At 36.1% G+C, this 72,089-nt stretch overlaps 1 protein-coding gene and 1 long non-coding RNA gene across 2 annotated transcripts; both read left to right on the top strand.

The window, feature by feature from the left end:
• The first annotated feature begins 16,218 nt into the window (after positions 1-16,218).
• Positions 16,219-18,546, top strand: LOC130589707 (uncharacterized). Its single transcript, XR_008967340.1, has 2 exons — positions 16,219-16,964; positions 18,334-18,546. It is a non-coding gene; the product is annotated as an uncharacterized LOC130589707 (long non-coding RNA).
• Positions 18,547-40,703: 22,157 nt separating this feature from the next.
• Positions 40,704-71,632, top strand: LOC104901426 (myosin-6). The gene is made up of 42 exons (XM_010689008.4): positions 40,704-40,977; positions 41,082-41,174; positions 42,104-42,232; positions 45,612-45,755; positions 46,067-46,212; positions 46,297-46,453; positions 48,423-48,481; positions 48,591-48,750; positions 49,137-49,286; positions 49,419-49,555; positions 49,639-49,785; positions 49,896-49,997; positions 51,050-51,107; positions 51,193-51,294; positions 51,643-51,680; positions 51,860-51,986; positions 52,094-52,264; positions 52,413-52,544; positions 52,642-52,751; positions 52,903-52,963; positions 54,315-54,492; positions 55,181-55,386; positions 56,806-56,925; positions 57,974-58,072; positions 58,918-59,133; positions 59,224-59,355; positions 59,449-59,568; positions 59,660-59,799; positions 62,207-62,267; positions 62,346-62,381; positions 62,471-62,545; positions 62,677-62,847; positions 65,351-65,488; positions 65,668-65,847; positions 67,463-67,558; positions 67,642-67,712; positions 67,962-68,061; positions 68,746-68,802; positions 70,207-70,263; positions 70,827-70,907; positions 71,000-71,097; positions 71,321-71,632. Exons 2-42 carry the CDS (start codon positions 41,154-41,156, stop codon positions 71,445-71,447), a joined length of 4,710 nt encoding a protein of 1,569 aa, XP_010687310.1. The 5' UTR covers positions 40,704-40,977; positions 41,082-41,153; the 3' UTR covers positions 71,448-71,632.
• The last annotated feature ends 457 nt before the right edge of the window (positions 71,633-72,089 follow it).

Here is a 72,089-nt window from a genome sequence, read left to right as displayed (position 1 = left end):
TTTACACCAGCTTGAACTGAAAATGGCAGCCACCATCCCGCCATGGCGAGTCCCATCCTCTCCAGAGCACCACCTTCACTGGGTATAATAGTCGCAAGACTAAAATAATGAAATTTTTTTGAACACGAGAATATTTTTAAATGCAAGAACCGAACGCAATTTTCGGTGGTTAAGTGTTGGAACTTGCGAAAATTTTCGGTTGCACTGTGGTGGAACTGAAAATTTCAGGCGGTTCCTCCATGGAACCACCAAAATTTTCTTTCGGTGCCTTGGAATACCAACATAATTTTTTTTGGTCATGGTCTTATGCTCCTGGTTCAACTGATCAGATTTTTTTTAAAAAAAACCGCATAAAAATGAAGAAGATAATCCCTTAGCTATTTTTGATTCAGTTGTTTTTCAAGCTGCAAAATCATATCTTCGTTATATTTCCTTGGCAACAGCTATTGTTAAGACTTAAGAGGGTTTATAAAAGAGATATTATACTGTTGTGATTGATTGAGTTTTCGTCTTTTTCCAAGGCCTCGATTTCTATAGGTTTAATTGTTTAATTATGCTATTAGATAAACTTTTTTTTGGCAACTGCTACTGGATACGACCCTACATGCAAACTAGATACCTCACAACAGTTGAAAGAGCAGATAGAAAAGCCAAGGATTTATGCTATTTTGTCATGCACCTTATGAGAGGGGCCACAAGTATCAGATTAAGCATACTCAATTGTTTGCTATAGGGATTCCTGTCTTTGATGATGAGTATGGTATGGAAGGTGTAGGAGATACTGTGGAGATGTTTGAAAAAAGAACCTTATATTTCAATTAGTCCCCATTTGGCAATGTTGGTTATAACACCATGAGAGTGACTGGTTATGTTCGTAAAAGATCACTCCATATCTTAATTGATTCCGACAGTACTCATAACTCTGTGGATGTGTCACTTGCCATGAAGTTGGGATGTACCATTATATTGCTACCATGCCTGTTCAATCAGTCTCTATAGCAGATAGCAATACACTCTATGGCAAGTCCATGTGCAAAGCTTTTAAATGGAGGCTTCTAAACACTATCTTTGTCACAGATGCTATCCTTATACCACTTGGGGTTGTGATATAGTTCTTGGAGTACAATGGCTTAAATCATTGGGCACAATTCAATGGAATTTCCAGAACCTCAAGATGGAGTTCACCTACAATGGAGCTCATCATGTTTTAAGAGGGATTTCTTCTAACAACGTCACTACAATCACAGGATCTATTGTTCAGAAATTGGTCCGTTCCAGGGCTATACTGTACAATTATGCTTCTTGCAGGCAGCTATTACACCCTCTATTGATGATGGTTTGTCTTCTAAGTTCTATCCCTACATGCGTATCTCATACTATTGAACCACTTGCTGCCCCATAATTACTCGGTCTTTAGACAAGTATAAACCTCTTTTTGAAGAACCTACAATCCTATCTCCTAGCAGACCTTTGTTTGATCATAAAGTTCACTTATTACCTGGGTCACGACCAGTCAATATTAGGCCATACAGGTATCCTCTTAAACAAAAAGATGCCATAGAGAATGTGGTTCAAGAGATGCTAGACCATGATATTATACAAGACAGTTGTAGGCCATTTGCAAGTCGTGTAGTGTTTGTAGGTATAGACACAAAAATCGTGTCTCCCCATTGAGTACTTAATGATGAAAATTGAAACGTACTATCGTCTTAATTGGTTCGGTCGAAATGAGGAGCAATCGAATAAAGTCCAAAAACATTTCGAAAATATAAAGTTTATTTATTAAATCCAAGCTTAGTTTTAAAAGTCCAATTAACTTTCCTAACAATTAATTGTATTTTTAATATTTTAATATTAATTATTTCTAATAAATCATTTTAAAGGATATTTAGAAAATCAGATTTTTATTTCTAAGGGTTTTTTTCACCAAATACCCAGACAAATTAAAAAATTCATCCAATACCCTCTGTAACACCCCGATAATTCTCTCTTTCTAGAAAATACCTTTATAACAAACCTAGAGAATTACCCAGGCATTATCGCCCGTGTGATAACGTTTCGGCTTACTCAGAATGTTGCAGCGGAAAACTTATTAAAACAAAAATCAACTTTATTAAACTTATGAAACCAAATGACAATGTCAAACTTAACACACCAACTAAATAAACCTCAAACTTAAATGAAGATGTTCCTACGAAAACAACTTAAATAATACTAATGTCACAAAAGCCTCTCCATTCCAGATTCCCCAATGGTATGCATCTTCGAACCTGTAATGTCAATGCTTTCTTGACTCTGCTCCCCGAAGGATCACCACAGGATCAATAGGCAAAGCCATGATCACAAACACAGACAAGCACGTAATCAGCAAAGCTGAGTACTACATATCAGACATAAATAATCCTAAACATGATACTACAAACATAAACTTGCAGGGATAAATAATAACATAAGTAAGTAATACTCTGCAGACAACTTTTACTGAACTAAACTTAAACATCTTTTATCACTTTAATGGAATAGTTATTAGACGAGTTGTCCTGCCAATAAAAATGAAATGGGGGCGCGACTCCGCATTTCAGAGTGACCTGCGATATCGAGGAACCTTTGAATAAAAAGGGATGGTGATCAACCCATTCCTAGAAAAGCTATGGCACGCTCACCATAACCCCAACCCTTATGTCCAACTCTAGACGTGCACCAGTCTAAAGTCTTATAACTTATTCTCGTTTCACTTTACGTTGCATTCATTTTAATACTTGTGTTGACACCACAACAACCAAATAAAACACAATTCGCAACCACATAATAACAAATTCTTTTTATCTTTGGATTAACAAGTGTTCACAACTTATCAATCAAGACTCCTTTTTATTTCCTTTTATCCTTTGTTGAACCTAGCCAACAGAAATCCGTACCTTTATATAGGAATAATCCATACTTACCAAATAAGATCCACGGTTCTTATAAGATAAATAAATAATCTCCAAGAATCTATGTAACACATGATTCCAACTTACTTAAATTAATCCACTTACGAATTAATACCAAACTGAACTTATTTGCTTGCATCAAACTTCCATACAAACAAGTCATACTCATACATATTCTCAGTTTACATGTAGCACACAGGCAAGTAACATGTAAAGTAATTATAGTAAATCATATACATGAACAACAAGGTCCTATACATGATACTAATAAATAAAAACATCCCTAAGGCATGTTTCTAAACCATATAGCACGTAGACTATGTACGTACCTTGTATAAACGCAACGGTAGGCCACTTTTATGCCTAAAAGTCCCCTACAGTGAATTCTCCGCCTAGAACAACCAAATAATCAAGTAAATACTTGAACTAAAAAAATACAGCAACTTTAAAAACGTCCCAAACCCTTTTAAACGTCTTTAAAAATCGTTTTTATAATTTAAACTCTCGTTATTTTTAATCCCTAGTATAGTACAACTATTCTAGTGATTAAAAACATTAAAAACCTTAAAATACTAACTTTCTGAATTTCCAGCATTTATAAAATTTTCTAAACCTTCTGAAAATATTTTAAATGCATATAAAAATCGTATTCCAATCAAAATTCATATTCATACTTTAAATATACGATTTCTAGTGATTTAAAACCCTAAAAATCACATCTTTCATGATTAAAACTAAAAATAATAAATCTGAAAATTTTTCTTTTATGATATGAAAACCGAAACTAAGCTTTTCATAATAAATAATAATTCAAATTATAATCATGTAAATAGAAATAAAATTTAGGACTTTAATGGAATCTTAAAGGAGAAGTAAAGAAAACAACCGAAACAAAAGGAGGAAAGGGGCGCCGGACTGGAAACAGCAGCAAGGACCGGCGGGCAGCAGGATTTTCGGCTTCAAGAAATGTTTGTGACTTTTTGTTGAACGTTACTTAGCGAAGAAGAAACGATTTTTGAGAGGAAATATGAAACTCAGCTCAAGAGGAAGAGGAGAGAGAAAATGTCGAGTGAGAGAGAATTCGGAAATCACGTGCAAGGGAGGAGAGAGAAAATAAAGTGTAGGGCAAAATATTTGGGTTTTTAGGATATTTAAATAGGCTAATCCTATTGGGCTTAGGAAAAGAATTTCAATAATTAAAACTTTGATGACTAACAAGATGGGCTTATTAGGACTTTAGTCATCAAATCATCCTTTCCCTTTTTTTACTTTTGGGCTTTCGATTCCATTAAGTTTTCTTTTCAAATGTGCTTTTAATAATTAAACTCTTATTTAAAACACGCTTAATTAAAATATTACAAATTTTATTAAGCTAAGAAAAATATTTTTAGTTGACTTTTAAAATAGTCAACCCTTTTTAAAAGTCAAATCATTTTCCAAACTCATTTGGATTTAAATATAATTACATAAATACTTAATATATTTATGAAAATCCTTTAAAAATGTGGGGGATTACAGTCTACCCCCTTAAAAGAAGTTTCGTCCCGAAACTTAACACAAAACCCTCGTACTTTCAAAAGTTTGAACTAAACATTTCGAAAACTTTTTGGGGAAAAGGTAGTGCCTCTCGTGCACTTTCCCATTTTTAAAACACTTGTGTTACTTAGAACACTTTTCTTATGCGGAGACTCTACTTCTTTTGCACTAACATGTGCAAATTGCCCAACATAGGCATACATATACATGAAAACTCATAAAAATAGACAAAAAGCGCGAAATTTATCGCATTCTACCCCCTTAAAGAAAACGAGTTACGCCCTCGTAACTCACCTCAAGGAATAGGTCTGGATACTTTTTCTTCATATCCTCTTCGGCTTCCCACGTTGCCTCTTCTGACTCGTGGTTAGACCAAAGAACTTTGACAATATGAACATCCTTGTTACGCGTACTACGCACTTTCCTGTCGAGAATCTTGACAGGTCTTTCCTCATAAGTGAGGCTACTATCTATCTGAACTCGTTCAGGCTCTAACACATGGCGCTCATCAGGGATATAGCGCTTCAATTGGGATATATGAAAACATCATGCATCTTTTCAAACTCCATTGGCAATGCCAATCTATAAGCTACTTTCCCAATGCGCTCCAAAATCTCATATGGGCCTACATATTTAGCACTCAGCTTGCCCTTTTTCCCAAATCTCATAACGCCTTTGGTGGGTGATACTTTCAGGAATACTTTATCACCTACAGCGAACTCATCTTCGCGCCGTTTTAAGTCTGCATAACTCTTCTGCCTATCTTGCGCAGCTTGAATTCGAGCCTGAATCAATCTAACGTTCTTGACGGTCTCCTCAATGAATTCTGTCCCCAAAACTACATTCTCACTATAGTCATTCCAGCAAATGGGACTTCTACACTTCCGTCCATATAACGCCTCAAAAGGTGCCATCTTTACTCGCATGGTAACTATTATTGTAAGAGAACTCAATCAAATCTAATTGGTCCTCCCAACTTCCTTGAAAATCTATAGCACAAGCTCGCAACATATCTTCCATAGTTTGGTTAGTCCTCTCAGTCTGACCATCGGTCGCAGGGTGAAAGGCGGTACTCATCTTTAATGTTGTCCCAAGGTTTGTTTGGACCTTTTTCCAAAACTTCGATAGAAATCTAGAGTCACGATCCGAAATAATGTCCTTTGGAACTCCGTGCAACCTCACTACATGCTTGATATAGGTTGTAGCGAGTTGCTTCTTCTTCCATGTCTCCTTAATAGGTATGAAAACAGCGGACTTGGTCAGTCTATCCACTATACCCAAATGGTATCATTTCCACTCCTCGACTTGGGTAAGGCAGTCACAAAGTCCATAGAAATCGAATCCCACTTCCATCCAGGAACCTCTAGTGGTTGGACTGTCCCCATGGGCCTCTTATGATCTATCTTCACTTTCTGGCAGGTTAGACACTTAGACACATACTCAGCTACTTCGCGCTTCATGTTCGGCCACCAATATATCACCTTAAGATCCTTATACATTTGTCACCCCCAGGGTGCACAGAATACGGAGTATTATGCCCCTCATCCATAAGACGTCTTTTTAGGTCGTTGCACTTTTGTGGTACACACCACCTTCCTTTAAACCTTAGACTCCCATCATCATGAATCTTGAAGTCTACTTCCTTACCTTGCTTCATTTTCTCTTTAATCTTATCTAGATGCTCATCCCCAGCTTGACCCTCAATGATCTCATCGAAAACTGACACTCCCAAAGAAAGGTTACTAAGTCTAGCCTTGCTTTCCCCAGGATTTAAAATTTCTAGGTTCAACCTTTGCATATCTCTACACAACTCCTCAGGGACTATCAAAGCACTCAAGCTATGACTCGATTTCCGACTCAAGGCGTCAGCAACCACATTTGCTTTCCCCTCATGATACTGGATTCTAGATCGAATCCTTAATCAACTCTAGCCATCTCTTTGCTCATATTCAAGTCTTTTTGGGTAAATATGTATTCAAGCTCTTATGGTCTGTAAATATCTTGCAAGTTGCCCCATAAAGATAATGTCTCCAAATCTTCAATGCAAACACTATGGCAGCTAACTCTAGATCATGGGTAGGGTAATTAGCCTCATAAGGTTTCAGTTGACGCGATGCATAAGCTATTACCTTACCATTCTGTTGCAATACACAACCCAAACCATTCTTCGAAGCATCACTATAGACCTCAAATCCCTCATTCCCATCAGGTAGGGTTAAGACAGGTGCAGTGGTTAAACGATCCTTCAAGATCTGGAAAGCTTCCTCACACTTCTCATTCCACTCAAACTTGGACTCCTTTTTCATCAGATTAGTCATAGGTCTTGCTATCTTTCGAGAAATCTCTCACAAATCTCCTATAATAGCCAGCTAAACCCAAGAAACTCTAATGTCAGTCACACTCTTTGGAGTTGGCCACTCACTCACAGCTTGAATCTTAGCAGGATCTACAGAGACTCCTTCCTTAGACACAAAATGACCCAAGAATGCTACTTTCTCCAAACGAAATTCACACTTAGAGAACTTGGCATATAGTTGGTTCTTCCTCAAGGTTTCCAAATAATCCTCAAATGTTCATCATGCTCGGTTTCATTCCTCGAATATTCAAAATGTCATCAATGAAAACCACTACGAACTTATCTAAAAACTCGTGAAAGATTCTTTCATCAAGTCCATAAATATAGCAGGAGCATTGGTTAACCCAAATGGCATTACAGTGAACTCGTAGTGACCATAACGCGTTCTAAAGGCAGTCTTAGGTACATCCTTATCAGCTACCCTCAATTGATGATATCCTGAACGTAAGTCAATCTTCGAGAACACACTCGCTCCATTAAGTTGATCGAATAGGTCATCTATTCTAGGCAAAGGGTACTTGTTTTTGATGGTAACATTATTCAACTCCCTATAGTCTATACATAACCTCATACTCCCATCCTTTTTCTTCACGAACAAAACAGGAGCTCCCCAAGGCGATGCACTAGGTCTGATATAACCCTTATCCAAAAGTTCTTGCAATTGTGTCTTTAACTCACTCATCTCAGGAGGTGCCATTCTATAAGGTGCCTTAGATATAGGTGCAGTTCCAGGAACTAAGTCTATGGTAAACTCAACAGCTCTTGCAGGCGGCATCCTGAAATTTCACTCGGAAATACGTCCATAAACTCATTCACTATCGGAACATCCTCAAGTTTCAACTCGACTTCTTTACTCACATCTTGCACGCTACAGAAAAACAGCTCACACCCCTTTCTCATCAACTTCTGCACTTGCAGAGCAGAGATCACCCCAAAGTTTTTAGGTTTCCCAAATCGTCTATATGAGGTAAATTTTCCCGAAGGGTTTCTCAACACTACTTTCTGGACTTCACAATCGATCCTGGCCTTGTAATGACTCAACCAGTTCATCCCAAGAATCACATCTAAATCTCCTAAGTTAAACTCGATCAAATCGGATGGAAAGACACTCCCTCCTATCTTCAAAGGTAAGTTCTTAAAAACTTAGTACACTTAACGACTTCCCCAGTAGGAATACTAACAGACAAGTCAATTGACTCATACTCCACCAATCCCAGACTCTTTAAAACAGAAGGCGAAATAAAAGAATAGTAGCCCCCGAATCGAATAACGTTTTAACGAAAACTGAGTTGATAGAGAAATTACCAGTTACCACATCCGCAGATCTCTCTGCCTCGTTATGACTCATCACGAACACTTTTCCTGCAGGTTTGTTCTGGGTAGGATTATCATTAGCAGTAGGCCTACTATGGTTCCTTGGTTATTCTGACCTCCAGGCTTAGGACCCTGGTTCCCTATTTGATTAGACCCTGGTCTAGCCTGATTACCTTTCCCTGATCTTCAATCTTTCCGTGCTTGGCGTAGCACTCAAACTCTCTATGACCCTTCTTCTGGCAGTAATGACAGGTCACTAGTCTCCCTTACAGTCCTCCCAGGATGGTTTTTGTTGCACTTCTTGCAATGGTACCCCTTCAGGTCTACCCTGACTACGGTTTCCTGGTTGTTCTTCCTTGAAATTCCCATTCCCATTCCGGTTTTTCTTAAAGTTACTTTGGTTTCCCCAGTACTAACCTCCTTTCTCTTTTCACCAACTATTCCAGCCTTCTTATCCCTTCTCGATTGCAACCATAAATATGAGAAGCTCTCCCATACACTACATCTAAGATGTAAAGGTTCACCCCCTAACCCACTGGATCTCATCAGTCAACCCTTGTCGAACCTCTGAGCCTTAAGCTCCTCAGTAGCTACCACCTCAGGTGCAAACCTAGACAAGGTTATGAACTTACTTAATATTCAGAATAGTCATACTATCCATTAAGGTTAATGAACTCTTGGGCTTTCTGCTTTCTCATGAAGGCAGGGTAAAACTTTCCTCTCAGCACAATCACAAAGGCTTCCCAATTGAATCCCTCAGCAGCACTCAATCTAGCCCCATTTTCTCTCCACCACAAATCAGCCTCATCCTTTAGGTATAAACAGCTTGTCCTACTCTCATATCAGCAGGGCAATTTACTACCTCAAACAACTTTTCAAATTCCCTAATCCAGTTTTCTAGGAAAGTAGGGTCAGCTTGTCCCTTAAAGTAAGGTGGTTTCACTTTGGACAGTCTTTCAAACATCTCTCCAGCAGTCTCTGGACGTTCAACCTTGTCCTGATTCAGTTTCTCCGCCAATAGGCGAATAGCATCAGCTAGTTCAGTGTTGTTAGCCATTCTACTTCGGGACCTGAAAGTAATATAACTCTACTCAGGTTCCAGAAAACTCTAGCATCTAAGCAAGACAATACTTGATTTGATCACTAAAGATCGCATCAACATACAATTTCACTAAGTTTCAACATGGAATGTTCACTAATATTCATACAGTTATTCACGTAAATAAATTCATAGTCATATGAATTTAAGCAAGAAAATTGTAATCACATAATGAAAATAAAAAAAAATATTCCCCATTACGTGTCCAAAAATAAATTTTTACTCCTTGAATAAACAAACTAAATTTTATTCTTCCATAGAAGGGAAAAAGAAAAATGTGAAATAAATAACACACTAGTATATATATATATTTCCTAAAATGCTAATCCTATAAAACACTTTTGTTTGTTGGCACATACCCAACATTATTCTTATAACTAAAACCTTATGTACGTCTATATATAAAAAAAATATCTATATGTATATAACTTATGGCACTACACTGCCATCCTTATCCTTATCTTCCTTATATTGTTGAGGTACAAAGTCTTCATCACTAACTTCGTCCTCTTCGTCAGTCTCATAGTAGTCAACGAATTTTCTCTTGATCTTAGACTGCCTAGTAGGTATGGTGTCCAAGTCTTCCTCAGGTTCAGATTCCACCCTCATACATGCATCATATATGTCTTCCCTGGTAGTACCTCTAGCATGATCCATTTCTATGATGACTTCATCATCCCTAGCATAATGTCTTCTCAAGATGCGACGCATTATCCAATGCAGTTCTTCATATTCCCTATGGTCAATGGGTGGATGATGGTCGTCGTCTTCATCGTCAGTCAGGACGATAGGGTTAAAATAGTTTCCTAAATTTGCAGCCATAATAGTAGAGCTACATCACAATAAACCAAAAGGTTTAGCACTCTTCCTTAACGTGTTCCCACCAAGAATCAAAGGGTAAAAACAAAGGCATGTAAAATATAACACCTTAAGGCAAAAAGGATATAACAATTAGCAGGGAAGAAAACATTCATGCATCATTAGTAGGGAAGAAAAATAATAATGCACTTATTTGCAGGGAAGAAAATAATGATGATGCTGAACTAATTTTTCAATGCAGGCATATAATATTTCTATCCTATATGCCCTTTCTATACTACCCATTCTCACAATGTCATGCTATAAACCTTTAAAGGCATGAAAATAATGCAGACACTTTTTATAAATACATTACTTTTGTGCCTAAAATAAATTTTTCTAAGAAAACAAATTTTGAACTCCAAGGTTACTCGAAAAAAAATGTTACTCGAAATTTTTTTTTTTTTTTTCGAACTCAGCACGTTTTTCGAAAATTTTTTTTTTTTTTCGACTCTCAACTTTCGAAAAAAACACAATTTCGAACCTAATTTCCGAAAAATTTCGGTTCTTAAAAAAAAATTTTGATCCTCAAATATTTTGTCTCACTTTTCGAAATGAAACGTAGGAGCATACTAAGGTTTCCTTCAAATAACCCATAAGCTAGGTAACTTAAAACTAAAGTCACTTAATAAGCTAGTTAGTTAGGCGCCTATAAGTCTTAAACTAACCTAAAGCTCTTATACCACTTTGTAACACCCCGATAATTCTCTCTTTCTAGAAAATACCTTTATAACAAACTAGAGAATTACCCAGGCATTATCGCCCGTGTGATAACGTTTCGGCTTACTCAGAATGTTGCAGCGGAAAACTTATTAAAACAAAAATCAACTTTATTAAACTTATGAAACCAAATGACAATGTCAAACTTAACACACCAACTAAATAAACTCAAACTTAAATAATGTTCCTACGAAAACAACTATAATACTAATGTCACAAAAGCCTCTCCATTCCAGATTCCCCAATGGTATGCATCTTCGAACCTGTAATGTCAATGCTTTCTTGACTCTGCTCCCCCGAAGGATCACCACAGGATCAATAGGCAAAGCCATGATCACAAACACAGACAAGCACGTAATCAGCAAAGCTGAGTACTACATATCAGACATAAATAATCCTAAACATGATACTACAACATAAACTTGCAGGATAAATAATAACATAATAAAAATACTCTGCAGACAACTTTTACTGAACTAAACTTAAAACTTTTATCACTTTAATGGAATAGTTATTACGAGTTGTCCTGCCAATAAAAAATGAAATGGGGCGCGACTCCGCATTTCAGAGTGACCTGCGATATCGAGGAACCTTTGAATAAAAAGGGATGGTGATCAACCCATTCCTAGAAAAGCTATGGCACGCTCACCATAACCCCAACCCTTATGTCCAACTCTAGACGTGCACCAGTCTAAAGTCTATAACTTATTCTCGTTTCACTTTACGTTGCATTCATTTTAATACTTGTGTTGACACCACAAGAACCAAATAACACACAATTCGCAACCACATAATAACAAATTCTTTTTATCTTTGGATTAACAAGTGTTCACAACTTATCAATCAAGACTCCTTTTATTTCTTTTTATCCTTTGTTGAACCCAGCCAAACAGAAATCCGTACCTTTATATAGGTATAATCCATACTTACCAAATAAGATCCACGGTTCTTATAAGATAAATAAATAATCTCCAAGAATCTATGTAACACATGATTCCAACTTACTTAAATTAATCCACTTACGAATTAATACCAAACTGAACTTATTTGCTTGCATCAAACTTCCATACAAACAAGTCATACTCATACATATTCTCAGTTTACATGTAGCACACAGGCAAGTAACATGTAAAGTAATTATAGTAAATCATATACATGAACAACAAGGTCCTATACATGATACTAATAAATAAAAACATCCCTAAGGCATGTTTCTAAACCATATAGCACGTAGACTATGTACGTACCTTGTATAAACGCAACGGTAGGCCACTTTTATGCTCTAAAAGTCCCCTACAGTGAATTCCCCGCCTAGAACAACCAAATAATCAAGTAAATACTTGAACTAAGAAAAATACAGCAACTTTAAAAACGTCCCAAACCCTTTTAAACGTCTTTAAAAATCGTTTTTATAATTTAAACTCTCGTTATTTTTAATCCCTAGTATAGTACAACTATTCTAGTGATTAAAAATCATTAAAAACCTTAAAATACTAACTTTCTGAATTTCCAGCATTTATAAAATTTTCTAAACCTTCTGAAAATATTTTAAATGCATATAAAAATCGTATTCCAATCAAAATTCATATTCATACTTTAAATATACGATTTCTAGTGATTTAAAACCCTAAAAATCACATCTTTCATGATTAAAACTAAAAATAATAAATCTGAAAATTTTTCCTTTTATGCATATGAAAACCGAAACTAAGTTTTTCATAATAAATAATAATTCAAATTATAATCATGTAAATAAAAATAAAATAACAATAAAATTAGGACTTTAATGGAATCTTAAAGGAGAAGTAAAGAAAACAACCGAAACAAAAAGGAGGAAGGGGCACCGGACTGAAGACAGCAGCAAGGACCGGCGGGCAGCAGGTTTTTTCGGCTTCAAGAAAATGTTTGTGACGTTTCTTGTTCAACAAGAAACGTTACTTAGCGAAGAAGAAACGATTTTTTGAGAGGAAATATGAAACTCACGCTCAAGAGGAAGAGGAGAGAGAAAATGTCGAGTGAGAGAGAGAGAGTTCGGAAATCACGTGCAAGGGAGGAGAGAGAAAATAAAGTGTAGGGCAAAATATTTGGGTTTTTAGGATATTTAAATAGGCTAATCCTATTGGGCTTAGGAAAAGAAATTTCACTAATTAAAACTTTGATGACTAACAAGATGGGCTTATTAGGACTTTAGTCATCAAATCATCCTTTCCCTTTTTATTACTTTTGGGCTTTCGATTCCATTAAGTTTTCTTTTCAAATGTGCTTTTAATAATTAAACTCTTATTTAAAACACGCTTAATTAAAATATTACAAATTTTATTAAGCTAAGAAAAATATTTTTAGTTGGCTTTTAAAATAGTCAACCCTTTTTTAAAAGTCAAATCATTTTCCAAACTCATTTGGATTTAAATATAATTACATAAATACTTAAATATATTTATGAAAATCCTTTAAAAATGTGGGGGATTACACCCTCAATGTTTCAAAAATGCACTATATACCCTTGAGTTTTCGAAAACGTTCACCAAATGCCCTTTTTCTAACTTTCGTTAACTCCCCGTTAACTTTATTTACCATTTTGCCATCATTAAGCCCTAACCCTAAAATCTAAACCCTAATCCTAAACAATAAACCAAACCCTAATCCACCCTTAACCCTAACCCCCTGCCAGCCCCCACCCCCTCCACCTCAGCCCCACCCCACCGCCTCCACACCAGCCACGACCCCCTCCACCACCCCTCTTCCTCCACCGTTGATTACCCCACCCCTCCCCCACTCACTCCACCATCGGTTTCTCCAATCCCCACCCCTCCCTCCTCGGTTTTACTCTGCCCAAAACCGAACCACCACCACCCAATCCCCACCCCCTCATCTCCTCTGTTTTTGTCTCCCAAAACCGAACCACCGCCACCCCCTCCCCTCCTCTCCTCTGTTTTCGTCTGCAAAAACCGAAACATCGCCACCCCTCCCCTCCTTTCCTCTGTTTTTGTCTACCAAAATCGAACCACCGCCACACCTTCCCCTCCTCTGTTTTCGTTTGCCAAAACCGAACCATCGCCACCCCTTCCCCTCCTCTGTTTTCGTTTGCCAAAATCGAACCACCAACACCCAACCTCCGACCACCTTGCACTCCCCAAAAACACTCCCCTTCCTGTTTTCGTTGTGGAAATTAGGGGGGGAGGGGTGTAATACCCCAAATTTTCAGAAGTTATTTTATTATTTATTAAGGTTTAATATTATCTCTACTCAAAATTTATTTTATGATAATAAGATTTTATTTGATAACTATTTGTTAAAATAATGATTTCCTTTAATTTGATTTATTTAACAAGTTTAAAATAAATCATTTACTTGTTTTATTATTCATTTTATTATTTCTAATTAATTAAACTCTTTACCTTTGGTTGTAGGTATCTTTGTACATGTGTCCATCCATTTTTAACAATCCAAAGCCCAAATGCCAAGTCCATAACCCATATGTTTTTAGCCAAAAGAAAAGAAAAATAAAAAAAAGGGATGGAAAACGTGATTCACTCCACTCATCATCTTCGTCTCCTTCCCTTCTCTCACGTCTGATTCACAGCACAAGAACCAAGATTTTCAACACCTTTCTCTCCTCCCTTCTTCTTCGTCTGATTCACAACACACACGAACCAAGATCTTCAACACAAAATTTCAACTTTATCACTAAATAATTGAATTTCAATCCACATTTCAGATATTAGGGGTAAAGTTTTCAAAAGCTAAACTCACACCTCACACATCCACCATTAGATTTCTGACCAAAACTCCCCTATAAATACTGAACTTTACTCACCAAATTACTCAAGCAAACAATCTCAAAAGGTTTGCTTCAATTCATTTTTCTTCTTCCTTAATTTCTGATTTTGATTTTGAAAATTAAAAATGGAATTGAAACCACCATTTACAACTCCTCTGTTTCTTTTCTCCGCCGGAAACCACCACCTTCGACCACCCTCGAATTGCCTGAATCACGAAACTCAACCACTGAGCCGCGGCAACCGCCTGATCAAAACCCAATTCGCCGCCCTGCAACCCGCGACAAACACTAACCTTCGCGGCGTCTGTTGTCGCTGCACCTCGAACACCACCAGCCTCCACTCTCACCCAGCCACCAAACCACCAGCTGAATTCCGCCGCTGTGCGCCGGACAAAACCGCCACCACAGATTTCCTTTTTCTCCCCTGCTTCGAGCTCTCTGTTTTCCCCTCCCTCCTCGTTCGTTTCTTTATTTTTTGGGATGAAGAAACTGACTCCTTGAGTCAATACAAAGAAAGAAAATTTCCTTTTACATGTTTACTTTTTAGAAACCAAAACCTTTGGCTTTCCTAAATTAGTCTACCTTATTAAGTTAGCCTTGTTTGGTTATATATAGGAAGTCATACTTTCTAGGAAGTTATTTTTCCTATGTATTTGAAATTTCTAGGAAGTGTACAATTGTGTTTGGTTGATAATGAGAAGTAGAACTTCCTATGGGAAGCTCTACTTACCTAAGGGGACCTAGGTAAGTAACTTCCTTCATTTTGGAGGAAGTAGAACTTCATAGGAAGCGCAAATTCCCATGGTTTTGCCAACCAAACAACTTCATATATTTCTACTTCCTAGGAATTTGCACTTCCCATGATTTATTTTGTCAACCAAACAAGGCCTTAGTATATTTTAGTTTCACTTAATCTTTTATAACTTGAAAATGTTGCTTGATTTTCTAAAATAAAATGAGTAAAATAAAGTTAGTTTTTGTGTTTAAAATGATTGTTCAAGTTAATAAAAATGAAGTTGAAGTAATTTTGTGAGTACTTAAAATGATTTCATAAATGATTTACTTTGATTTATGAACCCTCTAAAAGATTATTAAGAATTTCTTTAAGTTATTTGAATTATTTAAATCGTTTATTTTATATGCGTATATAAAAAGGGGTTATTTAGGAACTAACTTAGATCTCGTTAACATATATTGTAGACTCCGATTGCGTAGACGGGGAATATCAAGAGTGCTAATACATTCGTGAACTTAACTTTGGGCACGCGTCACGAGGTAATCTCCGATGTCCATCTAAACATAGATCCCGTTAGCGTAAAACGAATTGATTACGTGATTATGTGCTTATAAAAATTTATAAGTATGAACTATAATTTTGAAGTATCGACCTAATGCGGATTATGAATACGAATGAAAAAATGGATAACGACTATGAATTTCGATTATCCATAGACGATGTACGATATGACAAAGATGTTTATTATAACGTTATTAAAATCTGTTAATGTAATACTCCGTATTTTTGGAACTAATTCATAATAATTAAGAAATACCAAGAAAATAATAAAAAGGTATTTTAGTATTATTTACAGAATAATAAGAATAAAATAATAATAATACGAGTCGGTTGTGTTAATTTCGGATTTATAAAGGTTAATCCGAGTTCACCCGATCTAGGGATACCACTTTTAGAAGGATATAAAAAGGAAAATAAGAGGAGAAATTTCAGAAACCCTAAATTTCTTCCTTTCCTCTCTCAGCCGTCACTCCACCTTTCTTCTCTCTCAATTTCTCTCTCCTCTCCGCTGCTCTCCTCTCCTCCCTTGCTGGTCTTCTCGCTCTCGCTGTTTTCCTCCCTCAACTTCTCTCTTCGTCTCTCTCGCCGTGGGCTGCTGTGCGAGGCTCACATGGGTGAGGCTTTGCGAGTGCGGAACGCAGCGAGTGTGTCGGTGTGTGGGCGAGCCTTCGACGAGGCTCGAGGGTTTTGATTACGCGAGGCTTGGGTGTGAGTTCGGGGGTGCTGATTTCGCATGGCGAGTGCGAGATTGGATGAGCGTCGCTGTTGTGCGAACGACGGGCGAGGGCTAGGTGCACGTTGGGTGGTGTGAACCTTCGACGAGACTCGAAAGCTGTGCGAGCGAAGAGCGTAGTGTGCGAAGGTGTGTGTGAGAATCGTGGGTGAGACGAGCGAGCGGCTGTGCGACGAGGCTCGAAGGGCGCGACGAGGGTGGCGCGAGTCTGCTGTTGCTACTGCTTGGTGTGACGTGCGCGAGCGGGTGAGCGTGGTGGTCGCGCGAGTAGGTGAGTGTGGCTGTGCGCCGTTGCCGGAGGTTGGTCGCCGGAGTTTGGTTGCCGGCGAGCGTAACGGTATAAAACATTTATGTATTGAATATTATATTAATTTAATTATAATTTATGTTTTCATAAGTATGTTAAATTATAATTAGTTAATTAATAATTCAAGTTAATGAGTTCATTTTATTATTCTGATTATAATTTCGAATATAACCTTGGACATAAGACTGGATTGGACCTAAGACTTTTGGGCATAAGATTTTGAACATAAAACATGGTTGAACTTAGAATTTAATTGGTTTGGTAAAGATAGTGGACTAATGACACTAACTAATATTAGTATGCTCACTAACTTTGACTCCTAAAAGACGTTAAACTCTTTATAATAGAAAAGTAACGAAAATTCTTAAACAAGGGGTTTAGTTATCGTTTACTTCGAATTATTAAACCGTATAGTCTTAGTTACGTAGTAATCGTTAATGTTTCCAACGACGTAGCACTAAAGTTTTATTAAACGGTTTAGGTCCCAATTTCATAAGCGGAACGTTCGATTAAGACAGCGAAAATTCTCCGTTACAAGGTACGTACGCGTACCAGTTTAATCCCAAGTATTTAGTATCATGATTAGGTTGCAATCATGTTATTGGAACCTAGAAGCATGATAGGGAACGTTTGATTGATTGAGATTGTCTGGTTAGACATTTGTAATTGAAATCGATATGTTGCATTGGAATGCGTAATTCTATCGCAGTATAAACATGAGCATTATTAATCTTATCCATAGTGTAACAAGGGTGTTACAAGAGATATGATTCGAGTATTGTAACTAAGAGGACAGGTAAATGATTCTATGTATCTATAGTGTAACAAGAGTGTTACAAGAGATACGATTTGAGCATTGTAACTAAGAGAAAGGTAAAGACTCTATGTGGTTATGAAAATGAATGGTTAATATTAAAATGAATTATGGCAATAACTTGTAGCTGGACTCCCTACAAGTGATGAACAATGGGGGGAGTGTGGGACTTGTCCTACGCTCCTATGCAGGCCTACTGTAACGACAGTAGTGTCCTTATATTTTTGATAACTCAAGTAGGCGGAAGGTTCCGTTCGATCTTGGGGGTATGCATACTAAGTTGATGGGTGTGAGACGGAACAAAACCGTATTTGCATTCATCTAATAGACCAAGTGTCTATTAAGGATTCAGTAGCCCGTATGATTCTAGTAAAGATGACGGTGCCCGTTCGATGCCAAATAAAGATTAAAGATTAAAGGTTAAAGGATGTAACATAATGTAGCATCATGCTTAAGATTGTTCATGTGTGCATCATTTATGCTTATATGTATTTCATGGTTCATTACGTACTCAGCATAGCTGATTGTGTGTTATTATGTGTTTGATGAACTGCGATGAACCATTGATGATACAATGGGGAGCAGACTAGGTGTGCTGGTGCTGCTGCATGATATCGAGCATACGGGGACTAGGCTTTGGTATTTACATTTAAAGCATTTGAAACAAGCATTATTGGTTTTTCTAAGACTTATATAAATGGTTTGTGGTTTGAATGAAAGGGGTCATTGATGATTCCCAAGTTGTATCTATATTTTAATTCCGCTACATTTTAGTTTTCGAGACAATGTTTTAAGTTATTATGAACTCTTATTATGCCTTGCGTTCCATCGTGGCGGTAACGCCCCCGAAGTCGACGCGACGTAGCAATGGTAGACGCGTGTGGATTTTGGGGGTGTTACAAAACTGGTATCAGAGCCGAAAGCTCTGAATTTCAAAGACGTTTTAAAAACGATTTCAATCATAGGAATGAGTTCAAACGTGATTTCGTTTCGTGTCTTGACTCATATATATGTTGTTTGATTGTTCAACTGAAGTTGCGAATGATTCTTGCAATATTCGAATATGAATAGGTTAAGAGGATATACAAAGATGTTTCAAAAATGACGTTGAACAAAAACCTTATTTTTGCGACAAAACTCTTTACTTGATTGAAACGATCGTTTTATCTCTTAAATACCTATACATATATAACATGTTTCAAAACCTTTAATGATACTTTATGATATTCCTTGTTATGGTTGTGACGTCTCATGTGAGATGTTTGTGTTGCAAGTCAATAAAGACTTAATATCTGTTCGTGACAACTGCTTGTTATATGTGCAATGTGTATCGGTTAAGAAAGTACAGGATGATGTGTGTGTCACTGAGATAGCTATTATGTTATTTCAGCGTAGAATGGTTCGGTCGGGAGGCACGCCTGAAACCTCTCTGAATATCGAGCAATCGATATGTGACTTGGTGCAAATCACTGCCAACCTAGCCCAAGGTCACAATCGTGAAGGGGATTTATCTGAAAAGGTTCCCCGTAGGAACCCACCAATATTGGATAGGAAAGGGGGACCTGAAGAATTAGAGAACTGGGCTGGGGAATTCGATAAACTTTTCTTCACCTATCCTGCCTGATGAGAAAACTGTGCCCTTAGCGAGCTACTACCTTCAGGGAGATGCTCATTTCTTGTGGATCCAAGCTAAGAACAACCTCCTGAGCCAGCCTGGTTTTGGGTGGGAAACCTTCAAAAAGGCCTTAAGGGACAAATATTACCCTCCATACCTTAAGAAGCAGAAAGCCCAGGAATTTATGATGTTGGAACAAGGGACTCTGTCTGTTGAGGAATACTACCGGAAATTCATCGAGCTGATGAGATTTGCCCCGGAAATAACACCTACTGAGGAATCTAAAGCCTCACGTTTCGAACTTGGACTTACCCTTGACCTACAAGGAAGACTGGGGGGAGATACATTCACCTCTTTAGATCATGTGTTCGGCAAAGCTGCTCATCTTTATGCCATCAGGAAGAGAGAGGAAGGGGGTAAGCAGGGTGAGAAACGAAAGGATAATCCAAACTCTGAAGTCCAGAAGTTTGAGAAGAAGCATAATGGGAACCAAAACCATCAAGACCCTCAAAGGAATTTCGGTAAGGGACCCAATAACAACAACTCTAATCCCAACAACAATAACCGTAATAACAACACCAATAACCGCAGACCTGAGCGTGTGTATAGGTGTAGGAAGTGCCCTAACAACCATCCTGGTAGAGACTGTGAGGGTAATAAGGTGGAATGTCGAGAATGCGGGAAATTGGAACATAGGGCATATGAGTGGTATTCGAAGAACAAACTGAACCCCAATGGCCAAAAGAATGGGAATTATGGGGACAAACCTCGAAATGGAAATGAAAACGGGAATGGAAATGGGGGAAGTGCTTACAATAGGAATTCTAACTACTCCAAGCCAGTAAACAACACCAATAATCAGACATCTAATGGGAACAATGCAACCAATTCCCAAGATAAGGGCAAGGGGAAGCTGTATATGATGTCGACTAGAGAAGAAGAGGCTCGTAGAGATGTTGTCTCGGGTACATTTTCTATCAACTCCACTCCTGTTAAAGTATTGTTTGATTCTGGAGCATCATTGTCATTTATTGCCCATTCAACTGTTAGGACTTTAACATTGATCGAGTCTGAGTCGATTTCTATGCCTATAGTCATTCCGTCTGGGGAGACTGTTAACTGCTCTAAAAGATTTCTAAAAGTGCCACTGAAAATAGGGGAGGGTTTCTTTCCTTCTGATCTGATAGAGTTTAACTTATCAAACCTAGACGTTATTTTGGGGATGGATTGGCTTGGAAAGTACATGGCTAAGATAGACTGCGATGCGCAGAAAGTGGAACTAAGAGATCCTTCGGGAAAAAGAGTGTTATATAGGAGAATACCTCGAGAACCCAGGATTAAGGTGATCAATGCCTTACAACTTAAGAACTACGTAGACAAGGGATGGCCTCTCTTTATGTGCTCAGTGAGAAGAGTTGAGGATGATCCGTTGAGGCCTGAAGATGTGCCAATAGTCCGAGAGTTCCAGGATATTTTTCCTGAAGATATACCTGGTATGCCACCAAGGAGAGATGTAGAGTTCACCGTGGACCTAGTACCTGATGACGGTAGGGTCACGTCTGATGATTTTTCAAAACCATAGGGGTACTTGGTGAATTTTGGAAAACGCGAGGATACCACATGAATATTAAGAAACTTCAGGGGTACCTGGTGAAAAAACCGTTGATTATATATTATCTATATTGTTTGTGTGTCATAACAAGTAATAATTGGTAAATCATGTAAACTGAAACTTGGATAGTAATAAATGTTAGACTGGTGCACGTCTGAAGTTGGACAATCAAGAGTTGGGGCATCGTGGTCATGCCATGGCTTTTTCTGGGAATTGGATTGATCAGTGTTCCTATATTTATTAAAAGGTTCCTCGATATCGTAGGTCATTATGGAATACAGAGTCGTTCCCGTATTTCGTCTTACAAATGGAAGCCTGTTTTAGATGAGACATCTCGGTCCAATGATTATTTCATTAATTTAATATGTACTCAATTTCAATGTTGTCCTAAGATTTAATTGGACCTTTTTCCAAAATTTCGATAGAAACCTAGAGTCACGGTCAGATATAATATCCTTTGGAACTCCATGCAGTCTCACCACATGCTTAATGTAAGTCTTAGCGAGCTGTTTCTTTTTCCATGTCTCCTTAATAGGTATAAACACGACGGATTTGGTCACTCTATCCACAATAACCCAAATGGTGTCATTTTCACTTCTCGTCTTAGGTAAGGCAGTCACAAAGTCCATAGAAATAGAATCCCACTTCCATCCAGGGACCTCTAACGATTGAACCTTCCCCGTAGGTCTCTTATGGTCTATCTTCACCTTCTGACAGGTTAGGCACTTAGACACATACTCAGCTACCTCTCGCTTCATGTTTGGCCACCAATAGATACTCTTAAGGTCTTTATACAATTTATCACCCCAGGGTGCACAGAGTATGGAGTATTATGTCCCTCATCGATTAGGCGTCTCTTAAGGTCATTACACTTCTGTGGTACACACCACCTCCCTTTAAACCTTAGACTCCCATCATCATGAATCTTAAAATCAACTTCCTTACCTTGCTTCATTTTCTCCAAGATCTTATCTAGGTGCTCATCGCCAACTCGACCCTCTATGATCTCATCGAAAACTGACAATCCCAAAAAAAGGGTACTAAGTCTTGCCTCACTTTCCCCAGGATTTAAAATTTCTAGGCTCAGCCTTTGCATATCTCGACACAACTCCTCAGGTACCATCAAAGCACTCAAGCTATAACTCGATTTCCTACTCAAGACGTCATCAACCACATTTGCTTTCCCCTCATGATACTGGATATCTAGGTCATAGTCCTTTATTAACTCTAGCCATCTTCTTTGCCTCATATTTAGGTCTTTTTGAGTGAAAATGTACTTCAAGCTCTTGTGGTCTGTAAATATCTTACAAGTCGCTCCATATAGATAATGTCTCCAAATTTTCAAAGCAAACACTATGGCAGCTAACTCTAGGTCATGGGTAGGGTAATTCGCCTCATAAGGTTTCAATTGACGCGATGCATACGCTATTACCTTACCATTTTGCTGTAACACACATCCTAGACCATTCTTCGAAGCATCATTATATACCTCATATCCCTCATTCCCATCAGGCAGGGTTAAAACAGGTGCAGAGGTTAAACGATCCTTCAAAATCTGAAAAGCTTCCTCACACTTTTCATTCCACTCAAACTTCGACTCCTTTTTCATCAAGTTGGTCATAGGCCTCACTATTTTTGAGAAATCTCGCACAAATCTCCTATAATAACCAGCTAGACCTAGGAAACTTCTAATGTCTGATACGCTCTTTGGAGTTGGCCACTCACTCACAGCTTGAATCTTAGCAGGGTCTACTGAGACTCCTTAGACACATAGTGACCCAAAAACGCTACTTTCTCCAAACGAAACTCACACTTAGAGAATTTGGTATTTAGTTGGTTTTTCCTCAAAGTCTCCAAAATGATCTGTAATATCCCCAAGTTTTAATATTATTTAATTAATAACTAATCGTAATTAATCAACTAAAAACGATCCAAATTTAGTAATTAAAAATTTCTAAGTTATTTTGTTTGGTAATTTTGGGTTAATGAATCTCATAAATTAAGTTACTAAATTTAGCATCAATCTTGTAAATGATGTAGGACTTAAGGTTAAAAATTCTGATGGACCCAATGCCCAAATCCTTTGAGGCCCAAACAAAACAAAAAGAGCTAGCACTATTCTTCTCCAAAAATCAGAAAACACAAAAGGAAAGCAATAACTCCATCTTCTTCCTCCTCCATACGTGGAAGGACAAGAATGGAGATTTCTTAACAAGTCAAAAACTATCTCAGTAAATTTAATTGAGCTTTCACTCTCTCAACCACCCTTAAACCACTGGTTTTTCTCAAAACTACTGAATTTAGCCACTTGTTTTCTTGAATGGTTTTGGTAATTTAAAATTCTGAAATTCATCTACTGGGATAGAAGTTTCTCTATAAATAGGGAGGAATGGTTGAGTTTTAGAATCACAAAATCAACAACAATAATTCAGAAGTTTACATCAACTAAAAGAATTTGAAACAGAGGTTTTCAAATCTTTCAACTCCTCTGTTCTTCTGTTTTCGACCACCATTACAACCACCCAACAACCACCACAACTCCACTTCTCGACCACCAGCAAGAACCACCAGCCAACGCCACACCTCTTCCTCATCGTTCTCCCTGCACGACCACTCTCTCTCCTCTTTCGCGAACCGCACAGCACCCCCACACATCATCACTCACCTCCTGTCGCCGCCTTTCTGTCGCCCTTCGCCGCCGACCAACCGCCGACCAGTCCCCTCTCCCCTCTCGCGCATTCCGTCGTCGCCTTGAACCCCTGCACGCCCATTCTCTCTCCTCCTTTCTTTGCCCATTATTCGCTGCTGTTGCTGCTCGTATTTTCCGCCGTCGCCGAAGCTTCGAGGAAGCCGCCGACCGTTCGCGCTGCGCTACACCACCGCGAGCTGCTGTTCGGTTTCGCCGGAGCTCCGAGCTCCCTTGTCTGCTGTTCGTCCCTGCTCCAAGAGAGCAGAGGTACTACACCCTCTTTCCTTTTATTCTTCTCTCTAAAATTCTGGTTTTAGATGTTTTAAGGAAAGCCTAATTACTACCTTTTACTCATTAATCTAAGTGGGCCTAAAATCTGATTTACCTTAACTAAACCAACTTGATTCATTGGTTGCTTGTTTATTTATTGGACTTAAGTGGACTGTTTTGTGGGCTTAATTAAATCACTTGTGTAAATTAAACCTTTAAATATTTATGTTAATATTTATGTTAAGGGTTAATTAAAAATGTTATGTTAAACTAATTACTTTCTAGATCTTATAATCTGAATTCTTTATTGAATACTAGGAACACTTAGTTTACAAAATGAGTTGGTATTTAGTTCATTAGTGGTTATTAGAATAATAATAACAATTCATGGGAAATTAGGCAAGGAATGTTGTAGTAAGGTATTTTCCTTATATAGTCACTCATAATTCCAATTTGTAACTCCTTTAAATGATTATGCAACTATTAATTTATAAGCTTACAATATGACTAAATTATGGATAATACTTTTAATTTGATTTCTAAGTAATACCTATCGATTATCATGAGATAAGTATAAAGGTTGTCGATAAACTATTATAACTTCAACACATTACGTAATCGTTAAATAAGGTGGACTTTATAACTTATATAAACAATAGTATAAACTAAGAATCATACTTAAAGAGCACTTATATTAATGTTTCTATTAACTTCTAACTTATAAAAATACTCATTTTGAAACTTAAAAGAACTCGTTCCTCGAAGCTCAGTAAGGACGATATCAAGGACATAAGAAGAGGATTATTATTATTATTCTGCAATCAAGGTAACATCTACTGCTAGTACCCACAATTCCCTTTAAATGCTTTTATGAACATGAGAACAATGTGATTTGGTAAAAGCTTATCAAAATGTTTATTATTAAGTTGCGGGATGGTTACTATGATTTATTTGTAAGTACATTTTATGAGGTTTATGAACTGGATGGATTATCATGAGCTATGGTTTATGAAAAGATGATATGAAATGATTTTTGCTACCTAAATCATTAAGGTAGAGCTGAGATGAATGATTGATGATTATCACCTATGAATAATAAAAATTACGGAACATGATAACGTATAGTGAAAGAACTGGTTTGCTGAGCTGATTGGCGGTCGTATACGTACCGAGCTGTTTACTGGGGCACTGGCCCGTTATTATTTATCAGGGCACTGGCCCGTTACTGGTGTAGGGTAATGCCCGGGACACAGGTCCTTGCACAGTTGTGCATACACATGGCTGGGAGACGTCCCAGAGCTGACTGATTTTGCAGCAACCAGAGTAAGAAAAATAGATAAAAGGATTAATGGTTTATAAAGGTAAAGCTAAATGATCAGTATTTTCGACAAATGTTTGAGTTATTCTTTCCCCCTGTTTGCAAATAAAATGAGTTGAAATGAATTTACGTTGCTAGAGTAGCTTGTTACTGAGCCTCGGCTCATAACGTTTTGTATTTATGTTTTAGGTACTGCTGGGGACGATGGTACTGCGTGTGGCAAGGATTACCACCTTATTAAATCATCTAGTAATAGTGCTACTTACTTGTAAGGTTAACTTAACTAGAATGTAAGACCATATGCTTTAATATAAGTTATCGTGTTATGTCAAGTAAACGTGAACGTTGTCTACTTTATTATAATATAAGATGTCTAAGTTATCACTATTATATCTCTTAATGTTTAAATATGCTATATGATGGTAGCCTTGCACCTTCCTAACCGAAGGTGCGGCAGTAATGCCTCGACCAAATAGGTATTCCGCTGCTAATTAGATTATCTTAAATCGTGAGTTAGTAGTCGGGGCGTTACATGATCTTCAAGTGCTCATCATGCTCAGCTTCATTCCTCGAATATATTAAAATGTCATCAATGAAAACCACCATAAATTTATCTAGAAACTCATGAAAGATCCTATTCCTTAAGTCCATAAATATAGAAGGAGCATTGGTTAATCTAAATGGCATTACAGTGAACTCATAGTGACCATAACACGTTCTAAAGGTAGTCTTAGGTACATCCTTATTAGCTACCCTCAGTTGATGATATCCTGACGTAAGTCAATCTTTGAGAACACACTTGCTCCATTCAATTGGCCGAATAGGTCATCTATTCTAGGCAAAGGGTATTTGTTTTTGATGGTTACATTGTTCAACTCCCTATAGTCAATACCTAGCCTCATGCTTTCATCCTTTTTCTTCACAAATAGTACAGGAGCTCCCCAAGGTGATGCACTAGGTCTAATATAACCTTTATCTAAGAGCTCTTGCAGTTGCATCTTCAACTCACTCATCTCAGGAGGTGCCATTCTATAGGTTGCTTTAGATATAGGTGCGGTTCCAGGAACTAAGTCTATGGTGAACTCAACAGCTCTAGCAGGTGGCATACCTGATATCTCACTTGGAAACACATCCATAAACTCGTTCACTATTGGGACATCCTCAAGTTTTAACTCGGCTTCCTTACTCACATCCTGCACACTACATAAAAATAATTCACCCCATTTTCTCATCAATTTCCTCACTTGTATATCAGAGATAACTCCAAACTTCTCAGGTTTCCCAAAACGTCTATAGGAGGTCAATTTTCCCAAAGGGTTTCTCAACACTACCTTTTGAATCTCACAATCAATATTAGCCTTGTAAAGACTCAACCAATTCATTCTAAGAATCACATCCAGGTCTCCTAAATCGAATTCTATTAAGTCAGACGGAAAGACACAACCTCCTATCTTCAAAGGCAGGTTTTTAAACAACTTAGTACACCTTATGATTTCGCCAGTAGGAATACTAATAGACAAGTCAATTGATTCAAATTCCACTAACCCCAGACTCTTTAGGACAGAAGAAGATATAAAAGAATAAGTCGCCCCTGAATCAAATAGCGTTTTAACAAGGACTGAGTTAATAGAAAAATTACCAGTAACTACATCGACAGACTTCTCAGCTTCGTTTCGACTCATCACGTACATCTTTCCCGTAGGCTTATTCTGATTAGGGTTCTCACTTGCAGGTTTATTATAGTTCCCTTGATTATTCGGCTGCCCCCAGGCTTAGGACCTTGGTTTCCTGACTGGTTGGATCCTGACCTAACCTGGTTGCCATTCCCTTGGCTTTTCTGGTCTTTCTCATGCTTAGCGTAGCACTCGAACTCCCTATGACCCTTCTTCTGACAGTAGTGGCAAATTACTGCTGGTTCTCCCTTACAATCTTTCCCAGGATGATTTTTGTTACACTTTTTGCAATGATAAACTCTATCAGGTCTACCCTGACTACGGTTATCCTGGTTGTTCCTCCCTTGGAAATTCCCATTGTCATTTCAGTTTTTCTTGAAATTTCCTTAGTTTCCCCCAGCATTGGAATCGTTCCTCTTTTCGCCTACTACCCCATTTTTCTTGTCTCTCCTTGTCTGCAACCCATAAATATGAGATGTTCTCCCCATACACAACATCTAGGGACGTAAAGGTCTCACCTCCTAGTCCCAATTGGATCTCATCGGTTAAACCTTGTTCAAACCTCCGGGCCTTAAGCTCCTCAGTGGCTACAACCTCATGTGCAAATCTAGACAGGGCTATGAACTTGCCATAGTACTCAAAGATGGTCATGCTACCCATCCTCAGATTAATGAACTCTTGGGCTTTTTGCTTCCTCATAAAGGCAAGGTAAAACTTCCCTCTCAAGGCAACCACAAATACAGCCCAATTGAATCCTTCAGTCGCACTCAGTCTAGCCCCACTCTTTCTCCACCATAGGTCAGCCTCATCCTTCAGGTACAACACAGCCTAACCCACTCTCATATCTTCAGGACAGTTCACTACCTCAAATAGCTTCTCGAACTCCCTAATCCAATTTTCTAAGAAGATCGGGTCAGCTTGCCCCTTAAAGTAGGGTGGTTTAACCTTAGCTGATCTTTCGAACATTTCCCCAGCAGTCTTAGGACGCTTAGCTCTCTCCTAAGTTAATATCTCCGCCAAGAGGCGAATAGCAGCAGCTAACTCAGTATTGTTGGCCATTCTACTCCGGGACCTGAAAGTAATATAACTCTACTTTAGGTTCCAGTATTACTTATGTGTTCATCTAATAAGGCAATATTTAATTTGATCATTAAAGATCGCATCAACAAATAATTTCTCACTAGTTTCAGTATGAAATGTTCTCTAATAATCACATAATCATTCATGTAAAATATATTCACATCATCATGCAAGTAGAAACAAGCAAGTAAGAATATAGTCACATAATGAAAATTTTGAATAAAAAAAAATATTCCCATCACATGCCTAGAATAAATTCTTACTCAGTAATATATAAATTAAATAATAACTTTTATTCTTCCATAAAGGGTATTTAATAAAAAGAATGTCATAATATTATATTTTCCTAAAACAATAATTCTATAAAACTTCTCTATCACTGTTGGTCAACATCCAACATTATTTCTATGATAGCACTAATATTCTATATATAAAATCAGAGACATAAAAATAAATCTAAGGTACTACATTGTTAAACCTATCCTTAGCTTCTTGATACTGATCAGGCATAAATGTTGCATCATCAGCTTCCTCTTCTTCCTCATCCTCATCATAATCGATGTACTTCTTTTGCCTTTTGGATCTTATAATGGGTCGAGTATTCTCATCCTCTTCAGGTTCAGTTTCAGTTTCATACCTGAAACAAGCATGATAAATGTCTTCCCTAGTTTTGCCCCTAGCATTGTCAAGTTCTATTATGACCTCATCATCACTAGGTATCCCTTTCCTCAGGATGCAACGCGTAGTTCATTCTAGATCCGTGTATTCTCTATCGTCGACGGGTGCAATGTCTTCATCAACTTCATCGTCACTCAGGATGATAGGGTTAAATTAGCCTCCTAGTCTGGCAGACATGTCTAGGGAACTACAATACAATAAAACATAATGTCTTAGTACTCTCGCTAACGTATTCCCACAAGAAACAATAAGAGTAAGTACAATGCAAAGGCAGGACATCATAACATCTAGCAGGCAAGAAACATATAAACAGTTAGTAGGGAAGAAAAACATTCATGCATCATTAGCAGGAAAGTATAATAATAATGCATTGTTGGCAGAAAAGAATAATAATAATGCATTATCAGCAGGGAAGAAAAATATAATGATGCTGAGCTGACTATCAAATGCAGGCATATAATGTTTCTATCCTGTATGCCCTTCTTATACTACCCATTCTCACAATGCAATAATATAAACTGAAAAGGCATGAAATATAATGCAGACACTTTTATAACTAATAATAATTAAGTGACGAAAAAAAAAATTCGACAAATAAAAAAAATTCGGAATAAAAAAAATTTTCGACTTCCTAAAAATTTCGGACACCATCAAAATTTTTTTTTTTTTTCGTACTAACACAAAAATTCGAAAGAATAATAAAAATTTCGAACAAATTAAATTTTCAGACAATAAAAAAAAATTCAGACTCTTAAAAAAATTTGGGCCTTTGAAAATTATATAATAATATATTCCTCTAACGTTTTTCAAAACGAATAAGTAGGAGCAATTCTAAGAGTGTCTTCAAATAACTAGTAAGCTAGTTAGTTAGTTAGGCGCCTATAAGTTCTAAAAATAAACTAAAGCTCCCAGATACCACTTTGTAACACCCTGATAATTCTCTCTTCTTAGTATATACTTTTATAATATACAAGTAGAGAATTATCCAAGTATTATCGCCCGTGTGATAACGTATCGGCTTATTCAGAATTTTGCAGCGAAAAACAATTAACTAAACTTTAACTTTATTAAAACTCAATAAGTAAATAGCAAATGTTTAGGACTTAAACAAACCAACTTAAACTACTCAAACAACTTAAATAAAATATGTTCTTAAAGATGCACATCTGTGAACCTGTAATGTCAATGCTATACAGACTCTGCTCACCATAAGGATCATCACAGGATCAATAAGGCAAAGCCATGATCACACACACAAACAAAGCACGTAATCAGCAAAGCTGAGTACTACATATCAAACATAAGCATTCCTAAACATGATACTAACTAATAACATACAGGGATAAATAATAACAAAATCATATAACATTCTGTAGACAACTTTTACTGAACTAAACTCTAAACATCTTTTATTATTCTAAATGGAATAGTTATTGGACCCTGAGTTGTCCTACCAACCAGCCTTCATTACGAAGACGGAATACGTGAGCCACTACGTATTCCCAAATGACCTACGATATCGAGGAACCTTTGAACTAAAAGAGGAATGGGGATCAACCATCCTAGAAAAGCTATGGCACGCTCAACATAACCCCAACTCCCAATGTCAAGTCTACAACTATTCTCGTTACACTTTATGTTAATTACCAATTATTACTTGTTATGACACACACATACAAGCAACATAGAAATAATCAAATAATCACAAATGAACTTCTTTTATCTTAGGATTTAATAAGTGATCACAACTTACAATCCAAAATTACTTCCTTTAATCCAATCCATTTTATTTGTTGAACCAAGCCAACAATCCACTTACCTTTATATAGGCATAACTTGTCAAACTAGAAATCAAATACTAGAAATCATATATATATAATAAGGTCCACAGTCCTCATAATTCCTGATTCGATTCTCTATAACGTATATCAATTCTCATCAAGGAATACATGAACAACATGATTCAATTCTCTATAACGTATATCAATTCCTCATGCGAATTACTCCCTCCATTTCCTAAAGATCTTCCCTCTTTCCGTTTCAGTGCGTTTCCAAAAGATCTTCCCTCTTTTACTTTATTCTTTATTTGGAATTTTTTTCCCCTTTTTACCCTCTCATGTCCCTATCACATGGTCCACCATTACATTATTAATTCAATTTTACTCCCTTTCTCTCTCCTACTTTAACCTCTTTTTATTTGTTTATTCATCTTAACCCCTTTCTCTTTCCTACTTTACCCACCCCACACCCCACACCCTACGCAAACTAATTCTCATTGGTATCTGTAGTAACAGTAACAAGGAAGATCTTTAGGAAACAAATGGAGTAATAAATAAACTTTGTTTTCATGCTTGTATCAAACAATCCATACAAACATACAATCCAGTACTCAAAATAACTCTCAATCCACATGCTTGCACACAGGCATAAAACATGTAATAATCAAATACTATAAATCATATATATATGAACATAATAAGTTCCTATACATGATTCTAAAAATCCCTTAAAACATGATACTAATCACATAGCACGTAATTATGTACGTACCTCGTGTAAACTAGCCTGTAGGCCACTTTTAACTCTCTAAAAGTTCCCTACGAAATATTCTCCGCCTACAAAACAACAAAACCGAAATTAACAATCTTAAATAAAAATTACATCAGCTCTAAATTATTTAAAACCCCCTTTAAATACGTTTAAAAGTTGATTTTAATATCAAAACTTGAATTATTTTTAATTCCTAGCATAGTACTACCATACTAGTAATTAAAAGCTCTTAAAAACTCTATAAATAAACCCTTTCTGAAATTACAACTAACAACTTTAAAAATTAATAAGCCTCCTTAAAACATGTATGACATATTTAAAATCATACTCTAAGTTAATATCATAGTATATAATATGCTACTATGGTTTTCTAGCAATTTAAAACCCTAAAAATTCATGTTTTCATGATTAAAACTAAAAATCTAATCATAATAACAAAATCTGAAATTTTCTTATAATGTAAACTATAGATAACCGAAATTACTTACTAAAAACAGTAATTAAACTAATAAACATGATTAATAATAATAGAAAACATAAAAAATATATTATTTAATGGAATCTTAAGGAGGAAGAAAAGAAAACAACCAACAAATAGGAGAAGGAAAAGGCGCCGGCAAGGAGGGACCACGGCGACAGCAACTCGGCACTTTAGGAAGTCTTGTGACGTTTCTGGTTGAAGAAGAAACGTTACTTGAAGAAGAAGAAAAGTGCTTGAGAGGAGAAATGAAGGAACGAACGAAGAGGAGAGAGAAAAACCGAGAGGAAAAAAGAAAGAACGTGAATGGCGTGAAAGAGAAAGGAAAATAATTTGTGTGGGATAAAATAATTGTGTATTAGGATATTTATATAAAGGCTTCCTTTTTGGGCTTAGTAAAAAGAGATAAGTTTTAATGAAATTTGATGATGAACAAGATAAATAACTTAAGACTCTAATCATCAACATGACTCTTTTTCCTTTTTATCCTTTTAGGATTTTTAGGTTCCTTAGTTCCATTAGACTTGTTTTTCAATATAAATTAGTACTTAAACTTTTATCAAAACATGCTTAATTAAAATATTCTCAATTTTATTAAGCCATGAAAAATAATTTCATTTGAATTTTAAAATAGTCAACCTTTTTAAATAGTCAAATCATTTCAAAACTAATTTGGGTTTAAATATAAATATATAAATACTTAAATATATATTTATAAAATCCCTTAAAATAATGGGAGATTACAGAAAGACACAGCCTCCTATCTTCAAAGGCAGATTTCTAAATAACTTGGTACACCTTATGATATCTCTAGTAGGAATACTAATAGGCAAGTCAATCTCTTCATAATCTACCAACCCCAGACTCTTTAGGACAAATGATGATATAAAAGAATAAGTTTCCCCCGAATCAAATAACGTTTTAACAAGGACTGAGTTAATAGAAAAATTACCAGAAACTACGTCGGCAGATTTCTCAGCTTCCATTCGACTCATCACGTACATCTTTCCCGCGGGCTTACCTTGGTTGGGGTTCTCACTTGCATGCTTACTATAGTTCCCTTGGTTATTCTGCTGTCCTCTAGGCTTAGGGCCTTGGTTTCCTGATTGGTTGGACCCTAATCTGTCTTGATTACCATTCCATGGACTCTTCTGATCTTTACCATGCTTAGAATAACACTCATACTCCTCATTATGACCCTTCTTTTGGCAATAGTTACAAATCACTAGCTCTCCCTTACAGTCTTTCCCAGGATGGTTTTTGTCATAGAACTTGCAGTGATGCACTTTCTCAGGTCTACCCTTGTTGCGGTTATCCTGATTGTTTCTCCCTTGGAAATTCCCATTAACATTTCGATTTCTCTTGAAATTCCCTTGGTTTCCCCCAGCATTAAAATCCTTCCTCTTTTCACCTACTACCCCATTTTTCTTGTCTCTCCTTGACTGTAAACCATAAATATGAGATGCTCTTCCATACAAAACGGCTAGGGACGTAAAGGTCTCACCTCTTAATCCTAATTGTATCTCATCAGTTAAACCTTGCTCAAACCTCTAGGCCTTAAGCTCCTCAGTGGCTACAACCTCAGGTGCAAATCTAGACTGGGCTATGAATTTGCCATAGTACTCCAAGATGGTCATACTACCCATCCTAAGGTTAATGAATCCTTGAGCTTTTTGCTTCCTCATAAAGGCAGGGTAAAACTTCCCTCTCAAGGCCATCACAAATGCTTCCCAATTGAATCCTTCAACAACACTCAGTCTAGCTCCACTCTCTCTCCACCATAAATCAGCCTCATTTTTCAGATATAGCACAACCTGACCCACTCTCATATTTTCAGGGCAGTTCACAACCTCAAACGACTTCTCAAACTCCCTAATCCAAAACTCTAAGAAGGTCGGGTCAGATTGCCCCGTATAGTATGGTGGCTTAACCTTAGCTAACCTTTCGAACATTTTCCCAGCAGTCTCAGGACGCTCAGCTCTCTCCCGAGTCAATTTCTCCGCCAAGAGGCGAATAGCAGCAGCTAGGTCGGTGTTGTTAGCCATTCTACTTCGGGACCTGAAAGTAATATAATATAACTCTACTTTAGGTTCCAGTATATATAGCATACATGTTCATCTAAGAAGGCAACATTTGATTTGATCATTTAAGATCGCATCAACAAACAATTTCTCAACTAGTTTCAAGTTCACATGAATTGTTCTCTAAGAAACATATAATCATCCATGTAAAACATATTCACATCAACATGTAAGTAGAAACTAGCAATCAAGAATGTACTCGCATAATGAAAAATTAAAATAATAACAATATTCCCATCACGTGCCCAGAATAAATTCTTACTCACTCATATAAATTAAATAATAGCTTTTATTCTTCCATAAAGGGTATTTAATAAAATGAATGTTACTATAGTATTATATTTTCCTAAAAACAATGATTCTATAAAACTATTCTATCACTGTTGGTCAAACCCAATATTATTTTTATAATACTAATATACTACATATTGTTAACCAGAGGCATATAATGATCTAAGATACTACATTATTAGCCTTATCCTTAGCTTCCTGGTACTGTTCAGGCATGAATATCTCATCATCAGTTTCTTCTTCCCCATCCTCGCCGTAGTAGACATACTTCCTCTGCCGCTTTGATCTTCTAATAGGTCGAGTATCTTCATCTTCCTCAGGTTCAGTATCAGTCTCATACCTGAAACATGCATGATAGATAGCTAAGCTTCTCTAGTGTTGCCTCTAGAATGGTTAAGTTCTATAATGATCTCGTTATCACTAGGTATTCCTAACCTCGGAATTCTACGCATGGTCCATTCGAACTCAGTATATTCCCTATCATCGATGGGTGCAAATTAGGGGTGATAATGAGCCTGACAAGCTCGCGAGCAGCTCGGGCTCGGCTCGGTCAAAGCTCGATCAAAGCTCGGCTCGTTGAAGCTCGGCTCGAGCTCGGGCTCGGCTCGAGCTCGGGCTCGGCTCGAGACTTAAACGAGCCGAGCCGAGCTAGGCAAAGCTCGGCTCGTAAAGCTCGTGAGCAGCTCGTTTATTATTTTATATTAAAAAAAATATTCTTATTAAAAAAATATTTTATATTAAAAAAATTTAATACTAATTTATATTTTAATTTAGATTACAAATTATATATTTTAATTTGTGATCCAACTTCACTTCTACTCCACTAGGCACTAAAGTCCCACATTGGTTAAGAAAACAAGGATCAACCTTATTTTCTTTATAAATAGCTACTATTCCTTACTTCAACTTAAAGTTTAATTTTGTATCTCTTTGGTTGGGAAACAAAAACTATACTTTATTTTCTTCATAGAGGGAATGAAGTATAATTTTAAATAGTTGATTATTTAATCCTTAAAATATTTGATAATTTTTTCTTTAGCAAAACATGGAGTCCCACATTGAAATTTTAACAATGTTAGGAGGGATTCCAAGTTATAAAAGCATATGTAAACAAAACAAGGGTATAATGAGTTTGTTTTCTTAACAAAACATGGAGTTCCACATTGAAATTTTAGCAATGCTAAGAGGGATTCCAAGTTATATAAGCATATGTAGAATGAGTTTGTTTATCTTAAACAAAACATAAAGTTCCACATTGAAATGGGGATAGTGAGTTTGTTTTTCATTAACAAACCATAAAGTCCCACATTGAAATCTTAGCAATGCTAAGAGGGAAATCAAGTTATAAAAGCATATGATGGGTGAGTGAACAAGCTCACCTACTTCGAGCCAAGCCGAGCTCATTAGTCGAGCCTAAACGAGCTCGCGAGCCGAGCCTAAACGAGCTCGCGAGCCGAGCTCGAGCCCCAAATTTCCATCACGAGCCGAGCTCGAGCTCGGCTCTCCCAAGCTCGGCGAGCTCACGAGCCGAGCCGAGCCTTGGAAATTATAAACGAGCTCGAGCCGAGCCCAGTGCTATTCGGGCTCGGCTCGCTCGATAAGCACCCCTAGGTGCAATGCCTTCATTAATTTCATCGTCACTTAGGACAATGGGGTTATCATAGCTTCCTATTCTGGAAGACATGTTTAGGAAGCTACAACACAAATAAACCATAATATTTTAGTACTCTCCCTAACACAATCCCAACAAGAACAATAAGGAGTAAGCACCACATCATAGGCATGAAAACATAACACTTAGCAGGCAAGAAAATATAAACAATTAGCTAGGAAGAAAAATAATCATGAATCATTTGCAGGGAAGAAAAAAAAATACATCATTAGCAGGGAAGAAAGTTAATAATGCATCATTAGCAGGGAAGAAAAATAATAATGATGCTAAACTAACTATTCCATGCAGGCATATAATATTTCTATTCTATATGTCCTTCCTATACTACCCATTCTCACAATGCAACAATTAAAGCTTTAAAGGCATGAAAAATAATGCAAGCATCCTTTAAAAATAATACTAATGAAACGTCGAACTAAAAAAATTTCGACCAAAAAAAATTTCAGACCTTAAGACATTCGAAAAAAAAAAAATCGGTTCTTTAAAACTTTCGGACCATTCATCCCTTCGAAAGAAAAAACTTTTTGATTAAAACAAATTTCGACTCCTAAAAAAAAAATTTCGGACACTTAAATTTTCGAAACATCACAAAAATTCAAAAAATTTCGAACACATAAACTTTTCAAATAAATAAAAAAAAATTTCGGATAGTAACCAAAAAATTCGGACCCCTAAAAAATTTTCGATCCTCTGAAAATTATATAATATTATATTCCTATAAATTTTCAAAATGAATAAGGAGGAGCAATTCTAAGAGTTTCTTCAAATAACTAGTAAGCTAGCTAGTTAGTTAGGTGCCTATAAGTTTTGGAAATAACCAAAAGCTCTGATACCACTTTGTAACACCCCGCTAATTCTCTCTTTTTAGAGATAATATAAAACTTAGAGAATTACCAAAGCATTATCGCCCTTGTGATAACGTATCGGCTTATTCAGAATTTTACAGCGGAAAACATATAGCTAAACTTAACCTTTTATTACAAATAAGTAAATAAATAAACAAGTATTTAAAAATCAACAATCTAAACGAGTCTTATTCAAACCAACTTAATAATGTATATTCCTACTAATGCAGAAAATAAAATATTCCAGATTCCCAATGATGCACATCTGCGAACCTGTAATGTCAATGCTATACTGAATCTGCTCACCACAATGGATCATCACAGGATCAATAAGGCAAAGCCATGATCAGACACACAAACAAAGCACGTAATCATCAAAGCTGAGTACTACATACTAAAATATAAGCATTATTAACATGATACTAAATAAATAACATGCAGGGATAAATAATAATATAATCATACAATAATCTGCAGATAAATTTAACTGAACTAAACTCTAAACATCTTTTTGATACTTTAATGGAATAGTTATTGGAACTGAGTTGACTTATCTACTAATGCCTTCACTAAGAAGACGAAATACAAGCGCGACTCCGTATTCCAGAATGACTTGCGATATCAAGGAAATTTTGAAAATAAAAGAGGGATGGTGATCAATCAATCTCCTAGAAAAGTTATGGGCTACCACCATGTACTCCAACCCTTTATGTCCAACTCTAGACGTGCACCAGTCTAAAGTCTATAACTATTCTCGTTACACTTTACGTTAATTACCAATTATTACTTGTTATGACACACATACAAGCAACGCATGAATAATACTCAAACAATCACAACTGAACTTCTTTTATCGTAGGATTTAATAAGTGATCACAACTTACAATCCAAGACTTACTTTCTTTTTAATCTCAACTTTCTTATTTGTTGAACCTAGCCAACAATAATCATGCCTTTAAAAAGTCATAACTTATCAACTTACCAAATAAGACCCACAGTCCTCACAAGATAGTGAAAATAATACTTGTCAGGGAATACATGAATAACATGATTCAATCTCTATGACATATATTAATTCCTCATGCGAATTAATAAATAAAATTCCCTTTTCATGCTTGCATCAAATATTCCATACAAACATACACTCTAGTACTCATAATGAATCTCAAATCACATGCTTGCACATAGGCATAAAACATGTAAAAATCAAATACTAGAAATCATATATGAACATATAGAGTTCTTATACATGATACTAAAATTTCTTTCTCCTTAAATCATGATATTAATCACATAGCACACAAGTATGTACATACCTTGTGTAAACTAGTCGGAAATCCACTTTAAACTTCTTAAAAGTCTCGTATAGAATATTTTCCGCCTAGAAATCAACATAAACTAAAATCAATACTCTTAAATAAAAAAATACAGCAACTCTAAAATATTTAAAATCCCCTTTAAATATATTCAAAAGCTGATTTTAATATCAAAACTTCAATTACTTTTAATTCCTAGCATAGTAGTACTATACTAGTAATTAAAATTCTTAAAACTCCATAAATAAAATCCTTTTTGAAATTCTGGCAACTTTAAAAATCATAAAACCCTCTTTCAACATGTATAAACATGATTAAAATCATAATCTAAACCAATCTCATAGTATATAACATGCTACTATGGTTTTCTAGTAATTAAAACCCTAAAAATTCATGCTTTAATAATTAATTCTTCAATCTAACCATAATAAACAAATCTGAATTTTATTCTTATAATATATAATATATATGAATCAAGATTATTTATTAAAATAGTAAATTAAAACCAATAATCATGATTAATATTAAAAGAAAACATAAAAATATAGTCTTTAATGGAATCTTGATGAGGAGGAAAAGAAAACAACCACACCAAGAAGAAGCAAGAACACGCCAGAAATAGAGGCTCACGACAGCAGCAACAGTCCACGACTTTTCAATGATTTTGGAAAGCTTTGTGACGTTTCTTGTTGAGGAAGAAACGTCACTTGAAGACGAAAAAAGGAAGAAAGAACTTGAAAGAGAGAAAGGAGAGAGAAAGCCGAGAGAGAGAGAGGAGAGAGAATGCCGTGAGAGTTGAAGGTGAGGAGAGAGAAAATAATTCTTGTGTGGGGTAAAATAGTTGGGTATTAGGATATTTATAATGATGTTCCCTTTTGGGCTTAGGAAAAGGAGATTGGGCTTAATGAAAATTGATGATGAATAGGATAAACAAATTATAACTTTTATCATCAATATGACTCCCTTTCCTTATCCATTTAGGATTTTGGATTCCTCAAGTCCATTAGACTTCTTTTCCAGTATTAAATAATATTTAAAACTTTTATCAAAGCATGCTTAATTAAAATATATTTAACTTTCTTAAATCCTTAAAATAATTTCATTTGACTTTTAAAATAGTCAACCTTTTTAAATAGTCAAATCATTTTAAAACTAGATTATGTTTAAATATAAATATATAAATACTAAAATATATTTATAAAATCTTTTAAAATTATGGGGGATTACAGATGTGGGCCATCGACAATTGAATTTTTTACTTACTTAGAGTGAATAATAACAACAATCAACCCCTTGCGAAGAAGGATTGCAATATCTTAGATTAATTTGAATGGTTTTAATTTGCATGGAATCAAGACTATCTATCATCAATTTAACTCCACGAACAACTTTTCCCACTTATTTCAGTACTATCAATCTCGCACCCATGATAACAAATGGAATACAACAATCATCTAAGAATCACAAAGCAACAGCTTTAAAACCACCATATTACGATATTCTCAAAATAGAGTACAATCCTTAAATACAAATTGAAAAGTTGGAAATAATCTCACCTTTTAGCGTTCTTCTCAAAATTGTCTCACCTTTCAATTAACTCAATATAATCCCACCTTTGAGCTCGATCTTCTTGTATTTGTCTAGGTTCACTCGTCACTTATAGATCCGATCAAATTCTTTTTATCAAAGAAAAAAATATACGTTAATTGTTGGCTCTATTGTTTAAACCTAGAGAAAAACAAATTCAATATTCACTTTTAAGTTCATCAAAAATGAAAGTATTGAATTGCTACAAAAACAATGCATGACTCAAATTTAGTCATCTTCGAATGAAAATTCATTTTCTTTTGTCTTCTTCTCTTTCCCTTGTTCTCTTCCCAAAATTAATTTCTATATGAAGCTACTTGAACATAGTTTTACTTCAAATATTTACTTGAACATATCGCTATCTTAAATTTTGCATTAATTTCTTCTGATTTATTTTTAAGAGTTCAATCTCCAGGTTAAAATTTTTGATTCAAAATCTTGGACTCTAGATTGAAGCCAAATTTCGAAAACTATAATGTATAACATGTTCACCAAAATCTCAAATTATTTTGATTCCATAGAAATTCAGAATAAGATTGAGTAATACATAAGAAAAAAAAGAGATTTTTTGGAGGAAAACAACGAGGATTCTTGGAACATGAAAACTAATAGTTCATCAAAAACTCAAAGAACAATTTTTTAACTTGCTTGTTTTCCAAAAGAATAGGAATCCCACCTGTAAACATGATAATCAGTATCCTATAGCACAACATCAAAATAAGAAAAAATTAATGACAAATAAAACATTAATAAAAAAAATAGTTCCCGAATTAGAAAGGGAGGGGGCAAGAGGAGGAATACTTGAGAGTGAATGACAAACAGGGAAAAGATACAAAAAAAAAAAAACACGTTGATAATAAGATTTTGTATCACGTGAGTTGTTTTTACTTGTAATTGCAAGTTGCTAATAGATAATTAACTATAATAAGATAAGATTTAAAAATGGAGTTATATTGAGTCAATCTGAAGGTGAGATTGTTTTTAATAATTTTCCATATATAAAATTTCTATTACTTTATAAAAATGTAAGAATTCAAACCTAATAAGCTTTGTGGGTTATGTTAATTATTAGCACCATAAACTAATCAAATCTTCCAGTCAAAAAAAAAAAAAAAAAACTTAACCAAATCTTCAATAATAACAATAAACATTATATTATGCGCGTTATAGCACGTCGGGAAGCGGGTGCACAAAATAACGTTTGCATTATGGGAAAGCATATACATATACGAGCAAACATGCATGGAGTAGCACTCAACAAAATCACATAATTTAACGGGTCAAAATCCAAATAAATTTAGAAATCAGCATCCTCAACAAACTTTCTCTCTCCTCAACTCAAATCACCACAATTCACCTCTGTTTTCCTCCGGACTTTGATCGCATTTTCAGGTGACAGAATTCGAGCTTTCCACTGTCTGCGTTCGAGTAATGTCGTATCAAACCAATTGCCAACATTTTCTTCTTCATTTTTGTAAGAATTGCGGATTCTATTTTCCATTCCATTATCTATTCATTTGCGTCAACAAAACTTATGCTGATAAAATGTGATGATTATCATCCTTTTTTTTTTTCCAGGATGAGACGAAAATTAATAGGAATGAAGGTCTGATTATGTTTTTTGTATTGTTTATACCAAATTGAGGCGAAATGGGGTCTTTTCCACACCAGGTAAGGATAATTTAGGTTATATATTATGATATTCGATCTGTTTGATCTTTGATGTGCTATATAATTTTCCCTTTTTCTGCAATTGAAGATTTTGGTTTACCTCATTTTGGACTATTATTGGTTGTTTCAATGATTTGTTGTGAAAATAATAATTCGGCCTTGATTGAAAAAATAAATAGGTTTTTTCATAGTTCGGATATAAAATATAGACAGTAGCTAGAGTTCTCAATTGGGTTTTGTTATTTCTTATATTATCAACGAAGGAATAAAAAACTATTTAATTGAATAGTGGTGAATTAAGTCTTTTCTTATAGAAAACACGGTACGAGATAATCTATAGGTTATACTAATACTAACTAGGTAAAATTGATCATTCCGTTCAATCAACTGCAATATCTTTGTATTTTACTATGGTGGCGTTGCTATGTTTCAACCTAGTTCAGAATATGACTTAGACGGCCCGTTTGGTTAGTAGTAATAAATAGTGGTAATGGAATGAAACTGTATCACAAAAAAATGGGTTTCCCTTTATAAATTTCCATTACCATCCAATACCACCGTCTAGTAATGGATAGTAATTAGATTTTAGGAAGAAGATGTATATCTTGGGATGAAGTAGCATTACCATAGGTAATGACATTGGATTTCTAGTACGACTTTACACTATAACTATAATGCATTACCATTCCCACTATATATGGCTTCTAACCAAACGGGCCGAGAGAGTAATTACTTGATATGTAATATATATCTCTTTGGCAAGGGGAAGGAGAAGAAAGAAATAAATCAGGACATTAGTAACAAAAAGAATTTCATATAAATATGCTTGCTCCTACTAGGTAATTAAATTGAATCTTCGAGATATATGTTACAGAAATCAGATTGTTTGTAATGTGGTAAAGGTGTTCATAATCTTCTTTACTGTGCAGGCTGGAGTTATCAATTATGTGGTGGGATCTCTTGTTTGGGTGGAGGATCACGAGGAAGCTTGGCTAGATGGAGAAGTAGTGGAAGTGAATGGACACGAACTTAAAGTAAATTGTACAACAGGAAACATTGTGAGTTTCTTTCTCACTGATTTGATGTTTAAAATACTTGTATAATTGTCACTTAAAGGTTCAAATTTTTGAAAAACCCTACATTCAGAAGGAGTTAATGACATTAATCAACAAGATACTATTCAAAAATTATATATTTCAATGAGCATCTGGCAACTTCAATGCGGTTCTAGATCCTTGTTAGAATGTTCCTAATATCCTAGCCATGACCACTTGAATTCTTCTCTGGTCCTAGCATTATGACTGGGCCAGAGTTGATGCGAATCCAATTGCATTGTCAGCGAAAACATTCTCAGCTGCAATAGTTTAATATGGACTTCATGCAGCCGGTTGTGGGTTTACAGTTGCAACCCAAGTCAATTAAATGAGTGGTGGTAAGCAACTTGATAGCTGATCTTTGGGTTACAGTGTCTTTTAATCTTTGCAACTCTTGGTGGACACATTCCATACCTTCACAATTAGCTCTTAGCTTTATGGTGCTCTTTCTGAGGGTGGATTATGTTCACTTAGCGTCTCGACTAGGACTTGATTTACAGAGTGATAATTTAGGGTATGCAGGCTTAGGTTCCGAAAATTGAGAAGCTCAAGTACATGTCTCAGGTATTGAAGAAGGTTGATACTATAGGGTGTTCTACTACAACGAAGAGACCAGGGCTTTTCATTGTCATCCCGTCATCCAAAAATGGCAACACATGCATGTCACTTTTGTGTTTCAGTAATCAGAAATGTTGTATAATAGATTGATTGATTTTAACAAATATCATGTGTTGTTGCTAGATCAAGGAAGGATTGAGAATGTAATGGAGATAAAAGGAAGATGTTCTATCTCTTTCCTTTAATGTAGGATATTATTTGAAGGATTACACAAAGGTACTTAGGAAGAATGGAGAAGGATAAAAACTTAGCATCAATAGTTATTTTTTGTTTCATATTTCGTCTTTCAAGCCAGGAATCTCTAACTTTTCGGCTGAAGGATTTGAAAGAAATCTCATTTGCTAGATTTGAAGACGCACTATAATGAATTCATTTCAAATCTAGGATGGGTTTGAAACCCCTATATTTACTTGCCTTCAGTCCTATTTTGATTTAGTGCTGGGTTTTGAAGTGATATGTAAGAAGTTTCTCCTGGAAATTAACCGTTTGCTATGTTTCTGGTGTCTTCACTCTAAAAATTCAAGGACCTTCCAATGCACTCAACTTCAAGCAGCATCCGAGTCTGGATTCCAGAACGATGAGTTCGGTATAATGGACCAAGATGTCATCCTTTTGAGTTGCTCATTAAAATGTTCTCCTCCACGCATTCTCATGTGCAATATGTTCCTAGATCTCTCATTGTTTCATGTCCTTTTTATTCTACAAACTGGGTTATGTTTGGCCTTCCCAACCCTTTATAGATTTTCATTATTCCTGCTTTTGCTGCTATTAATTCTCCCAAATCTTGTGCTCAGTACCTGCCACTCCAATTCTATTGCAGATCTCTTCATCGTGGATTTATCTTTGCTCATATGCACACCCACCTTAACATACACATCATTGCTACATGCATCTTCATTTTGTTATCTTGAAAGCCTAGCATTTGGATTTGTATACAAAGCTAGACGAACAATAGTTTTATAAAAAATTCCGTTGTCATTAGAGGCTCGTTGCAATCACATTGTATTCTTGATGCTCTTGTTTATCCGAATCATCCAAACTTGATCCTTTTTGGATCATGTTGGTGTATATCTTGTTTTATCGGATGATACTAATGGAGATATACCTCAAATGAATGAAACCACTATTGATAGGTAATTCCCTCCCACCTAGTTTCATGTTATTATGACTTGGTTTCTCCTTCGCAACCATACCCTATTTTGTACTTCGAATATTCTCTTTTGCTTCAACCTCATCCTCAATCCCCAGTTGTTCATACTCCTTTCTACGAAGTTTTTGCTCATCACCAAACTTGCTTTGGCTTTTCTAATGCAAACAACAAACACCATGGCATCTCATCCTGTATGGACTTTGTTAATTACCTCGTAATTGTTGTTAGGAGGAAAGGACTTATTGTAGATCTCATGATGCATCCTAATCATATACTACCTCTGTTTTTATTTAGTTGCAACAATTTCTACTTTTAGGTGTTTTTTATTAGTTGCAACATTTCCCTTTTCAGGAAAGCTTTTAGGATAATTTGACTATATTACCCTTACTTCACCTACTCTCCCCATTTAATTACAGTACTAGTAGCAGGGGTAAGTGGGTCAATTATACTCTCTTTTCTCATTTCTTAAAGTTTGTGCAAAAAGGTGAATGTTGCAACTAAATAAAAACAGAGGTAGTATGATAAATACTCCAATATTTTATGTATCCTTAATTTTGTCTAAATTTGTGCGAGAAACACCCTTGTTTGTTAACACCCACCAAAGTACATCCTTAAGTACCTGCTCAATAGACAATATTGCTCCATGAGTTACCCCATAAGGCGAATGGTTAACAAATACTTCCTCCATCCTCAAATTTTCTTTTTGTACTCTTTTTAGATAGCCACAAAATATCTTTCTCTTACTTTATTTAAATAACTATACTGCACCCAACCCATGTGATGTAGGCTTCCCTGTTCTTACTACCTCTTTTCTTCTCTTCACACAACCTTCTTTATTTCACAATTCCGACACTTTCTCACACTACCTCTTCTCTATCTATTGTCTTTCATATATTCTAATCAACTTTAGCCTACACCCCCTGTGAAACATTCCCAATATGCCTGCTGAATCCTAACAGGAAGATGATTTGGGGATGGAGCAAGTATGTGGCTCTGGTGTATATTATACATACTCTTGCACAACTAGGAATTATGTATTTATTTAAACAATCCTTTCGTCTTCGTTTTCTTTTCACCCTCATCTTTCACATTTTCAAGGATAGTTTTCACTTCTTTTATAGGCCTTTTCGCTCACAAATTTTACTTGTATCATAAACATCTCATGCTACGCATATACAAAGTAACTTCACTGACAGTGATGTACACGTATGTAGTAATTAGCATCCTAGCTTCTACTAGATTCTGTGTTGTTGAGATGCAATGCTTGATATTTTCTTTTATTTTTTAAATTTATTTCAAAAATATATATTGAAAGCCTTTTCTACGTTAAGAAGGCGTTCTTCTATTCAATATCTCATATATTTATATTATGCTGAATACTTATATTGAAACTATAGGCTCTTGCTACTGCTTGTGCTCATGGTACATTCCCTGACATCGCATGTTGCTACTGTTATGAGATGCAATTCATTCTGTTTTCTGATTACTTATCCATAACAGCTTTTCGTTCTCCTTGCTGCTATCATTATGCCATTAATGACCTTTTATTTCTCATCTTAATAAAATGAACTACAGGTTGTTGCTAATGCATCCAGGGTTCATCCAAAGGATCCCGAAGCACCTCCTTCTGGTGTAGATGATATGACCAAACTGGCCTATCTACATGAGCCAGGGGTTCTTGATAATCTGAAACGTCGTTATGATATCAACGAAATTTATGTGAGTGATAAGCATTTTCCCCTTCTTTTCTCTGCTTGTGCATGTGTGTATGTCTGTGTAAGCTCATCATTTACTCTTACCGTGTGCAGTCATATTTATTCATTGGTTTACACCTGTCAGAATTGTACATCTGTTTATTTGTTTATCGCACTTAATCCTGTCACCCTATGTTGCTTGAACTTGAACTTGCACATTAAGCTACAAGGGATAGAGAAAATTGGAATATGCTAGTGACGGTGCACTCCCTATTTCTTTATGTATTTAGTGTCATATTTCAAACAAAAAGTTTGATACAACTAAATTTCTTCCAGACATACACAGGAAATATCTTGATAGCTGTGAACCCTTTTCAAAGGCTACCTCACTTGTATGATGGTGGTATGAAAGAGAAGTACAAGGGGACAGCTTTAGGTGACCTAAGCCCGCATCCCTTTGCAATTGCAGATTCTGCATACAGGTAATATTGTTTTTTCGTTCAAATTTGAAACTGGCTTCTGACTATTTTGTTTCCTGGTGGTGCTGATTATAAATTTTATGACAGATTGATGGTACAGGAAGGAATAAGTCAGTCAATTTTAGTTAGCGGGGAGAGCGGAGCTGGAAAAACAGAAAGCACTAAAAGTCTTATGCAATTTCTAGCATTTATGGGAGGAAAAGCTGATTCTGAGGGACGTAGTGTGGAGCAACAAGTACTAGAGGTGTGAATATTAATAAGAATGACTTTTTCTGATTTTTTTTCATTCATTGTTACATCCTCTGTCATACATTAGTTTTTACACTTATCAAGGCACATTATAGATGACAAGTTGTTTTTGGTTATCAATTACTTCCTCCATTCCAGTATCATTGCAACGTCACCCTTGAGTCCTTGACACACTTTTTAAGAAAGCCATGTGAAGAGGAGAGAGATAGAGAGAGAAAAAAGTAGGACCCATGTCATAGGAGAGAGATAGAGAACCAACATTACCAAATAAGGAAACGTCACAATTAATGTGAAACTTTCAAATAAGGGAAACATTGCAATTAGAAAAGAACGGAGGAAGTATATTTTTGTTAAAAAGGCAGATGTGATAGAAGTTATTGGGGCATTATGTTGTTTGGAGGTGAGAGAGTGATGTGCCATGGTTGAAATGTAGAAAGGTTAAAAAATAATAGTTGGCCGTATCCAAAAATAGAAGTATAAGGAGTAATGTGGAACAAATGAAATCGGAAACGTAACGAGTAATGTGGGGTGAGTGAATGTTTCTTTTGCACAATGGGGTTGTATGAACTATAAAGCATAAGCTTTACGGTATATTGATCATAAGGTTATTTTGTCAAAAGGGATGGTTTTTGTTATAATTCTTCTGAAAGCATCATGTAAATAATTAGCTGTGAGAAAACGCCTTATATGACACTTTTTTATTATCAAAATACCTACCTTGTTATTGGATTTTGGCGAGAAGTAACTGGTAATAGACCCTCCTTTCCTCCCTATTTGTGTGTAGAAGTCATGCACATTTACAAAATTGGCCAGAATTCGGCGCACAGAGTGGAAAGAAACAGAGGGTCAATGTAATAAATAAGGTTGGAATTCAACAGTAAGCTGAGTATTTGGATAAAAAGGATCATATAAGGTGCTCTCACAAAAAGTTGATACAAGGTATCTTTTCACAAAAATGTAACGAAATAAGATGTTTTCTCACAAAATTTGCATATCGCAACAGAAAATTGTTCTAATTAATTAAACACTAATCTTTCCAGAACTTGCCTTTTCAAGCGAAAGTTGTAAACTGTTGCACGTTTGCTTAGTTTTATGAACTACTAATATTGACGGAAAAATCCATATTTGCGTCCTGGGTAATGATTTGGAGTTTCGACTGATCTTCTCTGTTTCCTCATCTCCTAAACTTTCATGAAGAATGTGGTTGTTACTCGAAAGAAGTTAGAGGTGATTTTTATGGAAGAACTCAGAGCATATAGTCATGCCAGGATGCCCGTCTCATAAAATTTGCTATTGTTGCATGTATTAAGAAGGGATTTAGGTACCCTTTAGGCATTTACTGCTAAGAATTTTGTGTCTTTATCATGGGAGTGTCAAAGGCTAGATGTTACCTTATTGATCACTTGCATGATCAATCATGGATTTCGTTTCACAAGTTATTTAGCATGAAAATTTCCATGGCGCAATGCTCTCTGAGCAATATATGGTGCATTTGGTTATAAAAACATGGTGCCTTACTTCCATTTGAGAGCCTTTCTAGAAAAAATATTAAATATCTACCTAGTGGTTTGTTCAGAAAAAAACTTGTACCGGTAAGTCAGATAGTCACTAAAATTCAAAAGACTAGGTATGTTTGTTCAAGAATAGTTCAAGAGTGATTAAGAGAAGTATGTAGCATGTAGTTTCTCATGACCTTCTGACTGCAAAAGGACGCTAGAGTGGATAGGGACATCTAGTCGAAATGGGTGATTAGTCCAACTGAACTAAATTGGTATTCACAACCGTTATATGTTGATTCTGCAGATTTTGGATAGGGACAGGTCTTCCTTCATCTTCACATTGTTATTTTAGTGTTAAATAGCTTCTTTTATCTGATTTCAATAGAAAAGAAAAGAACTATTAGTGCCGGCGAATACCATATGATTTTCTTGTAATTGCTCATCATCTTTTTCTTCATTGTGCAGTCCAATCCAGTTCTGGAAGCATTTGGTAATGCTAAGACTGTGAGAAACAACAACTCAAGGTGGTATCTTTTGTTTTTCCATCACAATATTCATTCTTTATCTGTAAACAAACCGTGTCTCTAGTCATCCTCGTCAAACCGAGTCTTACAAATATTTATAACTTGGCAGTCGATTTGGCAAGTTTGTGGAGATACAATTTGACCAAAGGGGGAGGATATCAGGTGCTGCCATCAGAACTTATCTACTAGAAAGGTCCCGCGTCTGTCAGGTGTCTGATCCTGAAAGAAATTATCACTGCTTCTACATGCTTTGTGCTGCTCCAAAAGAGGTAAGTTAGTACCTATATACTTATATGCTACGTTAGGAGACAATATTACATGTAGTATCTGGTCAGAATGTTTATCATCCAACCCCAAGCTTCCTTTGAGGATTAGATTTTTCTGTGCTAGTTTCCTTCACAGTAGCTGTATGAAAGGGTAGATTTATAATTAAGGTCCTTCTGCTCATTATACCCATAATTGCTTTCCTGACATAATTGAACTTTTTTTATTGTCGGCAACAGTAAAAAAAGTTTGTATGACCACCACTGTATGTAAGTCCTTTAAGGTCTTTCGAATGTGTGCTATATACCTGCATCAAGTCGTTTATCTACTTTGTTTCATGCTCTGTTAGTCCGTGGTATATAATAATGTTTGTCCACTAATGCTTGCCTAGGATGTTGAGAAGTTTAAAGTGGACCGCCCAAGAATTTTCCATTATCTCAATCAATCAAACTGCTACGAGGTTGATGTCATAGATGATGCCAAAGAGTACTTAACAACTAGAAGAGCCATGGATGTCGTTGGAATTGAGTCTCATGAGCAGGTAGTATGGACAATTGGGTGGAGCATTGTCTCTTTCTCCGTTTTTTATGTTTTAGTTTTGGAATGCTGTATAAGTTTACAAGCTCATCTTCTTACCTAAGTAGGATTTGCTATACTCCATTCCCCTTTCTAGGATGCGATATTCAGAGTTGTGGCTGCAATTCTCCATCTAGGTAATATTGAATTTTCAAAAGGGAGTGAACCAGATTCTTCTGAACCCAAAGATGAAAAATCTAGGTTTCATTTGAAAACAGCCGCTGAGCTTTTCATGTGAGCAACTTCTTGCACTTGTGGATATTTATCTAATATAGGCATTTTGATGTTGCTCACGTGCATGTAATTTATGTGTTTAGGTGTGATGAGACAGCCCTCGAGGATTCCCTTTGTAAACGAGTGATTGTTACACGTGGTGAGTCAATTACCAAGAATCTGGATCCCATTGCTGCTACTATCAATCGAGACGCCTTAGCTAAAATTGTTTATTCAAGGTTATTTGATTGGTATGATCCTTGACATTCTAACTTGATATATACACACACAAACGGATATATATGATCTATATGCTGGTTAACATAACCATTGTGACTAAGGTTTCTTCTCATTTCCTTAGGCTTGTAAACAAGATAAATAGTTCGATTGGTCAGGATCCTGATTCAAAAACTTTGATTGGAGTTTTGGACATTTACGGTTTCGAGACATTCAAGACCAACAGGTGCTTAACCGGTACGCACTTTTGTTGTACATTGAAACATTTGTACCATATACAACTCAGAAGAAGTGATTTGAATATTTGATGCGTCATACACTATATGATTGACGAAATGATGCATGTCAAGTGTCAACACATATTTACTAGTAGACCTGGCAAAGTTGATCCTGAAGACCCGAATTGAGACATGAAATGATGTCCTGAAGGCTGAAACCATACTCGAAATTATCCAAACAAATCCAGATGGAAATTGACTAGAAATGAACTTGACCTGATATTGACCTATTACCTGAAGTTACCTCAACCAATTTTGACTCCAATTGAATCAACCTGAATTTAATTGATCAGAACTCCATCAAAAATAAACCAACCAGATTTGATCCAAATGACCCGACGTATATTTCACAAATATTAATTCTATTGGTTTTGGATAGACAAGACCAATTGCTTACGAATTAACTAGTAACTATTATGAATTTTTTATTTGAGAGAAAACTACTAATAATTGTAAGATATGTTTCAAATATATAACAAATGTGGATTTTTTATATTAGCCTAACTGTTATTAAATAAATATAAGATATCATCGTGCATTGGACCACCAAAGAACCGGACCAAAACCGAAACACAAATGGAACCCAACTGGTTTTCACCCGACCCGATTTTCACCCAATCCGAAATGATCCGAAGTCTTGAGCCAATACCTGAATCGAACTGAATGACGAGAGAACCAGATCAAAACTGAAACCCAAACGGACCTGAACCAACCCAGAATTGACCCAAAATTAAATGGATCCGAAATGTATTGACCTGAACCAATCCCGAATAAATGATCCAATTGCCAGGTCTACGTAGTTTATCTTTAAAAGACTTTTGAAACTGATCATCATTCTGGTCATGCGAACCATGGAATATAATACTTTTATTATGCTAAGCTGGTCAATTGGTTTTCAAATCATGTATATTTTTGTGCTTGGAGTACAAGAAAATTATGCTTCCTCTACTGCTTCAAAGATGGTACTACTCATTTGTATGGTACAATCTATTCTTTGCAGCTTTGAGCAGTTCTGTATTAATCTAACAAATGAGAAGCTACAACAACATTTCAATCAGGTATTTTATGTCATTAAATGAAGAAGCTTAATGACGAATAATTCTTATAATACATTAGCTTATCTTGTGATTTCCATTCCTGCAGCATGTTTTTAAGATGGAACAAGAAGAATACACTAAAGAGGAAATTGATTGGAGCTACATTGAGTTTGTCGACAACCAGGATGTCCTTGACCTTATTGAGAAGGTTGGTATGCTCTGTTGCTCTCCTGTTTCGAAAGCTGATTATTATGTGTTCCACTATGAAAACTGGGGAACCATAGGTCCACGCTTCGTTTGCTTCTTATTGCCTTCTCTTCGTTTCCTTAAGATGTCAAGGAGTAGATGTCAGATTCTTTTCGCTAATACATGTGAGTTCATGCCACATTCTTTTCTGCAATGCCTTTTCACATAACGTGGATCAGGGTAAATCCATGACAACGTCTCCCGTCCTCCTGCTTCCCCTCGCCCTCCCGCCCCCGCCAAGAAAAGAAGTGCAAAACAAGGATTCTGTGCGTGCAGGTTTTCTGACTTTCTTCATTTTTATTGATCACAGAAACCTGGGGGTATCATTGCTCTTCTGGACGAAGCCTGGTAAGTGATTAGAGTTATTAAGTTTGCGAATGTCAGTATTTTCCTAGATTCCAGATACTTCAAATTTTCAGTCCCAATTCCCTCTTCAAATAGAACAAGAATTAAAAAAGAGAAACATAGATCTGTGTGACATATAGATTATTGTGTGTCAATGTTGGTGACATATGTTTGTTTCACAGTATGTTTCCCAGAGCAACACATGAGACATTTGCTGAAAAGCTGTACCAGACATTCAACAATCATAAACGCTTCAGTAAACCAAAGTTGTCACGTACTGATTTCACCATTTCTCATTATGCTGGTGAGGTAGGTCATTGTTAACAAGGCTATGATATGCTCGAATTGTAGAAACTATTGTTAAAGAAATAAAAGTATGATCTTGATATTAATCTATGAAACAATTCATGCTGCAGGTGACCTATCAAACTGAGTTTTTCTTGGATAAGAACAAAGATTATGTTGTACCAGAGCATCAAGAACTTCTAAGTGCTTCCAAGTGTGCCTTTGTGGCAAGCTTGTTTCCATCTTTGCCTGAGGAGTCTGCCAAATCTTCAAAGTTTTCCTCTATAGGTACCGGCTTTAAGGTCTGTCCAAGCTGATTTATCTCTCTATTCTTCCATTCTCTCTCCCCCCTCTGTGTGTGAGGAAATTATTTTTCCTTGATATTTTGAGATTCCTTTATGATGTTTGAGGCTTCCATTTTGATTTTTGTCCCTCATCTTCTTTTTCCAGCACCAATTGCAATCATTGTTAGAGACACTTAGTGCAACAGAGCCACATTATATTCGTTGCGTAAAGCCTAATAATCTTCTTAAGCCTGCAATATTTGAAAACAGTAATGTTCTCCAGCAGCTTCGTTGTGGGGTAAACTTTTCTGTTTATAGTTCTGCTTGGTGTAATAATAAAATCTTTTTCTTATGTTGCACGTTCAAGACTCTTGAATATTGCTTATTTCCTTCAGGGGGTCATGGAGGCTATAAGGATTAGCTGTGCTGGATTCCCCACAAGAAAGCCTTTTGAAGAATTTATAGATCGTTGTCGTATCCTTGCTCCAGAGGTTTCAAACGGCAGGTAACATTAATTTCAGTCATACTAGAATATGGCTCTTTTCATTGTTCTTTTCTTTCATCTTTACATCATGTATCTTGCTTGTGTTGTTTTATTCCCCTTTAATATCTTATAGATGTCTTGACCTTTTCTCTCTTTGACTTGATTTTTACAGTTGCGATGAAGTCACTGCATGTAGAAAAATTTTAGAGAAAGTGCAGCTTGATGGTTATCAGGTGTGAGGAAGTCTAAAAAATTATGCACTGTCTTTACTTTTTAGTTGGTGATTTTCGCATATCAAGTGCAGGTGTTTGATATATCTTCTGGTCATGAAGGCTGAAGCTTATGGTCATAAAGCCGAATTTGATCATCTTGTTATTATGGTTCTTCTGTGCCCTTGTATATTCAGAAAATATAGTTTGTTATGCTGTATGAAACTGCACTTACAAACAGATGAAATGAACATCCCCATCGATGTAGTCCTGCATGTTTAATTTTGGTACTCTGTTGTAGAATATTGTACATCACCAACTTTTTTCTTTTGAAATACCAAAATGACAACAATGTCATAGCCGTAATTTGAACAAAATGGGGCTAACTACACAAATCGATGTCATCACCCATCCCTATGAGTCGCTCACGTGAATTGTTCTCCACCACTCTCTTCTGTCCAATACAATATGATCTTGGAGGCCCGATTTTTTCCATGTCCTTTTCACACTTTCCATATAGGTCATTCTTTTTCCACCTGGGTCATTCTTGGTCAAAACCTAAATCCAAAATAGGATGGTATACACGAACAAAGATGTCATTCGTACGAGTCGCTATCCACCACTCTCTTCTGTCCAATAATATACGATCCTTGAGGCCTAATGTTTACATGTCCTTATCACCCTTTCCATCCAGGTCATTTTTGGTTGACCTCGACGTGTTGTAGTAATTTCATTATCCTAATTCTCCATTATGGGGATAGGTGCCATTTGAATTTGGTCTTGGCGTTTGCAAACATGAGAATTGACTCTCCCTCACCTAATCTTCGATAACTACCACTCAGATCCTACAGAAATTCCTTTCATTGCATATTCTGCCTCATTTCACGTTACCTGCCACTTATATCAACATACGCATGTCCGCCACATTCGTCCTCTGATCCTGATTTTCTTGAAAATACAGCATATTCCTAACCTTGTAGCAAAAGCTTGTTGAACGGCAGTCCTATAAATTTTCCTTAACAATTAAAGTTATCTTACAGCTCAGATGCTCCTCCTTTTGGAGCCACACTTATCTTGTGCAAAATATCTTCGTCATATCTCCATTGTTCTGGACAATAGATTCCATACGCAAACACTCATTGATAGGTGAATCCTGTTCCGTCAAGTTTGACAACATCTGGATCGAATTTCTCCGCTGTACCAAATTTGCTTCTAAAAATAAAGTTTTGCTGAAACATAGCCTTAAAGCTTCAAATTTTAAACCCATCATTAACATAAGCTACAATTTCTATGTCCATTATAGGAATGTAAATTTGACATTTCTGACTTACCTGTGCTTGTATGATCATTCTATGTTTAATTTTTTTTTTGGCAGATCGGTATCAGTAAAGTGTTTCTGAGAGCAGGCCAGATGGCTGAAATAGATGCTCGCAGGAATGAGGTTTTAGGACAATCTGCTACCACAATTCAGACACAAATTCGGACTTATTTCTTCCGCAGATGGTTTAAGCAAATGCGGCTGTGTGCCATACAGATTCAAACCTACTGCAGAGGTACTGCTATATCTTTTTTGGCTAATGAAATGCTTTGGAATTCCACGCAAGAATTTTCTCAAATTTCTGCTGGATGCAAATTGAATGAGATGATTCCTAAATCTGATTATCTTGGTAGATAAGAAAGATTCATTGTAATTGATTATCCTTGAATTTGTGATTGTTGTGAATTCTACTTCCTAAGTACGAGGCAATAGAATGCAATTGATTGTAAACTGTAAAAGCAATGGCATAAAACACAATGGCAAGAATAGTACAATATATTACTACCTCCCTGGCTTCTTGTGGTTGTTTCCTACGTTTCTTTGCTGGGGTTTGATACTTTGTGGACATTTTGAGTTTAAATTCTAATCCTTATTTTTTGAAAACTACATATCAAGATTTACGAAAAATAATATTTGGTAGAATCAATCTTTGAATTAAATCTAAAAGTTGAATTTTACCATTGGAAGTTGTGCCGTATATATTACTTCATAAGAATGTAATTATATTGTAATGGAACATTAGATCATCTTCATTGTAAGAAAAGCATTTTGTTGTGGAAATTGAATTGAGTCTTTCTCAATATTCTGAACGTCCTGCCTTTATATGGATGACACTTGACAATTGCCAGAAGGGCAGACTTCTTGTTGTCAAGGCCATGTCGCACATCTCTATGCTTTCTATCAAACCAAACTTTTCATTGCAGGACAAATAGCTCTGGCTGTTTTCAAGCACAAAAAGAGAGAAGCAGCATGTCTGAGAATCCAAAAGGAGTTGCGCAGGCATCTTGCCAGGAGTTCTTACTTAGAGTTATGTTCATCTGCTTTGGTGCTTGAGTGTGGTATGCGTGGCATGGATGCTCGTAACAAGCTACGTTTTCGAAAGCAGACAAGGGCTTCAATTGTAATCCAGGTAAAATCTCATAGTTTATATGTAGAAGACTTTGACAGTTGAAACTCTGTATCTCGAGCGGTATATGTTCTTTGTAACATTTGTATGTTGAAGTCTATATCTGGCAAAATGTCGTATCTTTGCTATGTGAACACTGTAAAACAATTATTTAGTAGAAGAATTTAGGAGGAAGGAGCAAAGGTCTTCCATATAACTCAATTGCAAGAACATCCCCTCAGGTCTTTACGAGCATCTGAAAATGAAAGCACCATCACTTCATCAACATGTCTTGAAATAGAAGCTGCATACACAAATTTCTCACAGCAAGAACAGTTAGTAGACACCCAATCTCTGATGTCTCTTATTATTTCTTTCTAGTTGAAGACCTGACAACAAAGAAAGCTATTTGCCGTAGATACTTCTACCCCGTGTTCCTCTTGAAGCTCATACTTTGACATAGGCAAGTTCTCCAGAATGGCTATAGGAAAACCAGCATAACCCAAACTCCCAAAACCTCTAAAGAGTTTGATTCATGAGAAGGATGCCAGGTTGTAGCGAAAATACATTCGAAGCCCTTCTCTGACTTAAGATACATAAACCAATCTCATTGTGTGGTAGAGCCTTGTTAGCCTTTCCACTTGTAGATTATGATAGATATTGTTGATCTAAGGAAGATTCAGAACAGCATCATTGCGTTGATTGACAAATCAGTAAAGCAACATTCTATGTATTATGGGCTGAGTTTTTTGACACTCAGATGTGATGCACACTTGCCTTTCCGAGGCATGGGTGCAAGCCTAGTGCTCCCCTTAAATCACAACAAGCAAGGATTTTGAAAATGATAAGAGACATTCTTGCCTACTGGCGATACGAGTGCAGGTTTGGTGTCGATCAAGGGCGCACTGAAAGAGAACTTAGAGTGCACAAGCGGGGTCGAGACGACGAAAGCGGATTTTTGGTGGTTTGGAATCTTTAACACGAGTGGGATTTGTCAAACAAACAAGCCAAGCAAAGGTGCAACTCGTGTGAAGTTCTCATTTCATCAATCATTACCCTATAAAGAGGCCTATAGGAATACAGTTGTTTTCCCCAGTGAACATCATAAAACATAATAAAGACTCTAAACATAATCTATCACCTGCAATCGATGCCCACCCACAACAGTAGCCTAATTTAGCAGATAATTCAAGCAAATCAAATCAGGTTTATGATGAGCTAAAAATAATGTGATATCCTATTGAAGACTAGATGTTTTTGTGAATAAGAATTAGCTTGGATTTTATATTCATAAATGATTGTTATTTTTTTCAGCTATGAAAATGGCTTCTCCTTCTCTATTGTTTCTTATATTTATCTTTGTCTATTTAAATCTGCAGAATTTCGATTTGCTTTAGCTTTTGGTTATATATATCTTTTTGTAATATTTCATGTGTACTACAGAGTCATTGTAGAAGGTACATAGCCGAGCACTGTTATATGAGGATGAGGATAGCAGCTGTTGTAACACAATGTGCATGGAGAGTCAAGATGGCAAGAAGAGAATTACGGAAGCTTAAAATGGTGATACTCAAAAACTTTTTATACTTTTTTTTAATTGACCTTTATCAGCCTGTTTGAAAATGAAATGCCTCCACTTGGCTTTTCCTAATTCCTAGTTTTATGGAGAATTAATATTACTCATGTATACACAAGTACATGCATACATAAGCATTTCTATACTCCCTTCTTTAATGCTTTCAGTGATGGTTCTTGTAGTTGGATATCTTTTTAGATTATTGGAAAAGTAGATCTGTAAACATGAGGACTCGTGAATAATATTTACTCTTCTACTAGTATATCCAAAATTGTATCCACTTATCACCGATTCTCTCTTCGTTTGTTTATGTTCTTTAGCCACCCCTACCAAGGGAAAAAATCGCGGATGCGGTCGCGATCATGGTAACGTTTTTGTTTTCGCGGAAGCGGCTATAACACATGAATGGAACGGATCGCGGCCGACGCGGCGTGATTTTTTTCAAAAAACTCACATTATTATGTTATAATTGGAAGTGAAAAGGCATTACTTGTGGTAAGCATCAACTTAGCTTGATAGAATAAAAAACAACGAAATATGAAAATTAAGGAAAGAGGATGGTATAAGATTGATTACGAACCGGAAAACAACAATAATTAACGAAAATACAAGCTTTTCAGAGGCTTGTTTCCCACCCAAAACTAAACCACTAAACTCTCCGATAATTTCAGCATAAGTCTTCCTTCGTAATTTCTGCTTTTCTTAACACTGATATTCCTCTCCTTTTCTAACTAAATCTATATCTTCCTTCACAAGCTTCTTGTTAATTGAATTATATTGTGCTTCCCTTTATGCTCTTCCCCTCTATATTATCAATTCTTAGCAGCTCGATGTTACTTTGTCCTGAGTACAGTTATTTGACTGTGTGACATACAGTATCCGTTAGCCTATTGAAGGTATCAATGTGTAATGAAATTTTGATCTGTAAAAGTGCTTTCCTTTTTCTTATTTGCCCATTAATCGTGTTGAATTGCCAACTACCTTCAATTCTACATTGTTGTAATTGTAATTTCATCTTATTTTTCAAATCCCAAGGCTTCAAAGGAGGCAGGCGCTCTAAAGGAAGCTAAGGATAAATTGGAAATGGAAGTTGATGAACTAAATTGCCGTCTACAGCTAGAGAAACGCAAGAGGGTAAGTGTTATTTCATGCTTTCTTCAGTGTTTCCTATCATGACAGTTTATATTACTTTTGCATAAATAATGATTGTTGGTGATGCTTGACTAGGAATACTCTTGATAGGTTTTCCTTCAGCAATCAGCATGTGCAAAACCCTTGGAGTATTGCATCTGTAACTCCAAATATTTCTTCTTTTCAGATTAATTTAATAAATCCTCCATTTTAAAAATCAAAAGCACTCTTGCTACCTTCAGACGTGTCAATTGGACAAATAGGCTCATAGTGACTAGGGTGAATATCTTGTATCTGAAAACTAGCAGTTCGTGCTGTCAATCCCCCAGGACCTAAATAACTCAAAATTTTCCCATGAACTATTTGTGTCGATGAATTAGCTCGATGCGGAACTCGAGTGTGTAATCCAAAAAGAGATCTATTGGAGGTCAAATGTGATTCGTTCATCTACACTTTCATATCACAGTTGCGCTCTTACCCTTTAGAAGGTTTAAGTTCCATGTTGACATGATATGAATCTTGCTATGAGATGGTGATTTACCTGCCTTCATATTGAGTCTTAATTCTTAAATGCTTGTTTCAAGGACTTCAAAGATGGTATCTCACTCTTGCATTTAGAAAAAACTCACAAATCTCACATTGTTTGATCCTCTTAGAACAAAACTTTGTCCTCTACATGTGCATGTGCATCCTGTATTCTGTGTTGTAGCAAAATATTTACTATACCTAAAATGATAAAATGGACAACGAACACATGGTTTAAAGTGAATGAGAAGTGAAACTAGTTTAATATTTCTCTATTTTTATATTCTTTCCACTAATTATACCTTCTCTTTATTTCTTTGAAGGATGATTTTGAAGAATTGAAGAAACAAGAAAATGAAAAGCTGCACCAAGCTTTGCAAGAGATGGAGAAGCAATATCAAGAAACTAAGACGTTGCTTATGAAGGAACGTGAAGGGGTTGTGAAGAAAACAGCTGAGCATGTCCCTAATGTGCAAGAAGTACCTGGTTTTGACGATGAACTGATGAGTAAACTTACTGTTGAAAATCAACAGCTCAAGGTAATGCATATTGTGTATATCTTGCTTGATCTGCTATAGATTGCACTATCATTGTTTTACTCTCATTTCAATTTTTACATTGTGTCTCAGGAATATGTAAGTTCACTGGAAAAGAAAATTGACGAAATTGAGAAATATGAGAAAACGAGTAAGCAAAATCAAGTACCTGATTCTGATGATGTTATGATTAATAAACTTGCAGCAGAAAATGAACAGCTCAAGGTAATGTGTCTTGATGGGCCTTTCCAGAGCTGCCATTAGCACGTGGCATTACTATTGTTTTGCACACTTTTGAATTAGATCTTTGTTCTATAGGGAATGGTGAGTGCGTTGGAAAGGAAAATTGATGAAACTGAGAATTATTATGCGGAAATGAGCAAGCTTTCTGACAATGAACTGATAAATAGACTTACTGCTGAAAATAAAGAGCTCAAGGTAAGATGTCTTTGTGCTGGCTTGTTTGATGTGTCATTCATGTGAAACTACTATCTTTAGCACTCATTTCAATATTTCCCATCCTTCCCAGGGAATGGTTAAGTCATTGGAACAGAAAGTTGACGAAACACAGAAGAAATATGAGGAAACTAGCAATCTAAGTGAAGTGCGATTGAAGCAAGCACAAGAAGCAGAGTCTAAGATAATTGAACTTCAAACTGCAGTAAAAAGGTGTCTGACAGATCTTTATATGTATGCTAACAAGCACATCTGTTTATATACATGTATGCAAAGGAGCTATAATGATGTTATTGGTGATGATTGGAATGGATCTTTAGTGGTTATGCAAACTCAAACGACTCACAGTTCCAACTTAGACTCTCTTATGGGCCATCATGTCGACTAATATAACATAACTGACAGAGAAATCCTTTCTTCTAACAAAGCCCTACATATCTATCTTAGTTGGCTGTAGATATGGCTTTTACGGTTTTCACTTGTTGTATCAGCTTGTTTACTGGGGATATCAAGTGAAATCCTTTGAACCATGTGTCTAGCAAGGGGGGAGCATTTCTTGTGTGCATGCGTGTGGACTGTGGAGGGTTTTATGTGGTTGATAGATACAGTTTCAACTCACTTTTGCAATTTGCTGATGTTACTGTCCTCTAACAAATTCCTCATGATGAGTTTGTCTTCAGTTTTTGTTCAAATTTTTATGGTGATAGCAGGGATTAAGAACTAAGTACAATGTCACCAGGGTCAATTTGAAATCTCCACTGGACTTCTTTGCTTCACATTCTTGCTATGTTACCAACAGTTTCCACTTATCTTAGGTTTCCTTTCAGTGGGAAACCTGTTCTAGGATCTTGTGTTTTCTCTTATGTATGCTTTGCTTCTGTGTGTTAGTGGGGGTGGGGGAGGACTTGACACTCTTGCTCAGTCTTATCTTGTTAGTTTTGCTCTCAACTTAATTTACCTTTTGTCAATTCACAAGGGTTACTAGGAGGTTGGAGAGGGTTATCAGGGACTTTTGTTTGGTTGGGTAGAAGGGGAGAGAGAAGAGATCATCAGATAGGTAAGAAATTAAAGGATGGCAAGTGGGTATAATGACGTGCATATTGCGCCTCCCCCCCCCCCCCCACACTCCCCGCCCTCCCTATGTCCACCAAAGTACCCAACCGGCACTACATGGGTTACTGAAATTTTCAGATTTCCCCCGAATTTAATCTACATATAGCTGTTACAGGTGGATTTCTTAGCAGGTAATAAAGATTCAACAGGTGTGTGTTTAAATCTGTACCTGCAAGTGTATGGTTGAAGGGATTTGTACTCGCCATGGGTGGTCGGTAGGTAGTATCTGATTTGGTATGTGCATGGGGGAACCATATTCCACACACATACGTCCTTGAGTGCCATTGATAAAACTTGGGATCTAGTTTGAAATCTGAAAGAGAAAGGAGATTTATACCTCGAGAGCATTTATATGAACTTTTGTTAGTAGGGAAGCATTAGTACTTAGTATACAAACTTGATCCCCTCTGGCACCACATGTTTAGAGAAAGTATGCTCTAAGAACCATAAGATTATAGATAGGAATAAGTTGGGTCCTTGGAAATAGCATTGGACAGAAGATCATCCTTTCCCTAAATCGTTCCCTCGCCATTTTTGTCTCTTAACGTATCATAAATCAGCCGTTTCCTGTTTTCTTACTAGTGGAATAATTCCTTCATAGTCATAGAAATAGGGGACATGATTCACATGGATATTGTAAGTCTCGCTTGGGCTGCTTTAATGGTAGTTTTTACATTTTCTCTTTCACTTGTAGCATGGGGAAGAAGTGGACTCTAGTTGTACGACTTAATTTGAGTTAAAGGAATGTTCTTTGATGGAATGTGTAATTTGGAATTTAACAAGACTTTGGATGAGCTTGCAGATTATTCAGAGTTGTTACTGTTAGTAATGTTTTATAATGTGTTTTAGTTTAGCTGCAAACTATCTATGTTTGTGACATTGTATATTTCAACTTTCCAACATCTAATTGTGTCTCTTTTTTTTTTTTTTTTTTTTTTTTGCAAAAAGCTGCTCCATAGTAGTAATGTTGCGTCATGTGTGCTACATTGCATCCTAGAACATCTCCTAAGATCTTAAGTTGATCTTCTGATTCCCGGGAGAGTTCGCAAAAGTCTATTTGCGTCGAGAACTATATGGAGTTATCTCGTATCTCTGTGAGAGATTCACAACAAAATAAAGTTGGTAATTTTCGGCTCACAAAACAATACACATAGGTGCAACTGTCTTGCGCAAGGCATATGCTCTACTCTGAAGCAAACACAAGGAGTTGGTAGACTTTAGCGTTCTTATCCATCGCAGCTAAATGTTTCTAATTGCATTTTAATGTAGCGACTGTCTCTTCCCAACTTTTTGTTATCTCGTTTTTCTTTCCTTTGTCTTACAGGGTCAAGAAGAATGCAAAAGATACTGCATTTAGCTTCATAAAAATTGTTTGCGTTTGATGTCCTTTTTTCAATGTGATCTGAGTCACTGCATTGTTGCGACTCGACAATTCGCTCATCTCATGGGTTTTGATTTGTATGCACAAACAATCGTCTTTATTTGCTTCTAATTTGGACCTTTTCAGGCTGGAAGAGAAGATAGCTTACCTGGAAAGTGAGCGCAAAAGCAAAATTTCAGATTATCCGGTAGAGATGCTTCAAATGTTCAAGTCATATTTTTTTCTTTCATTTGACATGTCACTTATAATATCATAATCGTTTCAGTCTTTCGGGAATGGTCATGTGAACGAGCCCAATAAGGCAAGGCCACTAATTTAAAGAATTTTTTTTGAAACTTCCTTATTTTGTATCTTATGACAATGAATATGTAAAATGTATTTGCTTGACAGGACTTGCCGAGTGGAACACCAAAGAAATCTTTTGGTACCGAGTCTATGAGGAAATCACAAATGGAGAGACAGCGTGTATGTAACTATTTTGATTAAATGGATACAGCAAGCCTTGCAGTTTCTCATTTTGCCAAATACTTTCTGTTCTCTCTTGCTTTTCTGCTGGAGCCTGGGGTATCACGAACTTTTGTTTTGGTTGGATGCAGGAGCTTGCGGATTCTCTTATCAAATGTGTGTCTGGAGATGCTGGTTTTAGTCAGGGTAAACCAGTTGCTGCATTTACCATGTACAAGTGCCTGCTTCACTGGAAATCATTTGAAGCAGATAGGACAAATGTTTTTGACCGGCTTACCGAGTTGATTAGTTCTGCATTCCAGGTAAGTAAATAGACATGCAAATGTGATCGCCTTAGACAGTGCTCCTAGCTTATGTTGTTTACTAGCTTTACATGCACGCAATGCGTGCAATAACGTGTGATAACATATGAAGTAGAAAATAAAATTAATTGGGTAGAAAAAACTGTCTTTACATTTTGTTTTCTCAAAAAACTGATGTGCAGTTTAAATGTCCTACTTTCCCCCCTTTTTTCATTCAAATGAAACAGTTAGTTATCCCCCCTATTATTTTTTCTTTTATTCCTTTTTCGATTTTTTGGTGTCCCCCATGTGTTGCCTTATATAATAGAGATCCTCTCTTTCATTCTAATTTGAGTGTTATTTTAAATTACAGAAGAATTTTATTAGTAGTATATAAAGAAGGGAAACGGTACAAAACAACAATTTGGCTAGGGTCCTAAAAAAGGAAAGCAATTAGGAAATGGGAAATTTTCCAAAATCTACATTTGATACCCACCTATTTAAATAATTTTCTTTCAGATAAGTCAACCTTTTAAATAAAAATAGTCAAGATATAACTACCAGTTAACGGATCTTATCCAAACTTCCATCTACCTTGGCATGCTAGTAGACTTCCATCTTATTTTATGCCAAAGTTCTTTCTTCTTCCTCGCGTTCCTTTAACAACATATGGTAGTTGTCCTATAAAATTTCCCTAATTCAACCACAAATTAGATTGAGAAGATTCTTCCCAATCATTTTTTGAGCAATTGGAGAAAGAAAAACAAATAAGGATAAATGAAAAAGAATGGTGGGTAGGCATAGCTTCTAACTCTATTAATTAACTTCAAGGCTGGTTCGGAACGCTGCGGAACATCATAACAACGAATAGGAATGAAACGGCTATAGCTCCTATATAAACTACTGGGAAGATCATAGCGGAAAAATAAGGCTATAAGTAGGCCGTTTTCTATTGCTATAAGGGCTGCTCACCTTTATACGGCTTGGCTTCGCTATCGCTCCTATTCCTATATAATGGTCGGCCTAAAAAGCAGTCTTCCTACCATACCAGAATGCCCATTCTCTAGTGCAGGAAGTTTCTCCAGAAGCAAGCAAGACGAGGTCGCTCTGCTTTGTAGACAAGGCTCGTTCCGTACTTGACTTACAAGCTCGTGTAGTACTCGCCTCTATCTCTAAAGGAGCTTATGCACTCTACTTGCTTTCTACTAAACGAGCGTTAGAGCGAGCGAAAAATTACAGCTGCTTGAAAAGGGTTAGCTTTTTGGTATTGTATAATTGGATTCATCAGTTTTAAGGTCCTCAGATGGTTCTTCCTCAACAAAAAAATTTATATCTTTAGTAGTAAACTTGATTTTGCAAACATCTGTCTGGTCCAAGGAGTAGTAAATAATTGGAGCAATAAACACCCAAGAAAATAATATAAGCAGCTATTAGTCTCACCTTTGCACCCATCACACGTCTTGTTAAGAATATGTTTCTCACTCCATGTTCACTATACATATTTTAGACTAAATATTGTTCTTAATACTTGTTGCAATATTATGTTAGGTTACCGTTATTTTTTTATATTCTTATATTCTTTTCTTCAACATTAATAAATGATTTTGTCTAACTTATTTTTGCATAATTGATCTTTCTTCTAGTATTTAGTGTGTAACATTGATGGTGGTGGATAAGTTTTTCGAAAATATTGGTAGAAAAATCACAAGTTTCATATGGTTCATAACCTCATACCTGAATGGCTGAACCCCATGCCAAAATTTCTAAATACACCACTAGCCACTGAGGCACTGACACACTTTCCATGTATTATTGGATATGGCAGTTTCCAATGTGTCTTTTCGACTAGTAAGTAAAACAATCTTCCAGTCGATCAATCACTTTGCCATTGAAATTGCTGATTGGGATATTTCAAATTTTGAATCTGGCTAGGCCATTAACTGATATTTGTACTTTATCTGTTAAGGGGTAGCAAACCCTAACTTTCTGGAGATAGTTATATGATTCTCTTAATATATACAAGGTAGTTATTTCACTACAAGTTTGTATAATGATAGTGTTCGGAAGATTATCCTTAGTAAGTCACAGTCTTCCTATCTTGGTGATGTGTTGCATATCTGTAAGGACACTCCAGGACTTTGTAAGTCGAAGTTCTGAAGAGAGGTAAATAAACCACTTTTCATTAGCCAATGCAGCGGGAAATATTGATCTTCAGTTCTATCCAAATACTTACCATAGCATAATGAAGTGCATTTGCTATGTATTTTAGGCTCCCCAAAGATCCTTGATCCCATAAACCATTGAAGTTTTTGTAAAACATTGCTACCTAATTAGGGGCATCCCTGGTGCTCCTCAAAGATATTCGAAGGCCTCTACCATATCTTCAAGGGCAGTGAAGAAAGGCAATTATGTTTACGTTTGTTTGACTCTTTTTGTTTAATAATATATATTCAGGTCTATATGTTAAATAGAATGGGTTTGTTCTTTGAGAGATTTGACAAGAACCTCGTATGAATTGGTGCAGAATTCAGATAATAATAATCATCTGGCTTATTGGTTGTCCAATACATCTACACTGTTGTTCTTGCTGCAAAGAAGTTACAAGGCAAACAAAGATTGGAAACCCCCTCAGCCGCCAACATTTTTCGGGAGGATGGCCCAAGTAACTCTTCACAATATTTTTGAAAATATTTTTAATATTTGTGCTTATGTTTAAATGCCTATAAACTAGAGATACGTATAGATATTTCTTCTTTCTGTCTATATTCTTAACTTGGTAACTTAAAATTTGTTACTGTATCCCTGATGACAAAACTTCTCATAATTTCTCGAACTTTCTAGGGATTTCGCTCCTCTGGTTCTTCTACGAATCTTCAAATTGATATAGTTCGTCCTGTTGAGGCCAAGCAACCAGCTTTGCTTTTCAAGCAACAGCTTACGGCATATGTCGAAATGATGTTTGGGATCATTCGAGATAATTTCAAGACAGAGTTGTCATCTCTACTTTCTGCTTGTATTCAGGTTCACTGATCTTCACTTTATTTTATATTTTTATCAAATTTTATGTGTGGGGTCTTGTATGTGTGAATAATTGAATGCAACATTGTTCTTTTCCTTCCCGTCAGTCTCATCCACCCATGTGTCAGAACAAGGTCGCATAGTATCGTAATGCCCGTGTTGTAAAGGTTTCGAAATCTACCTAACCAATATTACCCACACCGTAAAGGTGTAAAAAACTGCGTTTTAGGCAAGTCCTAGAGATATTTCATGGTCTAAACCGATATCTAGTGGTATGACAACCACATCCTTTCCGATCCCACATCATTGTGACCATTATTGCAATCGTGACCGAAACCGCATTTTGGAACTATGCATCCACCTCTCCCTGGATTCGCAATTTTGCTATGATAGCATGTAATAATGTAATATTGTAAGATCCTGTTAAAAATCTCCATTATGTTGGCATCATTGTTTCGCTGTTTGCAATTGCTTGAAATACTTGATTTTACTATGGTCTGTTCATTTTTTGGCTTTACAGACATTTCAGCAATTGAATTCATGATTTTTAATGTTGTCATGGTGTAACTAGGGTATGAAAGAGCCGATTGGAGCCAAACACTGTTCATATTTGTGTCATTTGAGTTGGGCACTCAGAAAGCTTATTTATGCTCATTTTTTGTGAGTTGATATTAAAAAATTTAATTGCTGTAGTGCAACAAAACGTATTTCAGCTTCTCATACTTTATAATTTCAAAATCAGCATCGCCTTGTTCTGCTTATAATTTTTTGAGAATTTATATATCTAAATACTACAATATGCAACAGGGATGCTGAAAAGAATGTCTGATAGAAAAAACATATTACTCCCATAACTCCATATAAGTTGTCTTCTGTCTTGTTTTGTTTATGCACATAGATTGACGACACACTCATTGATTTCTAAAAATCAAATTGAACAGTGCACTAATATTTTTCAAAATGACAATTTCATTGCATCAATATTTGAATGTGATGGATAATATAAGAAATACGGTAAGTTGGTTAAGATGACAAATATTTTGTTATAGAGGGAGTATTTGTAGTTGCTACTCGATTTGTCGTATGACATGTGTCCTTGTAGACCTTTTAAAAAAGTTTGTGGATTTAGTAATCATTAAGAACGAATTAACCAATAGTGTGTTGGTATAATAGGGATATAAAAAGTTTTTTCGATGAAAATGTTTTAACTTCAAAGTTTTAACTAACTGGTGCAATCTCTTAACATACTAAATCAAACAATTAAACGAGGCATACCAAATTAACAGGTTGGTTGTGGGACGATCATAGTGTCATACACATATATGGTTCTAGATACGAGAATAATGTGCAACAAAAAAATAAACATCTTCATAGTGAAACAAATAAATGAGTAAGCTCATGTTCAAAGTTATCTCATTTAATCAAGCAATAATTATGTGCAAAAGAAGTTCTATGAAAGACACATATAATAATAATCAAACCTCTAGGAGTTTTAATTGCAGGTGTTGAGCAAGCTTGCTGCTTTGCCTAGACCTGAAGATGTTCGTTTTTTCTGTTTTTCATCTGGTATACAACTCTTTGATCATTCTCTTTTATTATCTTCTATTGCAACTCATAGGCTCAAAAGACATCAGAAGAAGCTGAAGCCTCTCCAGGTTGGCAAGACATCATCGACAGCCTTAATTCATTTCTCAACACACTCAAGGAGAACCATGTATGTTTTCTCAGATTCTACATCTAAAACCTTAGCAATCTCTTACAATATTGCCCACGTCATAAGTTACTTTTTTGTCTCAGGTTCCTAAAGTGTTTGTACAAAAGATCTTTATGCAGATTTTTTCGTTTATCAACGTGCAACTTTTTAACAGGTCAGATTTTGCTTTCCTAATAGCTGGCTAAGTTCATCTCATGATGGTCTTTAGTCATAACTCTCCTTGATTGCTAGGAGAATATGTTGCCAATTCTTTTAGGGAAGGGAGCTTCCTAAGGGGCGGGTATATGAGTCAATTTGCTTCTTAAACTAACCAAGTGGGAAAACATGAAAATATATACGTCCCTCAATTTCTGGGATTTACAGCATGTAAACTAAGACCTTAATTTTTTCTGTGATTCAACAGTGTACTCCTGCGTCGAGAGTGTTGCACATTCAGTAATGGGCAGTATGTGAAGGCTGGGTTGGACAAATTGGAAGCATGGTGTGGGGAAGCAACAGAAGAGGTACCTGCAATGACACCGGCTTCTGTGTCAGATAAATTTCAGTTGTTTTGTTGTGCATTTCATTTTCTTCCTCGTTTTAATATCTTCTAGAAAAAAGGATACACAATTTTGAATTTTCAACAATGCTAATTTGAAAATTTATGATGTGTTAGATATAAGCAAATATCCTTTTTTTTCTAGCGATACTTTTTACATTAATCTAAGGGGTCGTCTGATTCACTATTTTTGGGCTCCAAGAAATGGAATCAATTACCAATTCCCTTTTCTCTTGTTTGGTTCAACCCCTCATCAATCCATTACCATCACTTGATGATAATGGATTCCCCCATTTTGTTATCATCCTCTCCTCCTCAAGTAACAGAATACATTACTTGGTGATAACGGTTACCATTTATTTCCCATTCCTTGGCTTGAACGAATCACTCAATAAATATAACCATTTTTTTTACCATTCCCATCCTCTATTTGTGTCCATTCCCTTTCCATTCCATATTTTGAACCAAACGACCCATAAAAATGATAATAGATGGTCCTATGGTATGAACCTTTGGAATGTTATGGCTCTATGGTCTACTGATATTCAAATTTCAAAATTATTTCCAGAATAGTTGGCAGAAATCATCTTCTGCTGTCAATATCAATTTGTTGTAACAATATACTTGGCTTAGTCTTTGTCAATTGTAGTTTACAGGACCATCATGGGATGAACTTAAGCACACAAGGCAAGCTGTTGGTTTCCTGGTACGTCTATCTCATGTTGTTCAATCCGTAGTTATCCATTTCCGAGAATAGACATTGGTCCCATGGACAATGTCTTTTGGCAGCGATGTAAACCCTATTAGATAGTTAAATTATTTCGATAAAAACCTAAACTAGTAACTACTTCCCGTACTTTACCCTTTGAGTGATAGCATGTTTGACAATATTTATTAAAATGAGTTATGTTTTTTACATACATTGTATTTTGAATCACTTGCATAACAAAGAAACGCCGACTACTCACATCGTAGTTAGTTGGTGGAGTTTTCTTCAGGTCTAATCAGAAGAACAGTAAATTTGGCATTGCATTAACTGATTTTACCTTTGTACAAACGACTCATGCAATGAACTTTAGAATATTTGGATTTCTTAACATAAGCTCTAGGCATGCCTACTTCTTTAGCATATTTGGATTTCTTAATAAAAATGCACTTCTATCTAAGGAACTAAGCTTTCATTATTTCGAGTTGGTCCTGGTAAGGCTTCATCACAATAAATCTCAATAAAGAACATCTTCACTCACACAGTTTGCCAAAACTAAGGGAATAATTTCATCTTAACTTCCTCTATTCTATATCAATTGCACCTTTTCTTTATTTGGAAGTTTCACATTAATTACAACATTTTCCTATCGGGTAATATCTTCTTTGTATCTCTCTCCAATCACATGCTTCCCACTTTTTGTCTATCTATATCTCTCTCCTCTTCACATGGCTTTTGTAAGAATGTGCTAAGGGGTGATGCTGCACAGTATTAATGGAAAGGAGGAATTATCTTACATTAGTCTGAGATTGCTGCTTTTTTTTCTATTATTCATTTCCCTTGAACATAGCCTGAGAGGATGTGTGCTCCTTGGATAGATGTTTCTTCTGCGAAAGCCTATTTACTTAGGGTTGCATGCCACTGTGACATGCCTTCATAAGGCTGTTAATGGTAACAACAACCAGTTTGATAGACTTCCACAGTTCAATGACTAAGAACTAAGCGAAAAGTAATTGGCGTCTTGTTAGAAATATTTTTGGCAAGGTCAATAAGAACAGCTCCAACATTCTTGACCAGCCATGCTCTTCATAGCAGTTCAAAAAATATTCATATTCCAAGCTTCAGAGTTTTTCGGTCTATAAAAGTTTTTTCTTATATGGAAACATCTTGTTTTTACGAGCTTTTATAAGGCCTATTAATCTCATATAGTCTTATCAAGCTTTTTTTGTTACATGAAATATGTCAAACATCTGCTTCTCATTATAAGCCCCGACAAGCCTTTGATACAATTGGCCTTGTTGCTTCAATGGTATACTGCTCCATGCATGGATTTGGATGCTTGATACCAGATGCATGTTGATCAAGTCAGAAAAGGTCATGTATATTATTTTTTTTCATCCACAGGTTATAAACCAGAAGTGTAGGATCACCTATGAAGATCTTACAAGTGATCTCTGCCCAGTAAGTTTCTTTCTTATCCTCTATGTAGGTGTATGTTGCTTATGGATATGGAAACCCCATGCTTTATTCTTGGTATTATATTTTAAAACTGATAATAGTACCCCCTTCTTTCTTCGATTGTAAACATTCAGCAAGTTGCCATGTTGAAGAAATCAATTCTGATGGATGTTTATCAATGCTTGAGTCTCAGATCGGGAACACATCGTTCAGCTCCTCATAATAGATCAATTCTCTGTTAAAGAGTGATGTAAATTTCAGTTGTTGAAAGAATATAAAACAGATCTCTGAAGCAACTTCCAATTTGCATGCAGAAAAGAACTTTCGAATTTGGAAGCACATAAATGAAGTTATTTTTTAAATTGACTTTTATGTGGTTCACAATGCAATGACTGCCTTCACCAATAGAAATGTGCCTTGTTCGACTATATATTTCAGATTTCATATAAAGAATCATCTCTGGCGTCCTGCCACTTCTTTACTTCCTGTTTCTATTGACGTGATGAAAAACTTGATTTATTTTCAACCAGTATTCAGATCTACTAATTCTGGTGCTTTATTTTCAGCTTTTAAGTGTTGAGCAGCTTTATAAAATTTGTACAACGTACTGGGATGATGATTATAACACTACTAGTGTTTCTCCAGAAGTAAGCACATTATATACTACAGTTATGGTATCCTGTTGCTGCCTGTGTTGTTTTTAAGTGTAAGACAAATGGTGCTTGCTTGTATTTTATAGGTCATTTCAAGTATGAAGGAGTTAATGCCCGGAGAAATTGAGGGTGAAATGGGCAGTGATAAAGCCAAGAATGCCATATCATTAGACGATAATTCCAGGTGAAAGAGAATTCATGAAAATTTAAGTTGAACATATTATTAATTAGCGTTGCATTTATTTTCTCGTAAAATAGATGTAGCAGTAGCACCCTAAAGATTTGAACAAATGTTTTTTCATGAAAGTGCGTTTTTAATGGAAGGTTTTCGCTCACAATTTTGGGTGGTTAAAAGAAATCCCTCTTCTTTTTTTATTAACTGATCCTGATATTCTGTTTAATTGCAGCATACCCCTTCCCATTGATGACCTCTCTGATTCCACTTCCTCGGAAGAGAGAGATTTTGCCGGGGTAAAGCCACCACCTCAGTTACTTGAGAATCCAGATTTCCAGTTTTTACAGGATTCGGGCTAAGATGACATGGATCTATATGCTGTTGAGCTCAAACTAACCCACAATGTATATTCATCATTCATGTGAAAAGGTTTTCTATCTCTTGTCCCATTCTGTCTTCATTTAGAACAACATTTATTGCCCCAAATGTAAATTATGATTCTTTCAAATTTCGAATTAGATAAATAGATTAGGCTTTTTCTCAATCCTGGGTGCTCATATGGATGATTTAATTTGTACTTTTCTTCCCCCAAATTGTTCGATTTTTTCATTCTTTAATAGGATAGTGATGAAGGAAGCTTATGTTTGATGTTACATGGTGAGAGAAGTAGCGAAGATCTTCCTCCAATTGTTTAGTGGGGTAAATATAGAGTTCTTTTCATTGACGAATGATTTGTATATACAGTAGTATTGCAAGGTGTACATCATCAAATGAAATGCAAATAATATTCATTGTTCATGCCAAATCTTTAGGCATTCCCTTAGTTTTGTATTAACAATTTTAGTTAATCTTGTTTTCCCATGTAATCTTGATTTGTAATAACAATATATTTCAATAATGGATATTTAGTCGCCTAGAGTTCCGTCTATATCTACACTTGTAATGCCATTGATTTTATCTTCGTGGATGAATATGAGCTAACATTCCAAAAGAATGGTATT

This window comes from Beta vulgaris, chromosome 8 (genome assembly GCF_026745355.1).
Source record: "Beta vulgaris subsp. vulgaris cultivar EL10 chromosome 8, EL10.2, whole genome shotgun sequence".
NCBI lineage: Eukaryota > Viridiplantae > Streptophyta > Magnoliopsida > Caryophyllales > Amaranthaceae > Beta > Beta vulgaris.
This window is presented reverse-complemented; position numbering and strand designations above follow the sequence as displayed.

Bases quoted from the DNA above. Each gene is read 5' to 3' on its own strand.
- LOC104901426 (XM_010689008.4), top strand. From the start codon at position 41,154: ATGGGGTCTTTTCCACACCAG. The intron at 46,213-46,296 runs GTAATATTGTTT...ATTTTATGACAG, and splicing joins ATTGCAGATTCTGCATACAG to ATTGATGGTACAGGAAGGAA. The intron at 65,489-65,667 runs GTAACTCTTCAC...CGAACTTTCTAG, and splicing joins TTTTCGGGAGGATGGCCCAA to GGATTTCGCTCCTCTGGTTC.